The sequence below is a fragment of the Oryx dammah genome, unplaced genomic scaffold (assembly GCF_014754425.2).
Source record: "Oryx dammah isolate SB20612 unplaced genomic scaffold, SCBI_Odam_1.1 HiC_scaffold_5, whole genome shotgun sequence".
NCBI classification, from domain to species: Eukaryota; Metazoa; Chordata; class Mammalia; order Artiodactyla; family Bovidae; genus Oryx; species Oryx dammah.
The window spans coordinates 79,666,444-79,738,532 of record NW_024070189.1 but is presented as its reverse complement, the minus strand read 5'-3'; the positions used below and the strand labels follow the sequence as shown (position 1 = coordinate 79,738,532).

The 72,089-nt window shown below is 38.4% G+C and overlaps 1 long non-coding RNA gene and 1 other non-coding gene across 3 annotated transcripts; both read right to left on the bottom strand.

Annotated features, from left to right (window-relative positions):
- Nucleotides 1-39,555: 39,555 nt before the first annotated feature.
- Nucleotides 39,556-52,466, bottom strand: LOC120864695. 2 transcript variants are annotated; one of them, XR_005721210.1, is made up of 4 exons: nt 51,300-52,466; nt 42,320-42,436; nt 39,995-40,121; nt 39,556-39,841 (listed from the first exon to the last, which is right to left on the bottom strand). It is a non-coding gene; the product is annotated as an uncharacterized LOC120864695 (long non-coding RNA). The 2 variants fall into 2 exon arrangements; XR_005721211.1 differs by having other exon boundaries at nt 39,556-39,838.
- A 4,725-nt stretch (nt 52,467-57,191) lies between these two features.
- On the bottom strand, nt 57,192-57,298 carry LOC120864971. The gene has a single exon (XR_005721298.1). It is a non-coding gene; the product is annotated as a U6 spliceosomal RNA (small nuclear RNA).
- Between the last annotated feature and the right edge of the window lie 14,791 nt (nt 57,299-72,089).

Below are 72,089 nucleotides of genomic sequence, written 5' to 3'. Positions count from 1 at the left end.
AATTTTTTCTCTTAACTAGAAAAGATTCAATTCATGTAGTTATTGTTCTCAAATGAGGTATTATAAAGTCTCTCTGACTCTTCAGAGACGTGGGCTACCTCTCAGAAAGAAGAGAGGAAAACACTAAAACAGCTTTAAATCCCCCAATTAAAGTCCCTTTATTGAGAAATCACGCTTGCTTGTGTTCTACACCAGAAATGCCTTTTGACTATTCATTCATTTACCTATAAATTTAAATAGCTACTATGTGCCAGGCACTGTCCTAGATGTTTAGCATACATCCATGAACAAAAAAGACCAAGGTCTTCAGCATGATAGATCATACATTCTAGGGACTTGCCTGGTGGTCCACTAGTTAAGACTCTGCACCTCCAGTGCAGGGGCATGGGTTCCATCCCTGGTCAAAGAACTAAGATCCTGCATGCCACACGGCATGACCAAAGGAAAAGAAAGATCTCACCTTCTTACAGAATGATACTGGCTTTAGGATAAAACTGATATGACAAAGGGAAAAAAGGATAGACCTGTCAGAAGCGTTGGGGTCACTGTTCATCCATTTGCAATAAAATAAAATTAGATCTCTACCTCACATTGGACATAAAAATCAGTAATAGGAAGAAGTCTTTTAGAATAAAAGACAGAAGAACATCTGTAGGAACTTAGAAAAGAATTTCATAAAAAGGACATAGAGTAAAATCCACATTGTTATGTTTGATTATATAAGTAAAAGCTTTGGCAAACAACAACAATAAAAATGGAGCCACAGTTTGGGAGAAGGCACACGATCAAGAAACAATGTGTACCCAGGATTCACAGGGCATTCCAACAAATTGATGGAAAACAAAGATTGAGAAGTCTAGTTTTAAAAATGGCACCCCACTCCAGCACTCTTGCCTGGAAAGTCCCATGGACGGAGGAGCCTGGTAGGCTACAGTCCATGGGGTCGCTAAGAGTCGGACACGACTGAGTGACTTCACTTTTACTTTTCACTTTCATGCATTGCAGAAGGAAATGGCAACCCACTCCAGTGTTCTTGCCTGGAGAATCCCAAGGACGGGGGAACCTGGTGGGCTGCCGTCTATGGGGTTGCACAGAGTCGGATACGACTGAAGCGACTTAGCAGCAGCAGCAGTTTAAAAAATGGGTAAAGAATATGAGCAGCAATTCATAGAAGAGAAAATCTGGATAGCCAATTAATGAAAAGGTGTTCAGCCCCCATAGTTACAAGGAAAATACAAATTAAAATGCTGAGATACAATTTTATGCCCATTATAGTAGCAAATATTAATATTTTAAAGTCAGACAATATCAAGGGTTGATGAAGTAGTGTAGCACTAGGACTTCTCATTCACTGCTGAGGAGAGAGGAGCTTGGTACTCATGCATTATAGAGCAACCTGGTAATATCTAGGAACCTTAGATTACATGTGTGCACAAGAAGACCTGTATGAGAATGACCTCATATTACAGTGTGAAAAAGCAAAAGCTCAGAAACAAATTCAGTGCTCCCTTCCAGGGGACTAGAGAGATTGTAGCATATTCAACCATGGAAAACTGCAGCTGTTAAAATGAATACATGGGGTCTACACAGAATTAGCATGGAGATTTCTCAGAAACAATGTTGAGAAAAAAAAGTTGCAGAAGGAAACACACAGAATAACACAGTTTTAAAATCTACAAGTATTTGTTAAACAGTCATGGAGGTTTTGGAGTAGGAAATGGCAACCCACTCCAGTATTCTTGCTTAGAGGATCCTATTGACAGAGGAGCCTGGTGGGCTACAGTCCATGAGATCGCAGAGTCAGACACCACTGAGCAAGTGAACACATGTACACACACACACGGAGGTTTAGATTTGTACAAAAATGTTTTAAAAACCATCAACATGAAAGACATTAAATTCATGATAGTAGTTATTTCTGGAACTGGGCAAGAGAAGAGAGTTAGGGAGTATTCTTAACTCTAACCGTAATTTTTTTTTGTATCTCCAGTAAAGATGGCAAAAATCTTATAATTTAATAAACATGATCACAGATACCTAAGTGTTCACACTAAACTCTATAATTATCTACAAATGTAAAGTATTTTATAATAGCATTATTGATTTTTAAAGCAGAGAAAAAAAATAAAATTAGAGGAAATTTGTTCCTTTATACCTAATATAAGACAAAAAGAATTTGAGATGGTGGCCTCACATTATTGTCTCTGAAAAAAGAACTTAAAGAATGGAGCCACGCTCTTAACCTTTTTCTACTTGCCCCCCCACCCCCACTCCCAAGGTGACACATTCTCCTGGTTGTCACTGCAGTGGTTAACTGCTGGCTGTCAATTACATGCAAAATCCCTTTGCTATTCCCCCCACCACCTAGGATTATTTGAAACCATGGAGAAGCCCACCTTCAGGAAGAGTCTGGAAGCAGGACAGAAATATTCAGTTTTGCAATCAATAGGGAAAAAACTAATAAAATTCACTGATGATTTTCCATCTTTTGATATCTTTTTAGTTTCCACCTGGTAATTAAAAAAAAAAAAAGAATCAAAGTGTGGTTTTCTCCAGAGACAACAGATATCACTAACTTTTGTTGCTGTTTTTTAGTCGCTAAGTCATATCCAACCCTTTGTGACCCCATGGATGGTAGCCCACCAGGCTCCTCTGTCCATAGGAAATCTCCAGGCAAGAATGCTCGAGTGGGTTGCCATTTCCTTCTGTAGGGTGTCTTCCCAACCCAGGAATCGAACCCATGTCTCCTGCATTGGCAGGAAGATTCTTTACCACTGAGCCACCATAGGCTAGAAATGCGTAGTAATAATATTAAATCATTATTCCCCCAACTTTGTCCTCACAGGAATGTTCTTAACCCTATCTTAAAGGTTTTTTAAAAACAATGGTCTAATTTATTCAACTGTAATTTCTGTAGTTAATAAATTCATGTGTCATCTTGTTTTAGGCACTTCACACTGCTTCCTTTGTGAAAGGACACCATCCTCATGATGGTGAAAAAGATGGTGAAAAGAGGACATGACATCGTATCTTTACCTTTAAAGAATTTAGTACAATCTTATTTCCCACATTATACTGATCTTGGCCAATATAACCTAAGGTTTTAAACATAAATTGTTTTATTACACTTTTACATTACAGATCATATCTTTCAAAGATGATTTTTAATGCTCAAGGATTATCTAGACATCTCTATATGTTTAAATTGTATTAATGGATAATATAGTCTTTTTATAGTCAGACTTCCTTTCTTTACTTCTTATTTCTGACTTTTGATCAGTAAGAGTCACGCTTTCCAAGCTTTCCTATGCATATCAATCACCTAGGGATCTTGTTAGAGTGCAGGTTCTAATTTCCAGAGGTCTGGGGAGGGGCTTGTGATCCTGCATTACTAACAAGCTCCCAGGTGATACTGAGGTACTGCCTTTGATCAGCAAGGAGCCCAAGTAAATTTTTCAGTGATGTGTGGTTAGTATGTTTTCTGTGTCTTGGCATATTTGAGAACATTTTTCTATTGTCTATACATATGAATAACATTTTCACTAGGAAGAGAATACTTGAAGCACAGACTTTTATCACAAACCTCTTTGATAGATGCTCTATTATCTTCCAGCACTTTGCGCTTCAGGGAGTTCTGAGGCTTACCTTATTTGAGTCCCTTGAAATACAGCAGCAGTTTTTTCCTGATAGGAACTTGCAAGAGATTTTCAATATCATGCAAGTTCAAATTTTCACCACACACACAAAAAAAAACTAGATGAATTTGTATTTATATTTAATTTGGCTTAAAAAAGTGAGCACTTTTAATTGAAACTTAAGTTTCTCAGGCAAAAAATTTTCATTTCCATATGACATTTGCCCTATATTTTTATATTTATTTATTGAGAAATCTTATTTTCCTTACATTGAATCATCACCTTTATTCTCTGTACCTATTTATTTCATCAATTATAGTCAGAGATTTTAAAACCCCACTTTCAACACTGGTAGAAAGATAGTAAGATAGTAAGGATATAATGATGTGAATAATGTTAACCAACTTTATGTAACTGACATTTATACAATGGAATGTTATGGATTCTTGCTACTAAAAACATTTGAACAATGAAAATAAAAGAACTGTGGCTATACTTGTCAATGACTCTTAGAAATAAGGTTGAGGGAAGGGGAAGGCATTTTATAAACAACTACCTTCACTGTAATATTGTTTCTGTAAAAGCAGGCAAAACTAAACAATATGTTGCTTAAGGGATATGTATATATGTACATATATTTATACATAGACAGATCATGAAAAGCAAACAAAAGAGGAATACAACAAAACTCATTATACTGTTTACTTTTTGGAGAAATGAATACACATACATTTAAAGTTCCTGAATGTTCCACTTTTTAAAATAGATAATAGATCTATTATTTTTATTTCATTATTATCATAATCATAATCAAATATTTACAATTCCAGTCACAGAACCAGATTCTACAGAGGCTCAAAAACAAGTGGTGTTCCCTGTATCCAGGTATCAAGTGAATACCTCTATAAATCTACTTCTACATAATAGCAGTGGAAACCTAGCAAAATTTACTTGAATTAATTCAAAAATTTTAAATAATAATAAATTCAGAACTCTAAAATTTAACCAAAGGTTTCAATAATCTTGGAAATCTCTATTAAAGAAATAATGCAAAATCTCAGTAAGAACAGAGGATTTTTGGCAATTTAACTTGACCTACTCCCCCAGCCTCCTTCCCAAGCTCCATTAGTGTGTGCATGCATGCTCAGTGTTGTCTGACTCTTTGTGACCCAGACTCTTCTGTCCATGGAATTTTCCAGGCAAGAATAACGGAGTGGATTGCCATTTCCTACTCCAAGGGATCTTCCCAACCCAAGTATCGAATTCATGTCTTTATGTCTCCTGCATTGGCAGGCAGATTCTTTACCAGCACACCACCTGGGAAGCCCCCCTAGCTCCATGGGAGCCTTGAAAACCAACAATCTTTCAATCAACATCCAACAATAGCCTTTCAGAAATAAAAGAAAACACACTAGGTTTGAACAGCCTCAAAAAGCCACATCCCCCAAAGCATTGACACTATTTGACCTTACAGCAAATTGAATAAGTGCCAATACGCTGTGTGTTTTTATTATTTGACCTAATTAGTAGCTCATTCCAAAGGAAAAGACCTATCCTTATAAGTGTTTGTCAAAAACAATCAGTGACAACTATTTACCATTACAACTTCCTGAGGCCGTGATACCCCTTTGAGCAAACAAGAACCTGGGCAAAATTTTAAAAAGATCTTAGGAATGAGATGTCTGGTGGTGGGGGTACAAACTCTGACATATTTCTGAGGATTTAGAAGACCAGAGTCATGTGCAGGACTATTTATGCACATATCTCTTACCTCTGGCTGACCTTGAGACTCTCTGCAGGCAGGAAATGAAGGCTAAGGTGAGAGCTGTGATTGAATAAGGGTTGGTGGTGTGGTCCAACACACACACAACTCCTCAACAAAGAGTGGAAGACTTATTGCTCCAAGTCATTTAAGGAAATTTCTAATCAGTCATTACCTGACCACTAAGTTAACCAAGCAAAGACTTCAGCAGTTGCATAAAACAGGGAATACATTACAGAATTAGTTTAAGAAAGTCACAAAACAAACATATAAGCAACAACAACAAAAATACAGAAAGAAAAAACCCTTGGGTGGCAGGAGGTAGGGATGGAGACGTGATTTCCAGAGTTATAACATTATATTATCTAAAATATCCAGGTTTTAACAACAAAAACAAAAATAGCAAGACATGTAGAGAAGCAGGAAAGTATGGCCCATACACAGGAAAAATAGCAGTCATCAGAAACTGATCTGAAGAGGACCAAATGCTGGACTTACTTTATGAAACTTTTCATTTTTATTATCATTAATCATTATAAGTATGTTTAAACACTGTAATCCCTGTATAAAGAATGGTCAAGAGAATAAGAATATAAACTGAAGACTAGGAGAAAATAGTCACAGAAAACATATCTGATAAAGGAAATACATATCTGATAAAGGAATATATCTAAAATATACAAAGAATATTTAAAATTCAACAATAAGAAAATGAATATTCCAATGGAGATTAACAGTTGATTTCCATCAGAAAGACCTCAAGACAGTGGGTTGACATAAGTAACATGCTAATAAAAAGACTTAACCAAGAATTTTATATTCAGAAAAATTATCCTTTAAAAATGAAGGAGAAATTAAGATATTCCCAAATAAACAAAACTGAAATAATTCATCCAGATCTGCCCCACAAGTTAAGTTAAAAGTTAAGTTAAATGAAAAGACACAGGGGAGTACTTGAGTCCAAGTGAAAAAATTAAAAAATACTGATAATCACATAGATAAATACAAGAAGTACAAATGTATTTTTGTAACATGTTTCCTATCTGATTTATAAGAAAAGTTCATAAAGTAATAATTATGAAACTATATTGAAGCCTTTACAACATGTGAAGATATAAGTTGTTAACCAGCAATCACACAAAGGAACAGGAAGAGAATGAAATTATACTAGAGCAAGATTTTGTGTTTTGCTGAAAATAAGTTCATACTAACACAAACTAGACTGTTTTCAGTTATGATGTTAATGTTAATTCTAGGATAATAACTAAAAAAACCTGAAAAAACATAGTAAAAGAAATAGCAAGGTCAGAAATTGCAGAATGGATTTTAAAAATAGGCTCTAACTGTATGAAACACACTTCAGACTTAAAGACACAAAGAGTTGAAAGTAAGAGAGTGGAAACAATACCATGCAAACAGGAATCAAAAGAGAACTAGAGTGACTATACTACTATCAGACAAAATATGGCAAAAGTTGTTAACAAAGAACATTTACAATGATAAAATGGTCAATCTATCAGTAAAACATAACAATAATAAACACACACACCTTACAAAAGAAACTCTATGTGAAGCAAAACTGAGAGACTTGAAAAGACAAAGAGCTTAAGAATAATAGTTGGAGATGTCATAACCCACATTTAAGAACAGGTAGAACAACTGATCAGAATATCAACAAGGCTACCCCAACTCTCACATCCATACATGACCACTGGAAAAACCATAGCCATGACTAGACAGACCTTTGTTGGCAATGCCTCTGCTTTTCAATATGCTATCTAGGTTGGTCATAACTTTCCTTCTAAGGAGTAAGCGTCTTTTAATTTCATGGCTGCACTCACCATCTGCAGTGATTTTGGAGCCCCCAAAAATAAAGTCTGACACTGTTTCCACTGTTTCCCCATCTATTTCCCATGAAGTGATGGGACCAGATGCCATGATCTTCATTTTCTGAATGTTGAGCTTTAAGCCAACTTTTTCACTCTCCTCTTTTACTTTCATCAAGAGGCTTTTTAGTTCCTCTTCACTTTCTGCCATAAGGGTGGTGTCATCTGCATATCTGAAGTTATTGATATTTATGAAATATTAATCCCTGGGTTGCTCTTAGTTTTTACTTTATCCTTAGGTTTCCCATCACCTATTTCTCAAGGCAACCAGGCCATTCTGCATTCGTCATCTTATCCTTATTAAATCATTTCATTATCACAACCACCCTATTATTATATTATTATAATAGCACAATAATCAGTGCAATTATTGATTCCAATTAACAAGTTATAGAACTGAATCACAGAGAAGTTGGGTAATTTGCCCAAGGTCACAGAACTTACAACTGATAGGTAATGAAACTCAAAAGTCTGGCATCAGAGATAGGATGAGAGAGTCTGAGAAAGGGCTCAATTACTAGCTACTGAGCTTCAAAAACAACATTGAAAATTTTGTATTATATACTAGGAAATGGGAAACATCAGTCCCTGGTCATATTATATATGGCTGATGAGTTGGGAATTTTTCAATGGTTAAAATTTTTGAAGAAGAATATTTCATAACTATTGAAACTATTGTCAGTTCTTTGCATTTTGTCAGGATAAAGGCTGAATATTCTCATTTGTCATATCATACAGCAGTTTCATGGCTTAGCAAGATAAAATTTTTGCTATTTTTTGAGCTCAAGGCCAAGACTGAAATTTTTCTGAATGAGAAGAATTGCCTTCAACTATGATTATTCAATACTGAATGGTTTTAAAATTAGTTTTACTGAAAACTCAATAATGTTTCCAGACTTAAAAGCTTGCCTTCAGATTTCTAGCTCTGGCTGTGACAATGTAGATGGTATTGGACTAACCCTCCTGCTGAACATAGTTATGAAAGCTGGACAACACACTTTAAAAACGTTTGAAGGCATATAGAGAGGCCAATGCAGGCAGTATTTCAGAGGCTTTGTGTTTCTTTAGAAAAGAGAAACACAGGAAGTGAACTCTACAATCACCTTGGCTGAACATTTTGAATTTACAGAGCTGAGGAATGAAGGAAACCCAAACAAAAACAGTGGTCCCGCTGGGCTGACAAAGCAGAGGTCCAAATTGGGCAGCCAAAGAGGCTAAAATGTAAAGGCAAAGTCTCAGAGAGCAAGGAACCACAACTCTTCTAAAAATTTGCAAACAATTTCTGTTTGGTCGTCAGCTGACAGCTAGGGTCTGTGTGCATAGGATTATAGTACACACAAAAGCAAACCCACAAAGACAGCAGTCAGGAGGCTAGAAGGCTAAGCATAGGAGTGAGCAGCATCCTGGTTCTGAGGAGATAGGGATTGGAATGCAAGGTCCTAGCCAAGTGAGAAGGACTGGAATTTCTGTGTACTTGGAGAGGAGCACTCAAGGTCTAAGGACTACCCCCTAGGGTTAAGGGAAAAAACTTGAGCCCTAACAAAAATGATTTGTTATACTCATCTCTCTGCCAAAAATATTAACCCTCCTTGGTACATTTTTTAGCCCATGGTCTATTTTGGTGTGGTCTATTACAATTGTGTGCAGGTAAAAGTTTCACAATTAGCTCTCCAAGTTTTGATTTATAGCATCTGTTTATTTCCACTGTGAACTTACTCCCACCATGGCCAATTTCAACCTACCAGTATGATATTACTGAACACAGATCTGTAAAGAGATGTGTACAACTGACTCTCATCAACTGGTGTGAGAAAGCTCCAAGACACCCCAGGAATCATGCAGCTCCAATCCTTCCCTTTACATCTTTAAATTTTGTATCTTTACATCTTCATATCTTCAAACTTAAAAGAAAGGAAAGAATGACTTTATAAACCCAGTTACATGTCATAATTTAGCATCTGCTTTAATATTTGAAAATGCTGAATTATTTGAATAATTATTTGTTTGGGGGGATTTTCTTTTCTATTAAGATCAGACTTATAAGACAGTATTATTCCTGAACATAATTTCTCTTTTTGGGCTGAAGCATGAGTCTCTCTCATTCAAAGACAAAGGTGGCTCAAACACCAATGAATAATTTTTCCATTGATTTGCCCTAAATGTTCATTAAACATAGTTCAATTCAACAAATACTCATGGAGTGTGTACTCAAGGCACTACTCAAGGCACTCTGCAATGTAATGAAAATTCCCCCATGCCTTCAATTACTCTTATCAAAACAAACATTCAACAGCCTAAAAGAAAACTTTTTGAAAGAGAATATTTCTCAAGATTGAATGGGAGTGGGGAGGGAAATACCTAAAGCAAAGAGCAGGAACATAATAGCACACGTGATGAGGCTGAAAGATTAGAAAATAAAAATATGATTCTAAGTCTCCATTGCTTGCCCTTTTAGTGGTATGAGAACTCAGTATGAAGTTATCCTCACAATGACCCATGATGGAAAGGGACACATTTCCATCCTGACTCTATGACTTTGGGATCTTATCACCTTTTTTGTAGCTCTACTCCTGTCAGGGAAGAGTCAGCCAAGATCTTTTGTGCTGTTTCAGTTCAGTTCAGTCGCTCAGTTGTGTCTGACTCTTTGTGATCCCATGAATCACAGCACACCAGGCTTCCCTGTCCACCAAATCCCAGAGTTCACCCAAATCCATGTCCATCGAGTCAGTGATGCCATCCAGCCATCTCATCCTCTGTTGTCCCCTTCTCCTCCTGCCCCCAATCCCTCCCAGCATCAGAGTCTTTTCCAATGAGTCAACTCTTCGCATGAAGTGGCCAAAGTACTGGAGTTTCAGCTTTAGCCTCATTCCTTCCAAAGAAATCCCAGGGCTGATCTCCTTCAGAATGGACTGGTTGGATCTCCTTGTAGTCCAAGGGACTCCCAAGAGTGTTCTCCAACACCACAGTTCAAAAGCATCAATTCTTCAATGCTCAGCCTTCTTCACAGTCCTCTTCTGCTTAGCTTTGTTAAATTTAATTTATCTGACCTACTAATGCCATAGTCAAGGCTATGGTTTTTCCAGTGGTCACGTATGGATGTGAGAGTTGGACTGTGAAGAAAGCTGAGTGCCAAAGAATTGATGCTTTTGAACTGTGGTGCTGGAGAAGACTCCTGAGAGTGCCTTGGACTGCAAGGAGATCCAACCAGTCCATCCTAAGGGAGACCAATCCTGGGTGTTCATTGGAAGGACTGATGCTGAGGCTGAAACTCAAATACTTTGGTCACCTCATGTGAAGAGTTGACTCACTGGAAAAGACCCTGACGCTGGGAGGGATTGGGGGCAGGAGCAGAAGGGGACGACAGAGGATGAGATGGCTGGATGTCATCACCGACTTGATGCACATGAGTTTGGGTGAACTCCAGGAATTGGTGATGGACAGGGAGGCTGGCGTGCTGTGATTCATGGGGTCGCAAAGAGTCAGACACGACTGAGTGACTGAACTGAACTGAATGTAGGAAAGAATACTGTGACTCAGATGGTAAAGAATTTGCCTGCAATGCAAGAGACCGAACTTCAGTCCCATCAGCAAGGGAAAGGCAACTCACTCCAGTATGCTTGCTTGGAGAATCCCATGGACAGAGGAGCCTGGTGGGCTGCAATCTGTAGAGTTGCAAAAAGTCGGACATGACTGAGTGACTAAACACACACGTTCATCAGAATAAACCAACATAAACTCCCCAGCTTAGAGTCGTCTGATCAGCAATCTTAATTCTATTCACAACTTTAATCTCCCCTTGCTGTGTAACAGAACATATTCCCAAATATCAGGGATTAAGACATGCACATTTTAGGAGGGCAATTATTCTGCCTACTGCAGAAGAGGTGGGGATAACAGAGATAAGTCAAATAGTATGCAGAACAATTTTACAAGTCTACTTGCTCTCAGAAAACACTGGCACATTGTCATTCTAAAACAAAAATACATAACTTATAATGATCAATCACTCTATCCCGTATGTGTTTAGTTGAGGCTTACTCTCTTTGCAAACGAAATGCACTTAATAGGGTCTGCATTTCTACAACAGAGAGATGCTTAATCTATGGACTTTGCCTCAGACATTGGTCCAAATGACTCCAAAATAGCACAAAAGTCACTCATTTCACAGATTAAAGACTGAGGCCAAAAGAGGTGATATAGTTCACCCACATTTTCACACTAAGCAAACCAAAGACCAACTTAGACACCAGGTCACTTGACTCCCAATTCAGGACTCTTTCCCTACATAAAGCTACATGCCAGTGACTGAGGGTCCTTGATAACGTTCTTACTGTCAGCATTGGGGAGAAGTTAACTGTAGAACCAACTCATCACTCTAGGAAGTGAAAATGAATCCAATCTTTCTAGTGTGATGAAAACTCATCATACTGTCATCTGAATGCTGGGACAACTTCAAATACAATTTATGGCTGCAAGGGGACCAAAACCATAACTTAGTTCCCAACATTCCTCTGGCAGACAATATTGTTTGGCTGACTCCACAGTTATGCCAAATTGTCTCACAAGGAAGAGATTAAAACATACAAATACTCCTTTTTCCTCTAGTATCCAATGAGAAAAAATAACTCTGCCAAAAGAGACAAAAGTTTTTCCGGGCAAGATTCTGTCTTCATAATAAATGGACAGTCAGACCTAGGTTATGTCTTCCTTTTTATTCCTACTCAGAGAACAAGAATGCTTTTGTTTGCTGCTCTGTCTCCATAAGAACAGTACTTATTCTCACAGAACTAGAACAGAAAATCTAAAATTTATATGGAATTATAAAAGCCCCAGAACTGGGAAAATTCTGGGGGAAAGAAATCCTGAGGAAAAAGAACAAAGCAGGAAGCATAACCCTCCTTGACTTCACACACTACTACAAAGCTATAGTAACCAAAACAGCATGGTATTGGCCCCAAAACAGACATATGGATCAATGGAACTGAAAAGAGAGAGCCCAGAAATAAACCCGCACATCTACAGTCAATTTATCTTTGACAAAGGAGGCAAGAACATATAATGGAGAAATGACAGTCTTTTCAGCAAGTGGTGCTGGGAATGTTGGACAACTGCGCGTGAATCAATGAAGTTGGAACACACCCTCACATCTTACACCAAATGAACTCAAAATGGCTTAAAGACTTAAATATAAGACAAGACATCATAAAACTCCTAGAAAAGTACCTAGGCCAAACATTCTCTGACATATGTCTTCTTAGGTCAGTCTCCCAAGGCAATAAAAATAAAAACAAAAATAAGCAAATGGGACCTATTCAAACTTACAAGCTTTTTCACAGCAAAGAAAACCATAAACAAAACAAAAAGACAATTTATGAAATGGGAGAAAATAATTGCAAACAATGAGACCAACAAGGGATTAAATTCCAAAATATACAAACAGTTCATACAACTCAATAAGAGAAAAATAGACAACCCAATCACAAAATGGGCAGAGGACCTAAATAGACATTTCTCCAAAGAAGGTATACAGATGGCCAGTAGTCATATGAAAAGATGCTTAACATCACTAATTATTAGAGAAATGCAAACCAAAACTAAAAACTACAGTGAGGTACCATCTCACACCAGTCAGAATGGCTAACATTAAAAAGTCTACAAATAACAAATGCTGAAGGAGGTGTAGAGAAAAGGGAACCTTCCTACACTATTGGTGGGAAGTAAGTTGGTTCAGGAACTATGGAAAATAGTATGGAGGTTCCTAAGAAAGTTAAAAACAGAGTTATCATATGATCCAGAAATCGCTCTCCTGGGCATATATCCAGACAAAACTCTAATTCAAAAAGATGCAACACTATTCACAATAACCATGACACAGAAACAACTTAAATGTCCATCGACAGATGAATGGATAAAGAAGGTATGGTACATATACACAATGGAATACTACTCAGCCATAAGGAAAAGAAATAATGCCATTTGTAGCAACATGGATGCAACTTGAGATTATCATACATTATCTGACTTATCAAGTAAAGTAAGTTAGAAAGAAAAAGACAAATATCATATGATACCACTTACATATGAAATCTAAAATATGACACAAATGAACAAATATGAAATGAAATTAAGCAAAAATAAAGTCACATATAAAGAGGAAAGACTTGTGGTTGTAAAAGGGGTGGGGGCGGTGGGAGAGGGATTAACTGGGAGTTTGGGGTTAGTAGACACAAAATATTAGACTTAGAATGGATGGACAACCAGGTCCTAAGGTGTAGCATGGGGAACTATACTCAATGTCCTTGGATAAACCATAATGAAAAAAAAAGAGTATAAAAAAGAACATATATATGAGTGTATATATATATATATATGTGTATATATATATATAATTGAGTCACTTTGATGTAGAGCAAAAATTAACACAACATTGTGAATCAACCATACTTCAATAAAAAATAAAAGTAAATAAAACAAAAGCAGTACCTGTAATATACATAAATATTTGTTGAATAAATAAATATTGTTGAATGAAGCCAGGAGTTACAGCAGCTACTTGAAACTTAAAGGTGAAAATCAGGAGAATTCCAGAGACATAATCCTTGGTATTATTAATATCAACAGCTGCCTCCCTCCAGACTTGTTATGTGACAGTTTAACTCTACTTGATATTCACTCTGTGTCAGGTTTTCTGTTATTTGTGGCCAAAAGCATTACTTACCTATAGAGCTGCTTTGTGTACCATGACTTTGCAAATCAGACAAATAAAAAGAGCCTCCTCTCACTTTTGGGAAAATCTCTAGGGTGGTAGTAATATTTAACATCTTGACAGCAGTGATAATGTTCAGTATCTTGACAGAGATTCAAACAAGCCTTCTTCAAAACTCAGTAGCTATACACTTTTGTTTTTGCATTTAATTGTATCTAAATTTTAACTAAAAGAACAAATATTGAACTCTGATTAATGAGACGCATGCCAAAGTTTTCATAAGGAACTTTCCTGATATCTGGAATTTACACTAAAATGCAAAAAATAAGATATGAATTGACAGAGGATTGATAGATACATGATAAAGCAAACAGAATATTTGAGGTAGAACAATGCTCATCCTCAAATATTTTTTAACTTTTCTGTAAATGTTAGAAACATAAGTATTTCCATGTTATAAATACACATGCCAGACGTGGAGGAAATGATGACTTTGAAATTTTTATTTATGTGAGATAGAGTAGCTCTCTGGCTATGAGAAGGGGAGATGACTGGAAGACATCTCCTTAAAGTGTGTAGCAATCCTAGCACTAGTGAAGTGAAGTAAGTGAAGTTGCTCAGTCGTGTCCGACTCTTTGCAACCCCATGGACTGCAGCCCACCACACTCTTCTGTCCATGGGATTTTCCAGTCAAGAGTACTGGAGTGGGTTGCCATTTCCTTCTCCAGAGGATCTTCCCAACCCAGGGATAGAACCCAGGTGTCCCGGATGGTAAGCAAGACATTTTACCATCTGAGCCACCAGGGAAGTCCTATCCTAGCACTAATCCACACATAATAAAATTTTTGATGGCACTTTCTTTCAGACTTGACAAAATTAATACTAAATTTCCTTGGAAGAATGAACAGACAGTAATAGTTCAGAATTAAGAAAAAATGAGTAATGAGGAATTTATTCAGCTGCATATTAAAACAAAATAGGAAGATAATAAGAAAGCATTTTCCCTGACTTAAATGTAATATGCCCCATTTTGAGAATTATGGAATATATGACATATTTTTTTTTAATCCTCCTGGAAATGCTGGGTTAAATCTAACTAACATTCTTTTACAGGGATAGTTAAGATATGAAAAGAGTAAGGGAAGTCTCCAGAGACCAAAACTCCAGATTTGAACTAAAAGCCAGTTGCCAACTCCCCCATCTGACATAGCAGAACACAGTGGACCATGATAAAGTGTGAGAAGAGAGACAGCAAAAGAGGAATTATAAAGACAAATATTTTCATTATCTAAGTATTATACCAAATATTTGAAAAACAAGGGCAGCTTTCAGATGATCAGGCTTCCTAGGTGACTCAGTGGTTAAAGAATCCATCTGCCAGTGCAAGAACTACAAGAGACCTGGGTTCAATCCCTAGGGTGGGAAGATCCCCTGGAGAAGGAAATGGCAACACACTCTAGTATTCTTGCCTGGAGAATCCCATGGACAGAGGAGCCTGACAGGCTACAGTCCACAGGGTCACAATGAGTCAGACAGGACTGAGCATGCACACACAGGGGTCAGAGGTACAGATGACCGTCTAAATAAGGAGTCTCCAAAATACTTCACATAAGTTTAATCAGGAGAAAAAGAAATTGTTGATCATGACACCTGTGTCTGGTGGGGATCTCCAAGCAAACAGAACAAATAGAATATGTAATATATAGAATACAGAAAGAGTTTGGTTAGCAGGGCTTGGCTTACGCAGCTATGGAGGCTGACACGTGATACACTCTGCCATCTACAAGCTGGAGGCCCAGGAAATCTGGTAGTGTAACTCCAACCCAACCCCTGAAGCCTGAGAACTGGGATGCCAATAGTCTCCCAGTCCTGGTCTAAGTCTGCAGACCCAAGAACCAGGAGGTCAGGGTAGGATAGATGTCCCAGCTCCAGCAGAGAGCAAACTGATCCTTTTCCTGCCTCCATGTTCTATTTGGGCCCTAAAAGTCTTGATAATGCCCACCCACATGGGCAAGAACATCTTCTTACTCAATCTAACAACTCAAATGTTAACCTCCTAGGGGACCACCATCACAGACATACCCAAAAATAATGTTTTGCCAACTATCTGGGCATCCCTTATCCCAGTCAAGTTGACACATACATCCATCACAAATTGCTATACATGCTCATTTATATATTGTGTGCATGCTCAGTTGTGTCCAACTCTTTGCAATTCTATGTACTGTAGCCCACCAGGCTCCTCTGTTCATGGGATTTTCCAGGCAAGAATACTGGAGTGGATTGCCATTTCCTTCTCCAGGGGATCTTCCCAACCCAGGGATCGAACTTGTGTGTCCTGTATCTCCTGCATTCATAAGCAGATTCTTTACCACTGAACCAATTGGGAAGCCCCATTTGTGCTAGCCCCTTAAGTGCTAACATATTATATATATTATAAAATCATACACAGAAATATATGTTTAAAACATGAGTTTGAGTGTGTATTTGTGTGCATGTGTACACATGTTCTAATATAGATTATCTTGAACACCTCCTAGAGTGCTCACCCAGCTTTCTCACTTTGGAAACAAATGGTCTATATGAATCTATATCATATAAATTGAAAACAAGCTGGTTAGAAAGTCCCACGTCCTTCCTCTATCTCCTGGCTCATGACTGAATTCCTAATCATTCCTTTAGTTTTAGCTTTTAGCATAAATAACTTCCAGGGCCCTTCTTGAGAACACATTTAATTACAGAAAGTGGAGAGCATGAAGGCAGCAGTTAACTCAGGGGGGCAACAGATCAATATGGAAGGCAGAGGGGAGGGCCAGAAGTCAGAGGCTTGGATAGCAAACATCCCTCTAAGGGATATGAAGCCATTTACTCAGAAAGAATTCACTGCACATAATTAATAAAACTGGAATATTCTTCAGCTCTCACAAATTTTGTTTTTAAATGAAATATTTAACAACTAGCCCACTTTCTTATTCCAGACACTGTCTGCATGGGGGGATGTGGGCAGCGGGCTAGTAGGACCAGCCGTCTCCCGCCCTCGTCTCTCACATCCTCCCCACAATGTCAAAGAGAACAGCCCCCAGAAGAAGGAAGAGGTTCTCTGGTGAAGAACTTCTGAGTACTATGCTTCTTTCACACTAGCTGAATTGAGGACCTGGAATATTTTTAATTCTGGAATTTGCCATGCCTCTAATCCTCCTGAGTTATTAAAAGCAATCCTTTAAAAAAATCTTTGGACCACTTCAAATTTACATTCTTGCAACTGTTTTAGTTATTTTCCATTACTCATTTTATACACTTGAAGGTATACATACTTTAGTTTTGAGAAAATGCCTTAAATAAAGCTGAAAGTAAAACCCAATAATTTTTCTTAGCTTTTATAGAAAATGAAATTCTAGCTAACTGAATGAGGAAAGGAATTGGGGTGGTATGGGTTTTTATTTAGCTATTTGTTTGAGAATATATAGAAAACTTGTATTCCTCTTTTTAGGTGTGATCCTAAAGCAGTCTTCTTACCCATTGGCACAGGCCTGGGCTACAGCTGGATTGAGTGACAAACTCAAAGCTTTCATTCCAATGAATCTGCACATCTGTAGATCAAATACAGTCCATGAGTTATAGTTTTCATTCTCCTTCTTAAGAAGACAAAACTGCTCTGGTAGCTAAGTTTTGCTGATAAAGAAGAATATATCAAAAGGTTTGCATATCAAAAGGTTTTTAATTATTTACTTATTTGGTTGGCAAATTTTCCAAAATGGATTTCATGTTCTTAATCAAAAGATAGCAATCATAATTGGATTTTTCTTGGTAAATTCAGAATAATCATGATGAATATCAGTTTATGTACTCACTCCAGTCACATGTGTTTTTGAGTTCACATTTACTTTCTTTTTTATTCGTTACTTTACTCCCCTACCGCTTTCACACTTCAGATCTCTTTTATTATGAAACTCCTTGTAGTTAATGTATTCAACTGCAAGAATTCTCTTATCATCCAGAAATCTGGACCATCCTAATTGACATCTTAGAAAACAGAAGCCTCCTTATTTTAAGTGGTAGTGTAGAGGCCTCACAGGAAAATCTGAAAGATGTTCCTATGAAAAGTACAAGATACAATGGAATATTATTCAGTCATTAAAAAGAAAGACGTTGCCATTTGCCTCAAAATGGATGGATTTGGAGAGCATAATGCTAAGTGGAATAAGGAAGACAGTTCAGTTCAGTTCAGTCTCTCAGTTGCAAATGACTCTTTGCTACCACATGAACTGCAGCACACCAGGCTTCCCTGTCCTTCACCAGCTCCTGGAGCTTACTCAAACTCATGTCCATTGAGTCGGTGATGCCATCCAACCATCCCATCCTCTGTCATCCCCTTCTACTCTCACCTTCAATCTTTCCCAGTGTCAGGGTCTTTTCAAATGAGTCAGTTTTTCACATCAAGTGGCCAAAGTATTGCAGTTTCAGCTTCAACATCAGTCCTTCCAGTGAATATTCAGGACTGATTTCCTTTAGGATGGACTGGTTGGATATCCTTGAAGCCCAAGGGACTCTCAAGAGTCTTCTCCAACATCACAGTTCAAAAGCATCAGTTCTTCTGTGCTCAGCTTTCTTTATAGTCCAACTCTCACATCCATACATGACTACTGGAAAAACCATAGCTTTGACTAGACAGACCTTTGCTGGCAAAGTAATGTCTCTGCTTTTTAATACGCTGTCTAGGTTTTTCATAGCTTTTCTTCCAAGGAGCAAGCATCTTAATTTCATGGCTGCAGTCACCATCTGTAGTGATTTTGGAGTCCCCCCCAAATAAAGTCTCTCACTGTCTCCATTGTTTCCCCATCTATGTGCCATGAAGTGATGGGACCAGATACCATGATCTTAGTTTTCTGAATGTTGAGCTTTAAGCCAACTTTTCACTCTCTTCTTTCACTTTCATCAAGAGGCTCTTTAGTTCTTCTTCACTTTCTGCCATAAGGGTGGTGTCATCTGCATATCTGAGCTTATTGATATTTCTCCCAGCAATCCTGATTCCAGCTTGTTTCTTCCAGCCCAGTGTTTCTCATGATGTACTCTGCATATAAGTTAAATGAGCAGGGTGAGAATATACAGCCTTAACGTACTCCATTCCCAATTTGGAACCAGTCTGTAGTTCCATGTCCAGTTCTAACTGTTACTTCTTGACCTGCATACAGATATCTCAGGAGTCAGGTCAGGTCGTCTGGTATTCCCAACTCTTTAATAATTTTCCATAGTTTGTTGTGATCCACACAAAGTAAGACAGAAAAAGACTAATGTTGCACAATATCACTTATATGTGCAATCTAAAAACACAACCAATTAGTGAATGTAACAAAAAAGAAGCAGATTCATAAATACAGAGAACTCTAGTGGTCACCAATAGCAAGACGGAAGTGGGAGGAACAATATATGGGTACAGGATTAAGAGGTACAAACTACTAGGTATAAAATAAGCTATAAGAATATAGTGGACAACACAAGGAATACAGCCAATAATCTACAGTAACATAAATGAAGCAGAACTTTTAAAAATTATATATCATTATATTGTACACCCTATAAATTATATAACAATAAAATGCAAGGTGCTATTACTCAATTTGGTTATTTATCAAACTCCTGGTTATTTATATCTAGCTTTCAGATGTAATGCCATATGTGAATGTTAAATAAGTAAAATACCACTGAAGGACTAATCCTCAAATACTTGCATAGTAGCCCAGAGCATGTCAGTATTTCAGTAGAAAAAACAAAGTTCCAAGCAAAAATTTCTTTTCCAGATGACACTAAATCCGTCAAAGTACTGTAAACTAAATTTCATTGTATGCTAAACAGATCTGTTCCGATTTGGTGATTAACAGATACCTGAAATTCTGATTACATATTACCCAGACTGCTAGTCTAACCCACAATCTTTTATTTCACTCTATGCCTTGCAATTTCATTCCATTAAGAGTTCATTAGACACGAATACAATGCCAGAAAGCCAGAATGAGTGCAGGTCAACCCCTAAAATGGAGATTTAACAAGAGGGACAAAAAGCAACACACACAACTAGGCAGAAATAACCGTGTGTCCTTGAAACCAACGTTTCCTTTCAAAGGTTAAAGCAAATTTTCCTTTGTTTAAATTGCCAAGATCATAACTCCAATTCTTCATGTGCTTTTACTTAGCCAAGTTTGGCTTCAAATTTCATGGTATTGATGTCAAACATGCTAAAGAGACCTAACATAAAATTTAAGCATCAGAAAAGCAATATCACAAGTAAGCAAAAGGGAGCAAAACAAAACCCCAGAAAAAAAAAAAAAAAACTGTTGCACATTCCCAGGATTTTCAGAACATGTAATTAGTAAGCAATTAGAAAATCAGAGCATCCCCTATGTATGGCAGAACGTTTTCCTCTAGATGATTTCCACACATCAAAATAACCCACACGACAAATCAAGACAATAGAACCAGGTTGCTAAATGCTGCAACAGGCAAGAAAGCGTCAGGCATCATCTATGTCATTAAGATATGCAAGTTCTTGGGACGGACAAATCTGAACTTTGACAAATGCGTTTTGTTATTTCCATCTCTTTGGTATTGTACCATGTCCCTAACAAAACACCAAAAAAATTTCATATTTATCATTTTTGGAGCCCTAACTTCTGGCACAGAAAAAGCAACTCTTTGTTGTAGGAAAGCAGGCACTGAAGGGTATCCATTTACACAGAGAGTGGGCCTCAACCTAGGATGGAAGAACTGCCCATTGAAAAACATATATTGTATTTCCAAAAAGGTGTTCCCACATTTTTTAGAACAAACATTATAATTTCAACTCTGTTCTGCATAGTCTTTCATGTTCTTCTTTCATGACCCAGCTCCCTTTCCCATGCTGCAAGAATAAATACACTAAATGTAAGAAAATCATATGGGAACAGAGATGAGCGGGATCAAATAGGTCTAAGAAAGCACAATGGCTGTATTTCAGGAGGTTGGATAATTCAGTTACAGAATATTTGCCTCTGCTTCCCTTCTGCAAAGGGAAGCCAGCCACTTTGTGAAGCAAACCAAGTAAGATATTTCCTCTTCAATGAGAGGCTGTGCTGGGGGTAAATCTATTACAGGGTTGGAGTTTCAGGGGGTAAAAAAGATGCTTTTCCTAAGTGTTAGAAAACTAAGTGATTTATACATATACGAACGACCTAAAAGAAAAAAGAACTTAGTGGACTCATCTCTGACAGACAAGGAGAGCTATATATAACAATACTGTATTAAATTTGTATTGTGATATGGTAACTAGACCCAAATGTGCAGTACAACCCCTTGCTCCTCAGGCAGGCGGTCTTTTATTATTAAAAGACCCTTCCCTCTTTACCAGTTGTCAGTCACCATGCCAGTGTTGGGTCTTTTTGGTGATAGCCTATCCCTGCCCCTTCTATCCATTTCAGTGCGTATCTTTTATCCTTTGTTGTGGAGCTAGTTTTCAGGTTCTTATCAGAGGAAATTGTTTCATATGTAGCTTTATGTTTGTTACATACATGCAAAGAGGTGAGTTCAGGGTTTTCCCATTCCATTATCTTACTTTAGTTCCTAGGTGTAAACTTTGACCCTTTGACCCTACTATAATAGCTAGAATTTACTGAATGCTTTCCATATACCCAAAACTGCCCTAATTAACAAAACTATAATTCAAAAAGATACATGCACTCTTATGTTCATAGTAGCACTATTCACAACAGTCAAGGCATCAGTTCAGTTCAGTTGCTCAGCAGTGTCTGATTCTTTACGACCCCATGGACTGCAGCACGCCAGGCCTTCCTGTCCATCACCAACTCCCAGAGTTTGTTCAAACTCATGTCCATTGAGTCAGTGATGCTATCCAGCCATCTCATCCTCTCATCCCCTTCTCCTCCCGCCTTCAATCTTTCCCAGCATCAGGATCTTTTCAAATGAGTCAGTTCTTTGCACCAGGTGGCCAAAGTATTGGAGTTTCCACTTTAGCATCAATCCTTCCAATGAAGATTCAGGACTGATTTCCTTTAGGATGGACTGGTTGGATCTCCTTGCAGTCCAAAGGACTTTCAAGAGTCTTCTCCAACACCACTGTTCAAAAGCATCAATTCTTCAGCGCTCCTCTTTCTTTATAGTCCAACTCTCACATCCATACATGACTACTGGAAAAACCATAGCTTTGACTAGATGGATCTTTGTTGGTAAAGTAATGTCTCTGCTTTTTAATATGCTGTCTAGGTTGGCCATAACTTTTCTTCCAAGGAGCAAGCGTCTTTTAATTTCATGGCTGCAGTCACCATCTGCAGTGATTTTGGAGACCAAAACAATAAAGCCTCTCACCGTTTCCATTGTTTCCCTATTTATTTGCTATGAAGTGATGGGACCAGATACCATGATCTTAGTTTTCTGAATGTTGAGTTTTAAGCCAGCTTTTCACTCTCCTCTTTCACTTTCATCAAGAGGCTCTTTAGTTCTTTTTCACTTTCTGCCATAAGGGTGGTGTCATCTGCATATCTGAGGTTACTGATGTTTCTCCCAGCAATCTTGATTCCAGCTTGTGCTTCATCCAGCCCAGTGTTTCTCAGGATGTACTCTGCAGAGAAGTTAAATAAGCACAGTGACAATATAAGCCTTGACGTACTCCTTTTCCTTTTGGAACCAGTCTGTTGTTCCATGTCCAGTGCTAACTGTTGCTTCCTGACCTGCATACAGGTTTCTCAAGAGGCAAGTCAGATAGTCTGGTATTACCATCTCTTTCACAGTTTTCCACAATTTATTGTGATCCATACAGTCAAAGGCTTTGGCATAGTCAATAGCACAGAAGTAAATGTTTTTCTGGAACTCTTGTGCTTTTTTGATGATCCAGCAGATGTTGGCGATTTGATCTCTGGTTCCTCTGCCTTTCCTAAAACCAGCTTGAACATCTGGAAGTTCATGGTTCATGTACTGTTGAAGCCTCACTTGGAGAATTTTAAGCATTACTTTACTAGCATGTGAGATAAGTACAATTGTGCGGTAGTCTGAGCATTCTTTGGCATTGCCTTTCTTAGGGATTGGAATGAAAGCTGACCTTTTCCAGTGCTGTGGCCACCACTGAGTTTTCCAAATTTTCTGGCATATTGAGTACAGCCCTTTCACAGCATCATCTTTTAGGATTTGAAATAGCTCAACTGGAATTCCATCACCTCCACTAGCTTTGTTCAGTGATGCTTCCTAAGGCCCACTTGACTTTGCATTCCAAGGTGTCTGGCTCTAGGTTGGTGATCACACCATTGTGATCATCTGGGTCATGAAGATCTTTTTTGTACAGATCTGTGTATTCTTGCCACCTCTTCTTAATATCTTCTGCTTCTGTTAAGTCTATACAATTTCTGTCCTTTATTATGCCCATCTTTGCATGAAATGTTCCCTTGGTATCTCTAATTTTCTTGAAGAGTTCTCTAGTCTTTCCCATTCTATTGTTTTCCTCTGTTTCTTTGTACTGATCACTGAGAAAGGCTTTCTTATCACTCCTTGCTATTCTTTGGAACTCTGCATTCAAAAGGGTATATCTTTCTTTTTCTCCTTTGCCTTTCACTTCTCTTCTTTTCATAGCTGTTTATAAGGCCTCAGACAATCATTTTGCCTTTTTGCATTTCTTTTTCTTGAGGATGGTCTTGATGCCTGCCTCCTCTACAGTGTCACAAACCTCCATCCATAGTTCTTCAGGCGCTCTATCAGATCTAATCTAATAGTCAAGGAATGGAAACAACCTAAATGTCCACTGACACAAGAATGGATAAAGAAGATGTAGTCCATATACAATGGATTATTTCGCAGCCATAGAAAACAACGAAATAATCTCATTTTCAGCAACATGCCTGGACCTAAAGATTATCATACTAAGTGAGCTGAGTCAGAAGGAGAAAGACAAATACCTTATGATATCATTTATGTGTGGAATCTAAAATAGGACACAAATGAACCTATCTATGAAACAGAAAATGTCTTGCAGAAATAAAGAACAGACTGTTGGTTGCAAAGAGAGAGAGGTTGGGAGGGGAATGGAGCGGGAGGTTGGGGTTAGCAAGTAAAGCTTTTATACACAGAATGGAGAAACAACAAGGTCCTGCTGTATAGCACAGAGTATTATATTCAATATTCTATGATAAACCATAATGGAAAATAATATTTAAAAAGAGTACACATATATTATAACTGAATCAGTTTCCTGTACAGCAGAAATTAATACAACATTGTAAATCAACTATATTTCAATTTTTAAAAACCTCTCTAATTAAACAAAACAAACATTATTTCATTCAATATTGGTGTAGTCTAAGTATCTTCATTTTACAGGTAATGCAACTAAATCTCACAAATATGATAAAGCCATATCTAAAGCCACGTAGAATTTCACAAATTATCACCAATGAATAATCAGCTACTTCAAGTGATTTCTTCCTTCCTCATCCATTTGGCAGTAGGATACCACACAGAGAAGATTGCTGTATGCATTATGCGTGGGAAGGAAAGAAGAAAATTCATCTCAGCAGAGCTGAGGTTTTTCTTTCCATAACTAGAGTTTGCTTTCCTTGCCTTAACAGTACTTCCAACTTTGTGGCAAGAGACACTGTACAGGAAAAAAAGAAAAAATCCATGTGTGTGAACCTGGATGATGTGGTAGTTTCTTTAATTAGACATGTCTCATATCTACTTCCTAGTCTAGCTCATTATGTGGCTAATTCACAGGAAAAGGAGTGGCTATCAGATATTCTTCAACTCTCAGTCCTGAAGCAAGAATTCTGTAATCAATATACACACTATTTAAAAAATTCTAACATGATGTGATTCAAGTGTGCCATAAAGCTTAATATAAAAGAACTTAATTTTCCTACCATCTCTTGGGACTAGGCCTAGTTTCATTGTTTTTCAAATGTTCTCCCTTAGAATCCACTCAATCATTTCTATTCCTTCACAGTTCTGAAAACCTTTGCTCACAGCACTTGAATCAGATCACACAGGTTTATAGAAGATACCCCATGCTGGATAAACCCTGCCCAGCCTTGTAATGGAAATTTCATTCTCTGGCTCTTTGACCAACAAGGCATCCCTGAAGCTGACAAGGTAGGCCTGGGTGCCAGCCATCATCTATGAGTCAGAGAGTTAGATTGGCCCAGGCTCAATAGGGAACCCAGAAACCAAGCTACCTCCAGGCAAGCAGTGCCTAATTTCAGGTTGACTGCCTTGCTGAGAGTTTCTAGGGCAAGACTTGCCACCGAACAGGTTCTACATGGTTGTTTCCATAACTTCTGTGGCCGTTGTCAGACTGATGAGCTAGGAACTTTCTCCCAGACAACCAAAAGCACATTTCACTCCAAATTCTACATTTATTTCTGCATTCCAAAAAACCTCACAGGAATTCCTTAGCATGTCTTACTTGCTTTTCTATACTCTCAACCAATTCGGTTCAGTTCAGTCGCTCAGTAGTGTCTAACTCTTTGCAACCCCATCAGCTGCAGCACGCCAGGTATCCCGGTCTAACATCAACATCAGGAGCCCACCCAAACTCATGTCCATTGAGTCGGTGATGTCATCCAACCATCTCATCCTCTGTCGTCCCCTTCTCCTCCTGCCCTCAATCTTTCCCAGCATCAGGGTCTTTTCAAATGAGTCAGCTCTTCACATCAGGTGGCCAATGTATTGGAGTTTCAGCTTCAGCATCAGTTCTTCCAATGAATATTCAGGACTGATTTCCTTTAGGATGGACTAGTTGGATCTCCTTGAAGTCCAAGGGACTCTCAAGAGTCTTCTCCAACACCACAGTTTAAAAGCATCAACTCTTCGGTGCTCAGCTTTGTTTATAGTCCAATTCTCACATCCATACATGACTACTGGAAAAACCATAACCTTGACTAGACGGACCTCTGTTGACAAAGTAATGTCTCTGCTTTTTAATATGCTGTCTAGGTTGGTCATAACTTTCCTTCCAAGGAGTAAGTTTCTTTTAATTTCATGGCTGCAATCACCATCCACAGTGATTTTGGAGTCCAGAAAAATAAAGTCTCTCACTGTTTCCCCATCTATTTGCCAGGAGGTGATGGGACCTGATGCCATGATCTTCGTTTTCTGAATGTTGAGTTTTAAGCCAACTTTTCACTCTCCTCTTTCACTTTCATAAAGAGGCTCTTTAGTTCTTCTTCACTTTCTGCTATAAGGGTGGTGTCTTCTGCATATCTGAGGTTATTGATATTTCTCCTGGCAATCTTGATTCCAGCTTGTGCTTCCCCCAGCCCAGAGTTTCTCATGATGTACTCTGCATATAAGTTAAATAAGCAGGGTGACAATATACAGCCTTGACATACTCCTTTTCCTATTTGGAACCAGTCTATTGTTCCATGTCCAGTTCTAACTGTTGCTTCCTGACTTGCATACAGGTTTCTCAACAGGCAGGTCAGGTGGTCTGGTATTCCCATCTCTTTCAGAATTTTTCACAGTTTATTGTGATCCACACAGTCAAAGGCTTTGGCATAGTCAACAGCGCAGAAATAGATGTTTTTCTGGAACTCTCTCACTTTTTCGATGATCCAGCAGATGTTGGCAATTTGATCTAGAGCCTGAAATACAGGAATTATTGACTAAATGCTTATTGAATGGATGAATGATAGACATAATCAGAAAAGCAAAGATGACTACGTAAAAATAGGTTAAATTTTAAAACAGCTGTTCTTCAACCTGACATCACTGTCTAGATGCCAAGGAAAGATTACTAGAAGGTCTCAAACTTTAGGCACTTAATAATCACCTGGGCATCTTGTTATAATACAACTTTTATTCACTAGGTATGTCATTGAGCCTAATTTTGGTATGTCTGAAAATCTCCCAAGTAATTCTATTGACTGAAATCACATTTTGAGTAGCAGTTTCCTAGTCAGCAACAACTAATTGGTCTTGCCATCACTAGAATCTTGGTGAGCTTCATGGGTCAGGCAAACTTATCCATGATTAATAAAATAATATATATGTCTTGGCACACAATAAGTAATCAATTCTAAAAACTCAAATCATAATTTCATCAGAAAGATAATAAATTAGACTTATATAAGGCACAGGGAAATTTACCTAAAGAAAACTTACATCAAAAATCTTCCCATTCCCATACTGAAGAATGAATTTCAGAATTTTCTATCGGGTGAACTTAGTGTGGTCAGCTTTGAACCATAGCTTAAATTCACCAGCCAAATATTCAGCTATAATATGTCTTCAGATCAGGGTATAATTCTTCCAAATTTCTTCATGAACTTCATTCTCATGAAAAATGGAAAAAATAGTGAAAACCTGATCACTGTTCCAAAATAGTTTTGTTATTCAATAACAAAATATTTGCTATTGATTTTTAAAGGGGAGTAAGAAAGTAGAGAGCAAAATCGAACTTATATTGAGTAAAATGACAGATGAAGTTGACTGTGGTGTTTCACAAACTAAAGCCATTGAGACCAAATGGAAAACACAACATATGCCCATTGATAATTTAAAAGTGTGAATTTGAAAGAAGATATTCATTTGTTTACAGTGAGGATTTATATTGGTATACACTGTTTCTACAAATTAAATAATTACTCAAAAGTCTCTATGTAGATTTTCTTTACAACCAATATTTAAAATAGTAGGTATGCAAGGAGATCCAACCAGTCCATTCTAAAGGAGATCAGTCCTGCGTGTTCTTTGGAAGGAATGATGCTAAAGCTGAAACTCCAATACTTTGGCCACCTCATGCAAAGAGTTGACTCATTGGAAAAGACTCTGATGCTGGGAGGGATTGGGGGCAGGAGGAGAAGGGGACGACAGATGATGAGATGGCTGAATGGCATCTCTGACTCAATGGACGTGAGTCTGAGTGAACTCCGGGAGTTGGTGATGGACAGGGAGGCCTGGTGTGCTGAAATTCATGGGGTCGCAGAGTCGGACATTACTGAGCGACTGAAATGAACTGAACTGAACTGATGCTTAACTAAAAGCTAGCATGCAAAGTAGAATCTTAATAGGACTTATAAAGTAAACACATAAACTAGAACACAAAGAACTGAATTGGCTGGACTCCAGATTCATGACACAGCCATTCAACTATCCATGTAAGGTCCCTGTTTTGCTTTATTTTTCCTCTAATCTTCAATCTCCATTTCTAATCCATTCCTCCACCTGTAAGAAATTACTCGAATACATTTAGCACCTTTCCTAAACATGCAGGTATATTTGAAAAGTGGTACTGTTTTGTTGTGTGTTTATGTTTTAAATTTGCCAGCTATATCATGTTAGAGGTCTTTTGTTATCTTACATTTTCCCCTCAATACCACGTTTGAAAGATTTCTCCACATAACTCTGTCTTTAATTTGTTACCCCTGTGAATATCACAGCATTTCTCCCATCTGCTCCCCTAGAGATAGATACCTATGTGTTTTGACAATGCCCTGTTCTACAAATCATTTGCAAGTAATCAAGTTTATATATGCCTCCTTAGAAACTAAAAGTCCCACGGAGTGGAGTGGATGGGTCCTGGGATCTACACGTATGAAATTAAACTATTTCCAGACTTTTCCAGAGTAGTTGTTGGAATCTATAGTCTCTGCTTTAACCATTGTTCTGTTAGTTTCTTCTTTTTTAAATAAGCATTTACTAAATATTCTAGATATTATCCCTTCTCAGTTTTTGAGTTCTCAGATTAACTTCTCTCAGCCCATTCTCTGTCAGTAGACTTTACTGATGGTTCCCTTCATTGAATAGAAATTTACAAGTTTTTATGTAGTCAAAGTTCTAAAAATTATTATTTCTTGAACTATTTGTAGCAGATATGATTCACCTATTTTTTTCCCAGCTAAAAGAACAGAAACATTGTAGCCCACATAGATCTCTGATTTCAAGGAAAATTCAGACTCTCTCTCTAGCCCTAGAAGATGAATCTGACTGATTCAATCCAGTCATAGGAATAGCACTTCCTCTGCCAGTGATTTCCTTAGATATCAGCTATGACACAGTTCTGGACAAGAAACAAAATAGGGCACATGCTTCGGAGTTTCCCTTCCTCTTACATAAATATCTTCACTTAGGGAAAGCCTTGCCCTCTCCTCTTCCTTTCCTTGCTCTAAGTGATAGCATGAGATAACTACCATGTAGTGAAAAAGGCACACTAAAGACAGGAGAGAAGAAAAAAAGTTAGAAGAAAACTAGGTTCTAGATGGCATCACAAAGCACTTGGATTAATTCTATCAGATTTAAGCACTGTAATTTTTGTTGTGTGACCAAAGTAAACACTATTTCTTTAGTCAGGGCCAGGATTTTTTGTGACTTGAAACTTTATTTATCCTATATTATACAGTCTCAGTCTGATATGAGGCTTCCCAGAAGTAGACCCAAAGATAAGGATTCAAGATATAAAAATACTATAAAAAATACTAGCAAAGTACAAAGATATTTGAAAAGGATAATATGTCAAGATCAAATCTGGTTTGTTCTAGTAATAGAAGGCTGATTTAACATCTGAAAATCACTGTAATTAACTACATCAAAAGATTAAGTTTGAAAAATCATATGATCATCTCAGATGAAGGAAAATGATTTTATAAAATTAAGCATCTATTCATGATAAAAATTGCTACTATACTATAAATAAATAGGAACAGTTTATTGTGTAAAAAGGTATCTATGAATCCTACTGAAAAAATTATACTGAATGGTAAAATAATGAAAACTTTAAATCCAAGAATAAGGACAAGATATTGTTGTGCCCAAGTCGCAAAATCTCCCAGTGACCACCAGGGAGCCGATATCCGATGCAAAAGCAAGACAGTTTTTATTACCAAGCTTGAGCTGGGGCTCCCACCGATACCAATGCAGCGGCTATAGAGAAGAGCCCTGAGCTCTGGGTTACATTGCTTATATAGGGTATTCTCGCATGAAAAATTCGAAAACCGGGAGTCTCCCAGTCTGATTGGTCACCTTATGGTGAAGGGTTAGGTGTTGAGTTCTGATTGGTTCTCATTTCCCGGGCTGGCCACGGGTGCTGATTGGTTCCCATTTCCCGGGCTTGATTAGAATTTCCCGGGCTGGCCAAGGGTTCTGATTGGTTCGCAGGTGGTGGGGTGAGGTCAGGGGATTTCCAAAGGCTCTTGGATTTCCAAAGCCTCTTGGATTTCCAAAGGCTCTTTTCCCGGAACCTTAGAAAATGGAGTAGCTTAGATTCTTCAATATGAATGTCTGCTGTCACCAATTCTAATAACACTGTACTAGCTATTGCAATAAGGTAAGGCAAGAAAAAATAAGAAAAAGATTAGAAGAAAAAAACAAAACTGTTATTTTCTAGGCAGTATAATAAGTATGTAAAAAGTCCAAAAAATTCTACAGATAAACTATTAGAACTAATACATGAATTCCAAATAATCACAACATTTAAAATCTATTTCGTGCCTAAATATGGATAAGAAATAGAATTTAAATTAAAAATTTTAAATTTAAAAAATATTTATAATAAGATCTTTAAAACACCTGACAGCTTGGAAAATACTGATGAGAACTATGTAAAAACCACAAAGTATTACTAAGAGAAATTAAATAAAGAGCTAAATAAACAGTGAGATGTAATATGTTCACATATTGGGAGTTCAAATTGTAAGGATGTTCGTTTTCATGCTTTATCTAAAGATTCAAGGAAATTCCAAACAACATTTCAGCAGGTGTGTGCTTTTGTGTGTAATCTATGTGTACACATGGAAACAAGCTAACTTAAATACTATATGGAAATTTAAAAGATTAATAATAACTCTGACTTCATTAAAAACAAAGATTGGAAAACTTACACTACTGGATATGTTACTCTAATTAAGACAGTGATGTATTGGTGCAAAAACAGGCAAAGCAAAACAATAAGAGAATCAAGAGTAAGAATAATCGAGAGCAGAGCAGGAAGTCCGATACCCTCTTTCCCCTCAGGGAGACACTGACCCAACAACAATACAGGAAGCAATTCCCTTTGTGAGAGACCTAGAAGCCAATTAATAAACTTCTATGCAGCAGGCAAGCTCAAAGAGGGAAGGAAAACTCGTGGCACTCACCGTAATTCCTCCCCCTGCTCAACATGAAACAGTCTGAAGATTCCCAGATCTCAGCTTCTCCCTGGCGAGAGAAAGAGAAGATTGAAACATATGTCTAACATTTAGACTTTGGGGGAGAGGGCTACCTGAAAGACTGGTTTCTGTCTTGCCTTAATCCAAGCACTGTTAAGAAAGAGCACCAGACTGGAAGTCAGTGAGAACAAAGGCACTGTTTTGAGGCACTCACTCCCCATAGACCATTCTCCACCTCAGTGGATCATGCAAGGGGAGGGGGGGGTGGGGGGTGGAAAAAAACAATTCTTGACTTCTCCCTGGAGAGAGAGAGAGTTGGAACATACATCCAGCATTCTGTCTTTTCTGTGGGCTGCCTGAGGACTGGTATCTCTCTCCTGCCTCAGAGCACTGATGGGACATGTTACAGTCTAGATCTCTAGATGCCTGGGGTTTGCTGAACAATACGAGAGAGCTGGGGAGCACACTGCTGCTCCAAAGTACCTGCAGAACAGCAGACAGAGAGAGGCTGATACAGCTGCACACCTCTCCCTCCAGGGAAGGAGAGAGGAGCATGTGCCCCAAGACTCTTACTGAGAACTGAAAGAGAAAAAAAAACTGCCAAACAAGAATACTACATCCTGCAAAACTGTGCTTTCCAAATGGAGGATAAACAAAGCTGAGGGAATTCATCATCACTGGGCTTGTCTTACAAGAAATGCAATTTCATTGTCATTTATTCATCTAAGGTAAATTTGTCCCTATACACAGTAAAAAGAAAATCACATAGGAAAAAAATAATTTTCATGACAACATTATTCTTAAAATTTGAGGAAAAAATTAAAAGTTCATAAAGAATAGGATGGGTAAATCATAGTTTATATGAGAGTATACTGGTGAAGGTTAAAGAGGAGAGTAAAAAACTTGGCTTAAAACTCAATATTCAAAAAACTAAGATCATGGTAACCAGTCCCATCACTTCATGGCAAATAGATGGGGGGAAAATGGAAACAGTGACTTTATTTTATTGGGCTCCAAAATCACTGCAGACAGTGACTGCAGCCATGAAATTAAAAGATGCTTGCTCCTTGGAAGAAAAGCTATGACAAACCTTGACAGTCTATTAAATATCAGAGACATTACTTTGCCAAAAAAAGGCTGTATAGTCAAAGCTATGGTTTTTCCAGTAGTCATGTACAGATGTGAGAGTTGGACCATAAAGTAGATTGAGATGCTTTTGAACTGTGGTGCTGGAGAAGACTCTTGAGAGTCCCTTGGACTGCAAGGAGATCAAACTAGTCAATCCTAAAGGAAATCAGTCCTGGATATTCATTGGAAGGACTGATGCTGAAGCTGAAGCTCCAATACTTTGGTCACCTGATGCAAAGAGTCAACTCATTGGAAAAGACCCTGATGAAAGATTGAGGGCAGGAGGAGAAGGGGGTGACAGAGGATAAGATGGTCAGATGGCATCATCAACTCAATGGACATGAGTCTGCGCACTCTGGGAGATAGTGAAGGACAGGAAAGCTGGGCGTTCTGCAGTTCATGGGGTGGCAAAGAGTCAGACACAACTGATCAAATGAACAGCATGATAGTATATTACATGGCAATAGAACTGAGTAAATTATTGTTACCTGCATCATCATGGATGAATTGCATAAATGTAATGTTGATTTACAATAGCCTGACACAAAGAATGATTTCTGTATGATTCTGTTTTCATAGAATTCAAAACAGGCAAAACTAATCTATGGTGCTTAAACTTAGCCATTACCTTTGGAGATGTGACAGGAAGAAGTGAAAGGAAGGGGCACAAAGGCAATTTCTGGTGTCAGGTCATATCCTAGCTTTAATCTGAGTGGTAGTTATGTAGGTGGGTCCATTTTCTGATAAGTCATCAAGATATACAGAGAAGGCAATGGCACCCCACTCCAGTACTCTGGCCTGGAAAATCCCATGGACGGAGAAGCCTGGTAGGCTGCAGTCCATGGGGTCGCTAAGAGTCGGACACGACTGAGGGACTTCACTTTCACTTTTCATTTTCATGCATTGGAGAAGGAGATGACAACCACTCCAGTGTTCTTGCCTGGAGAATCTCAGGGACGGGAGAGCCTGGTGGGCTGCCATCTCTGGGGCTACAGAGTCGGACACGACTGAAGCGTCTTAGCAGCAGCAGCAGCAGCAGCATCGAGATATAAATTTATGATTTGTAAATTTTTCTGTGTCAAGAAAAATGAATACACTAAAAGGTATTCATGCCACTACTGACTCTGATCCACTGGGCACCCATATCTACAATTCAACCCAGGATAATCACATTTTTCTTATTTGGCTCCCTCTGCATTGTTGTTTTATGTCTTTTAATTAAGCTTTTTAAATGTAATTTTAGGGCTTTTCCCTCATAGCTCCATTGGTAAAGAATCCACCTGCAATGCAGGATTTTGGGTCAGAAGATCCACTGGAGAAGGGATAGGCTACCCACTTCAGTATTCTTGGGCTTCCCTTGTGACTCAGCTGGTAAAGATTCCACCTGCCATGTAGAAGGCAAAGGCTACCCACTCCAGTATTCTGGCCTGGCCTAATTTTAGATTAACATGCAGTTATAAGAAATAATATAGAAACATCCAGTTTTCCCCAATGGTAACACTTTTTCAAAATATAGCAATATAGCAACCAGGATACTCACACTGATACAGTCAAGATACAGAACAGTTTTATCATGACAAGCATCCCTCATGTTGACTTTATCAATCATATCTACTTCCCTGCTGTCCCAGTGCCTGGCAACTGCTAATCTAGTCTTCATTTCCATAATTTTGTCATTTTAAGAGTGTTATATAAGTGGAATCATATAGTATGCAACCTATTGAGATGGGCTTTTTGAGCCAAGCATGCAAAGTGAAACTGAAAACGTTAGTCGCTCAGTCATGTGTCTTTCCAGTCCCATAAACCATAGCCCGTCAGGCTCCTCTGTCCATGGAATTCTCCATGTAAGAATACTGGAGTGGGTTGCCATTTCCTTCTCCAGGGGAACTTCCTGAGCCACGGATAGAACCCTGGTCTCCTGCATTGCAGGCAGGTTGTAGTATATTACCAGTTCTTTCCTTTTTACTGAAGAGTAGTATTTCTTGGTATGGATATTCCACAATTTGCTCAACCTATTGTTTCCAGTTTGGGGCTATTAGAAATAAAACTACTATAAACATTTATGTACAGATTTTTATGTGAACATAAATCTTCATTTATCTGGTTTAAGGGTCTAGGAGTATAACTGTTATATCACACGGTAGTTGCATATTTAGTTTTTTGAAAGAAACTGTCAAAACTATTTTCCAGAGAGGTTGTACCAGCTCACATTTCCATCAGCAATCTTATGATTGACCCAGTTTCTCTGGATTCTCCTCAGGATTTGCTGCTGTCACAATTTTTTATGTTATCCATTCTGATAGGTATATACTGATATTATCATGTGGTTTTAGTTTGAATTCCTCAGTTGTCTACTGATGTTGAACATCTTTTCAAGTGCTTAATTTGACATTTGTTTATCTTCAATGAAATGTCTATGCCCTTCACCCTTGTACTAACTGGATTGTTTGGATCTTTTTCACAGTTGAATTCTGAGAGTTCTTTGTATATCCTAGATACTAGTCTTTTGTCTAATGTGTGGCTACTCCTTTGTCAGAAACATGTGTTTTTTTCCCATTCTGGAAAATGTCTTTTTATGTTCTTAACAAGTTCTTTCAGAGAGCAAAATTTTTTTAATTTTGATAAAGTGCAATATAGCAATTTTCCCTTTTGCACATTGCTCTTTGGTGTCAAACCTATGAACATCTGCCTAGTATCAGGTCCTAAAATTTTCTATGTTTTCTTGTAAAAGTTTATAGTTTTATGTCTTATCCTTAAGCTTGGGATTCATTTTAACTTTTATAAAGTATGGGGCTTAGGTTGAAGGGTTTTTTTTAACCTATGGATATCCAATTGTCCCAGGACTATTTGATGAAAATTCTATCATAATTCTATTAAGCTGTTTTTGCAGATTTGTCAAAACTCAGACACGTTTGTGGGTATTTCTATGTTCCCTATTCTGTTCCAATGTCTATGTCTATCCCACCACCATTACCACATAGTTATTATTATTTTAGCTATCAGTCAGTTCAGTTCAGTCACTGAGTCGTGTCCTACTCTTTGCAACCCCAGGGACTGCAGCACACCAGGCCTCCCTGTCCATCACCAACTCCCAAAGTTGACTCAAACTCACGTCCATTGAGTTGGTGATGCCATCCAATTATCTCAGCCTCTGTCATCCCCTTCTCCTCTCGCCTTCAATCGTTCCCAGCATCAGGGACTTTTCAAATGTCTCAGTTCTTCACATTAGGTGGTCAAAGTATTGAAGTTTCAGCTTCAACATCAGTCCTTCCAATGAATGTTCAGGGTTTATTTCCTTTAGGATGGACTGGTTGGATCTCCTTGCAGTTCAAGGGACTCTCAAGAGTCTTCTTCAACACCACGGCTCAAAGCATCAATTCTTCAGTGCTCAGCTTTGTTTATAGTCCAACTCTAACATCCACACATGACTACTGAGAAAACCGTAGTCTTGACTAGACAGACTTTTGTTGGCAAAGTAATGTCTCTGCTTCTTAATATGCTCTCTAGGTTGGTCATAACTTCTCTTCCAAGGAGTCTTTTTATTTCATGGCTGCAGTCACCATCTGCAGTGGTTTTGGAGCCCCAGAAATAAAGTCTGACACTGTTTCCACTGTTTCCCTATCTATTTCCCATGAAGTGATGGGACCAGATGCCATGATCTTCGTTTTCTGAATGTTGAGCTTTAAGCCAACTTTTCACTCTCCTCTCACTTTCATCAAGAGGCTCTTTAATTCTTTTTCACTTTCTGCCATAAGGGTGGTGTCATCTACATATCTGAGTTTATTGACATTTCTCCTGGCAATCTTGATTCTAGCTTGTGCTTCATCCAGCCCAGCGTTTCTCATGATGTACTCTGCAAATAAGTTAAATGAGCAGGGTGACAATATACAGCCTTGAAGTACTCCTTTTCCTATTTGGAACCAGTCTGTTGTTCCGTGTCCACTTCTAACTGTTGCTTCCTGACTTGCATACAGGTTTTTCAAGAGGCAGGTCAGGGGGTCTGGTATTCCCATCTCTTTCAGAATTTTCCATAATTTACTATCATCCACACAGTCTAAGGCTTTGGCATAGTCAATAAAGCAGAAGCAGATGTTTTTCTGGAACTCTCTTGCTTTTTCTATGATCCAGCAGATGTTGGCAATTTTATCTCTGGTTCCTCTGACATTTCTAAAACCAGCTGGAACATCTGGAAGTTCATAGTTCATGCACTGGTGAAGCCTGGCTTGGAGAATTTTGAACATTACTTTACTAGCTTGTGAGATAAGTGCAATTGTGTGGTAGCTGGAACACTCTTTGGCATTGCCTTTCTTCGGGATTGGAATGAAACCTGACCTTTTCCAGTCCTGTGGCCACTGCTGAGTTTTCCAAATTTGCTGGCATATTGAGTGCAGCACTTTCACAGCATCTTAGGTTTTGAAATAGCTTAACTGGAATTCCATCACCTCCACTAGCTTTGTTCATAGTGATGCTTCCTAAGGCCCACTTGACTTCACATTCCAGGATATCTGTCTCTAGGTGAGTGATCACACCATCGTGATTGTCTGGGTCGTGAAGATCTTTTTTGTACAGTTCTGCTGTGTATTCTTACCACTTCTTCTTAATATCTTCTGCTTCTGTTAGGTCCATACCATTCCTGCCCTTTATTGAGCCCATCTTTGCATGAAATGTTCCCTTGGTATCTCTAATTTTCTTGAAGAGATCTCTAGTCTTTCCCATTCTATTGTTTTCCTCTATCTCTTTGCACTGATCACTGAGGAAGGCTTTCTCTTCTCCTTGCTGTTGTCTGGAACTCTGCATTCAAATGGGTATATCTTTTCTTTTCTCCTTTGTTTTTTGGTTCTCCTTTTCACAGCTATCTGTAAGGCCTCTTCAGAGAGCCATTTTGCTTTTTTGCATTTCTTCTTCTTGCAGATGGTCTTGCTCCCTATCTCCTGAACAATGTCACAAATCTCCATCCATAGTTCATCAGGCACTCTGTCTATCAGATCTAGCCCCTTAAATCTATTTCTCACTTCAACTGTATAATTGTTAGGAATTTGATTTAAGTCATACCTGAATGGTCTAGTGGATTTCCCTGCTTTCTTTAATTTAAGTCTGAATTTGGCAATAAGGAGTTCATGATCTGAGCCACAGTCAGCTCCTGGTCTTGTTTTTGCTGACTGTATAGAGCTTCTTCATCTTTGGCTGCAAAGAATATAATCAATCTGATTTCGGTGTTGGCCACCTATAGTGATGTCCATGTGTAGAGTCTTCTCTTGTGTTGTTGGAAGAGGGTGTTTGCTATGACCAGTGCATTCTCTTGGCAAAATTCTGTTAGCCTTTGCCCTGCTTCATTCTGTACTCCAAGGCCAAATTTGACTGTTATTGCAGGTGTTTCTTGACTTCCTACTTTTGCATTCCAGTCCCCTATAATGAAAAGGACATCTTTTTTGGGTGTTAGTTCTAGAAGGTCTTGTAGGTCTTCATAGAACCATTCAACCTCAGCTTCTTCAGCATTACTGGTCGGGGCATAGACTTGGATTACTGTGATATTGAATGGTTTGCCTTGGAAATGAACAGAGATCATTCTGTCATTTTTGAGACTGCATCCAAGTACTGCATTTCGGATCCTTTTGTTGACTATGTTGGCTACTCCAATTCTTCTAAGGGATTCTTGCCCACAATAGTAGATATTATGGTCATCTGAGTTAAATTCACCCATTCCAGCCGATTTTAGTTCACTGATTCCTAAAATGTTGACATTCACTCTTACCATCTCCTGCTTGATCACTTCCAATTTGTCTTGATTCATGGTTCCTATGCAATATTGCTCTTTACAGCATTGGACCTTGCTTTCACCACCAGTCACATCTACAAGTGGGAGTTGTTTTTGCTTTGGCTCCTTCTCTTCATTCTTTCTGGAGTTGTTTCTCCACTGATCTCAGGTAGTATTGGGCACATACTGACCCTGGGGAGTTCATCTTTCAGGGTCCTATCTTTCTGCCTTTTCATACTGTTCATGGGTTCTCAAGGCAGGAATATTTATTTTAGTTAAAAATAACTCTTCAAATTGGAAAGATAGACTCCCTCTCACTTTAATCTTCTTTTTTTCAAAATAGATCTAGCTAATCTAGTTATTTTTTTCTTTCCATGTAAATTTTGGATAATATTGTCTGTGTCTATAAAAGATATTGCTTGGATATATATTAAGCCTTTCATCAATTTGTGAGAATTTATATTTTTATTATGTTGAGGCTTATAATGTATGAATGCTGCTGCTGCTGCTAAGTCATTTCAGTTGTGCCTGACTCTGTGCCACCCATAGATGGTAGCCCACCAGGTTCTTCTGTCCATGGGATTCTCCAGGCAAGAATACTGGAGTGGGTTGCCATTTCCTTCTCCTATAATGTATGAATAAATATTTCTATTTCTGTACACGTTCTTTCTTTCATCAGCATTGTATACTTTTCAACATGCAAGTCTTGCACAAGTTTTGTTAGATCTACAATGTAGTATTTCATTATTTTTATGTGATTATAAATGATAGTTCAATTTCAGTGTCCGTGTGTTCATTGCTAGTATATAAACATATAATTGATTTTTATATGTTTATTTTGTATCCTGCAACATTGCTGAACTCAGCTGTTAGAACTCATGTTATATTTGTTTAATCTCACATTGTCTTCTCATTTTTTTAACAGTTAAATCCTTAAGAATCTAAAATATGCTACTTTTATAGTATAAATTTCACATGAATTATATCTGAACCTTTTAACGGTTAAATTTTACTGACCACTGATTCTTACACATGCATGATTATTTCCATGTGTGTTTTATATTCTGGAGGTTACTATCTCTTTCAGTTCAGTTCAGTCGCTTAGTTGTGTCCAACTCTTTGCAACCCCATGAATCGCAGCACGCCAGGCCTCCCTGTCCGTCACCAACTCCCGGAGTTCACTCAGACTCGTGTCCATCGAGTCCATGATGCCATCCAGCCATCTCATCCTCTGTCGTCCCCTTCTCCTCCTGCCCAGAATCCCTCCCAGCATCAGAGTCTTTTCCAATGAGTCAACTCTTCGCATGAGGTGGCCAAAGTATTGGAGTTTCAGCTTTTGCATCATTCCTTCCAAAGAAATCCCAGGGCTGATCTCCTTTAGAATGGACTGGTTGGATCTCCTTGCAGTCCAAGGAACTCTCAAGAGTCTTCTCCAACACCACAGTTCAAAAGCATCAATTCTTCAGTGCTCAGCTTTCTTCACAGTCCAACTCTCACTTCCATAATGACCACTGGAAAAATGATAGCCTTGACTAGACAGACCTTTGTTGGCAAAGTAATGTCTCTGCACAGGATTTTAAAATTAAAAGTGACCACAGAAGTCAAACCATTCCTCACCCTCATTCTGCAGGTGAAGAAGTCACAGCCTGAAGAAATGACACATATTAGTACTAGATGACACACAAAACCCAGAACTCAGTCAGATCAGTGACTGCAACCTGATAACAAAATGAATATGTTCCCTTACTACAACTTACCAGGAAAGAAGCAAAATTCCAGGAACGAGAAACTTGAGAATGATGAAAGGAGGATGGAAAATGGGAAGTGCAAGACGGAAAACTCTTAGGGAAGAGTCCTACTGAAATTAAAGAGGAATTTTATCAAGGACAGAGAAATTTGAGAACACTAAGTTCCCACTTGATAATAAATCAAAGCCAAAGGGCCCATTTGTATTTTGTTACTCAAATTGGTATTACTGTTCTTATTGTTCAAACACTGACTGAATATTTACCTGCAAGTTATCTTTGCAGTTATGAAGGATGCAGCACAAGAAGAAAGGCAAACAGAAAGCAAGCATCAATGTTTCTTTTATTAGAAAATGCTAAGTTGTGCCAGTGTTTCTTTGTCACATTTGCAATCTGTAAGAGGGAGAGGAAAAAAACATACTGCAATTTAAACTCAGAGCCTGATTATCAATGACCTTTAAACTCTGAAACCAGTGTTACTGCCCACATGGTAAATGCAATTATGAAATTTGATTTCCTATATGTTGTAGGCAATGAAACGTTTTAATTGACACTGATATATATTTGTAATAAGTTCTGTATAAATTAAAAATCAATGCCAATTTCAACTCCCTGGGTAATTTTTTATTGAATATGCAAAGATTTCAGGGGGGATGTACATTTGCAAGCAGCAAAACAACAAAAAACAAATTTGACACAGAATTCAACTATTCTAAACCCAGAAATGGTATCTGGCTACAGGGCTTATCAAAACCATTAAGCAAACTTGCCAAATCTAAGTTTGCTTCATAGTTTCGGGAGATTCCCACAATGTTATAGGAGGTAGGAGCCCTCAATTGCTTCACTATTTCTCCACTCACAGTCAGACTAAACCAGCAGCACAACCTGATTCCTTCTCTTTGCTGAAACCCTTCTACTCTGCTTTAACTGAGACACTGCCGAATGTAATGGAGCTGCCTTCACTGTAGTCAGGCTGGGTACCTGTATTCAGAGACCACACACTGTCTGAGATGCGTCATGCCTAAAACACTGACCCAAGTTCCTGTGACCAGGTTTTGATGGAACTACACTAACCAGAAAACTCAGCATGCATGGAACATGTGTGAACATGCATTCATCCATGCAAGAACACCCACACATATGTGTGCACACGTGCTCATCAAGTAACTGGTAAGAGGGCTGCAGTTGAGATTGTTCTGACTTCCAGTTGGCATTTCTGGGCAGGCAGTTCTCCGCACCTTCTGGCACCAGTGAGGGAGACAGCACTGTGCTGGGCTCTCAGGGTTTCAAAGCACAAAGTAAAAACAAGGCTCTCCTGAAAGGCAACCAGCCCCTCTCTAGTGCAGCCACTCCAGCACTTCCTTCCTTTCTCAACTTTTGGCTAGAACTGAACAGCACATTACATACAGCAAAGCTTGCAGACTGGGAAAGCTGTCAGGGCTATTGTTTTCTTTCTCTTTTCCACATTGATTTCATCTGAGACTAAACATCACAGCAATTATGCCTGTCAGCTCTAGACCTTAACTTCCTATACAATTTAAGGAAGGAATATGAGGCCATCTGGAGATGGGTCCTCTTTACGAATTCCCATATGTACGCAATCAGACCCAGTAGGTGACTACAGTGGTATCATTTAAATATTCTTTTTCCAGGGGTCCAAACCAGGTAGCATATCTCATAATGATAAATCTGAAAATGAGGATTATGTGCTTATGTTAAAAAGAGAAGGCATATAAGTGAATTGTGTAGCAATAGAAACTGTGTCTGACTAGGTTGTGAAAACCTGTATAAGACTAATGTATGACCTAATTTCTACAATATTTTTATATTTATTTGTGAAATATATACATATTTATGACTATAACACTCAATAAAGCCATGGTAAGATACAGGTTTTTATTTACTTTTCACATATCTATATTTTATAAGCTTTCTTCCGTAATTTTGCATTACTCTTACTATAGAATCTTCTTTTAATTTTAAACTAGCATTAGATCAGCTACAGGAAGTATGTATAAGGAACACAAGTCTCCTTTTATAGACACAGACTATCCAAGCGTATATAAACAGGAGAAAATGTACAATTGTATGTAAGTAAAAATACATAGAGCTCAGAAAATAGACTTGAGCTCGTGAAAATAGCAGAGCTGGAATTGCCTCCCCAGAATATTTATATGCACCCACAAAGATATTTATATAAACTCGCCATCCATCCACAACTTCCCAAGTTACTTTTTTGTCATTTTTGCAGTCCTGATGGCTCATCAGAGTCTCTTTACAATACTGAGTACCCTATCCTAACTCTGACATATAAATTCAGATGGCAAGGAATTATAATATGGGGAATCTTCTCTGGTAAAAGCTCGAAAAACAAAATACCTATCAAACTTTTCCAAATGCCATGATTTTTTTAAGGGAAACAAGGAACCAAGAGAAAATAGGCAATGGTTAAAACAAAACAAAAATACTATTTTTTTCTTTCGAGCCAAAAGCGCTAAATCGTAACTGCCTTGTAAATCTCTATCAATTTGTGCTCCATGTAAATCTCAAACGGGAATTCTCTTAGAAAACCTTCCCTAGAAAGTACTTACCAGGATGTTTATACAGTCATTACTGGTAGGTTTTTCTCGGCAGGAGAAAAGTCACGGTTGCAGTTCCAATCTTTAGAGGGTACAAAAATGTATTTCAGGAGGCAGTAAGCCTTTTCACTGAAAAAAAAAAAAAAAAAAAAAAAAAAAGACTTTAGTTCTAACCATAATTAGAACTTCTCACAAAGAAATTGAGAAATGGGATTTTTCTTTATTGGTAGATCAATGGCTTTATCCAAGCAACAGTTCATGAATAAATCTCTTTTTAAAGATCTAAAATGTGACACAAGCTCATTATTAGAAAATATTCAAATAACTAAGCAGATAGCTTTAAGGGGGAAAAAACTGTGGTATGGTATTCTGAACCAGAGCTGCATCCTCAATGATGTATCTGTTTTTTAACTATTGGAAAAATACATTTTTGGTTAGACTAAAGTGTATCCTCTTCAAGATCACTTTCCCTACATATTTCAACTGTAACAAAATAATGCAACACTAATCTGTAAGACTTTTTTCAGTAATAGATGTTTTTCTTCAGTAAATCAATGCAAAGGCTAATTGGGGTGGAAGGTGACTATCTCTCTTGGTTATAAATACATTTGCATTGCTATCAATCTTTTCCACTACCAATGTTAAACGAGGCTGAACAACCTAGGGGAGGGGAAAAAAAAAAAAAAAGTTCAATGTTAACATATAGTAAATGCTGCCATCAAGTGGCCAAATAGAGAGTTGCTCTAACAAAAATAAAGTCAGCTAAATTACTAACTGTTTAAAACCTGGATCCAATCTTATTTCGAGTTTGACAAGCATTTTTATTATAAAGAGGGGTTTTATAATAAAAGTTAAAGTAGTAAAAGTGAAGGTTGTTCAGTCGTGTCTGACTCTTTGTGATCTCATGGATTATACAGTCCATGGAATTCTTCAGGCCAGAATATTGGAATGGGTAGCCTTTCCCTCCACCCCACTCCAGTATTCTTGCCTGGAAAATCCCATGGACGGAGGAGCCAGGAAGGCTGCAGTCCATGGGGTCGCTGAGGGTCGGACACGACTGAGCAACTTCACTTTCACTTTTCACTTTCATGCACTGGAGAAGGAAATGGCAACCCACTCCAGTGTTCTTGCCTGGAAAATCCCAGGGACGGGGGAGCCTGGTGGGCTGCTGTCTATGGGGTCGCACAGAATCGGACACGACTGAAGCGACTTAGCAGCAGCAGCAGCAGCCTTTCCCTCGGAGAAGGCGACGGCACCCCACTCAGGTACTCTTGTCTGGAGAATCCCAGGGACGGGGGAGCCTGGTGGGCTGCTGTCTATGGGATCACACAGAGTCGGACACGACTGAAGCAACTTAGTAGCAGCAGCAGCCTTTCCCTTCTCCAGGGGAATCTTCCCGACCTAGGGATCGAACCCGGGTATCCTGCATTGTAGGCAGATCCTTTACCAGCTGAGCCACAAGGGAAGCCCTTTATAATAAAGAAGGACTTAAAACTACTACCTGAGGGCCAAAAGTGGCCCATGGTCTGTTTCTGTATGGCCCACAAGCTAAAACTGTGGCCTGCAAAAATCTGAGGAAAAAAAAAATTACAATACCCCCTGTAAGTGCATATTCTTTAGTTCGGGAGACATTATTACTAAATCATATATCCTTAACCCAAAGCCCATCTATAATGATGTGCTGGTGACACTGAACTTGAACTATTTAATGTTAAAAGTCACTGAACTCTATTTTCTCATATTTAAAAATGTTTTATCTAAAAATCTTAGCACCTTATATGTACAAGCTTTGTTTTAATGATTTCCACTGTCCATTGCTTAAAATTAACTTTGAAGTAGATACGTCTGAGTCATGAAAAATAGCTTCCCTAGCACAGAGCATGAAACTTTCACATATTTGGCTGTGGAAAGCACAAATTTTTAACTTATTAAAGATTGGCCCCCAGATCTGTAGGAGTAACTGTTGTTGTTAGTCTCTAAGCTGTATCTGACTCTGCGACCCCATGGACTGTAGCCTGCCAGGTTTCTCTGCCCATGGGATTTCCCAGGCAAGAATACTGGAGTGGGTTGTATAATGTCAATTGATTTCCATTTTGCATGGCAGAGAATAAAAGTATAGCACAAAGATGAGAATTTTTTTAATGTACAGTTTTTTTAATCAACAGATATTAATGATGTGCATGAGAAGCTAATTTTTCTTTCATTTCCATAATGGTAGATGTGAAAACACTGGGCCCAAGTTAGGATGTTTATTCTCACATTTTAAATGAGGCAGGTAATTAAACAGCTTATCATTGCTCAAATAACAAACACATTTTAAATATACATTTAATAATCAATAGAATTTTGCAAATGGAAGCTGATGAGGTTTTCAAATTTCTGTGAAAACTCAGATGTAAAGTATTCCTCAGAATATGGTTAACAGATGACCCACAACAGGATCATATAAATGCTTATTTTAAAAATCAGATTCTTAGATCTTATCTTGGACCTATCGAGTAAGAATTTCAACGGAGAGACTGAACTTGAATTTTTAACAAATCTCATAGGTAAATTCTATGACCTTAAAGTTTAAGAACCTCTTCACTTTAGTAAATGAGAAACAAAAGTAAACTCATTTTCTTAAGATCACACAGCTAGGATTAGAATCTGAAATAGAAGACCGCCTTCCTGGTCTCCAGCCTAAAATTCATTATCCTATACTATATAAACTGGAAAAACCTTTCCCATTTCAAGTCTCAGAATCCTTGCACTATGATTGGGAGCTATTAACAACAAACAGAAGAGTCATTTCTTATGTTAAACCTTATGGTTTTTAATAAGTAAAAAATAAAAGGTGCTATATTATTATAAATAAGGTATATTAATATTAACCACCACTAAAACTAATAATAGCTGGCTTCTTAAAAAGGCAACAGTGTAAAACTGTTCCTTTCTTAACCATTAAACCATTAAACAAAAACAGGGTGAAGAAACATAAATCAAAAAATGAACCACAATGTTTGCCCAAATAGAGGAAAAACATTAATAACTCCTTCTATAACTATATACCAGTTACAGTGTGACTTTGCCACCTCTTGAAACTGGATTGGTCTTCTGACTTGCTTTGAGTCATGGAATGCAGCAGAAATGTTGCTATGAGACTTTCTAGCCTCTGCCATGAGAGGTCTTGAAGCTTCCTGCCCTCTGGAACCCTGAGATCACCATGCCATGAAGATAGCCAGGATGAAACCACATGGAAAGAGAGACCACAATATCCCAGTTGTCTCAACCATTGCAAATGAGTCACCAGCTGACTGAAGCCATGTAAATAAACCCAGGTGAGATCAGCAGAACTGCCTCATCAACCAACAGAGCTGGGAGAAGTAACACATTGTAGTTGATTTAAGTCACCAAGGTTTGAGGTGCTTTGTTCCATAACGAAAGATAACTAATATGCTTAGAAACCACCACAACCGTAAAGCACAGCAAATGAAGCAGCAATCACAATGCTAAACCACAATAAAAAAAACGCACAGAGACAGGGGAAAACTCCACAAGAGACAGAAGCCACTTCAGGCCCTGAGCACAGTGAAGCATTCCCCACTGCAGGCGGGATCTGCCACAACAAAGAGAGTCCTTCTTCACTTGAACAGCCACCTGGGTTTCCTGCAGGAGCTGTGGAGCTCCCGGTAAACCTTACACAATACTGTGGCAGATATTGCCAAGCTGAACATGAAAGCATTCAGACATGTCATCTTTCCGAAAGAGTTGCTGTGGGTGAAACGTGGTTGTAGAGAAATTATCAGTGGAAGTAGCCCTGCAGGGAATTAGAGGAAAAAGGAATAAAGGAAGGGGAGAGAAGGGAGAGAGAGAGAGAAAGCTACAGAGAAAAAAAGGAGGGAGAGGAAGGGAAGGGGACAGCATGCGGGGGGGGGGTGGGGGGGGGCGGGGAGGAAGAGAAGGAAGGAGGGGAAAAAAGACAGAAAGAAAGAATGAGCTTATGGCTTCACTAGGTGCCAGAAAGATTGCTAGGTTACACAGAACTGATTTACTATATACTTAGGATAGAATGCTCATGGAAATATGTCCAAAATCCTTGGTCTAAAATCCAAAGTTCCTGCTGCAGTCTTACTAACTCCCCTCTATACTATCGAACATCAAACAGCTGATTCAGATACGTATTAGAGGTGAAAAATAGAAAAAAAAATCAGCTGGGACATATATAAAAATAGTACTAAAAGACTAAGGAAAAGAATATTATGACAAGCAGAAGGCAGATAAAAATTTTGTAAGACTATAACACAAATCATGCCCCAAATTATGAAATATATAGTATTCTTTAAATAAAAATCATTTCAAATATCACAACCCCTCTGAAACAAGAACCCAGATAAGACATAGTAGGCTTCAAGAGAAAAGATCAGAAAACAAATGTAAAGTGCTGAGTCAAAGTCCAAAAAAAGAAGAGAGAAAAATAAAACTCTACAACAATGAAGTTCACATTAAAGCTATCAGAAGGAAAAAACAAACCATTTCCAAAAGCACAAAAATATAGGACAATGACATTTAAGTATCAGAAAGAACAGTACTGTTATGGAGCTAAAGGAGATGTAACATGGATATAGTTGACTTTCCTAAAGAAGAAATATAACAATAAACATTCAAATATAAAACAAAAGAACATTTCTTTGAAGTAAAGGAAAAATCAAGCATATAGGTAAAATGAGTTCACTGTGTACAGGTAAAATGAGTACATTGTGTACCAGGAAAAGTTGCTTTAGAATGATCAGAATTTAACCTGAGAAACTCTCTGGAGTTTAATGACAGAGCTTTCTGTATGGGGGGGGGGTGGGGGGGTGGGGGGTGGTGGCGGGGGTCGGGGAAGTGAGGGCAGGAAAGAATCAATTCCCTATTAAAAAAAAAAAATGACTGACCTCAGACTTAAAAAAAAAAAAATACTGCAGGAGGCAATAAAGCAATATTTACTAAGTCCTTGGGAAAGGAAAATATAAACCAAGAATGTTCAATCTGAACAAGTTATCAAGTATAAAGGTCATTGACAGATAATATGAAACATGCAAAAACTCAGGAGCATAGCTTCTTTGAGCCCTTCTTTAAAACAACTACTGTAGTATGATATCCCATAAACTTAGAATTAAGTGGAGAAATCACTATGAAGACACTATTCACCCGTCAGAATAAGTGGAACAGAATATAAATGTTACAGACAGTAACAATTTAAAAGATAATAACATAACCTACCTCTGGTGATATGAGAAGGAGAGGAAGTAGAATAGAGAGAAAGCATACTCCTATCTACATCACCTAGACATCAAATAGATTCTTCAATCTTATAGAGATAACATTAAATCATGACTAATATATAAACACAAGGAAAAAGATAAACATCTCAGATCATTTAGTAAATAAAAATGATTAAAAACTAAAAGTATATCATAAAAAGCAACAGGTTTAAAACAAAAATTGTTGTCAAAACACTAAATGCAAAGGACAAAAAAACCTTCCATATTTATCTAAAGCCCTCAGACTAGATTAAAAAGACAAAATCATCTGCTATATAACAGAGTGATTCTGAAAGTCTTGAAAAAGATTACGCAAAAATAAACCAATAGGCAAACAGATCTGAAATTTCTGGTTAAGGCTGAGCCAGCCCACATCTCCCTGTAAAGACAGGAGCTTTTAGTCTTCTCTCAACCATGATGAGGGCAGTGAGGCCCATTTCTGCCTGCAGGAGGTACACTATCTAAAATGAGAAACCAAAATTCCACAAATAATTACAATAAATCATAACCCAATTTCAAGAGACCTTGCTGTCTCATTCAACATTTATTCAATAGCATCGACAATTATCTAAAACCTTTTAGGTATTTTAAGTCTTTTTAAACTGAGAATTTAGATGGGTCTAATGGCAATCCACTCCAGTACTATTGCCTGGAAAATCCCATGGACAGAGGAGCCTGGTAGGCTACAGTCTATGGGGTCGCAAAGAGTTGGACACGACTGAGCGATTTCACTCACTTCACTCACTCACTCATTCTAAATTTTTTAAAGATAGCTTCTTTTAATAGCTGTTTTAGAGTTACTTTTACAAAAACAGTGCTTCCCCTTTTTCCTGTAATTGTGGTTTTATAACAATCTTTCATTTCACTGGCACATGGGCCAAAAGAGAGCAGAGAAAAATGAAGTTTACCTAAAAGATGATGAAACACATCAAGTTTGATATTCCTTCTTTCATGTAGGAATAACTTTCACAATATGCTTCCAATGTGACTTCCCCATGAACTAAAATGGTTTAACAGCCCTGGAAAGCTGTATCAGAGTCCTCTAGGAAGTGATACCCCAATTTTATTCTAAGCAGCTTAAAAGAAACTATAATATTCAGAGAAACTGTTAATATTAGCTGTTCCTGACCCTAAGAGAATTGCAGGACAGAGACAGCTATTTCACTCTCCACCAACTGAGGAGCTGATGAGTAGAGATGACAATCTATGCCATAACTTAGAGCCAGAACAGTAAGCTACTAGGACGCAAGCAAGGAAAATTTTCACAGGGAGGCAGCAAGTTCAGAAGCGACCATGATTATCACAGGACTGGACATACTAGTGAAGAAAGAAATCCCAGGCAGAAAATACAAAATACCAATATGTACTGGAAATGCCCAAAGATCTCAGTTGATTTAAATAAATAGACAGATATTAAAGTTACAGATACCTGATTGTGAGCTCTTAAGATTATTTCCAGTTAAGCTATACCATTTGAAAGTGGGTTCACTTTAACCTTTTCACTAAACTGGATCAAAAGGTGTGGGATGAGTGCTTCAGCCAATGAAACAAGGATCAATCCCCAAGAAAACTACTTTCTCAGGTTCTTCTAATAAAATCATTATACAGTATTCACACGACTTTCCTGAGCTGATTAATCATATCTAAACAAACTTTAAAAATGCTTCTCCTGGGTGTTTTCATGTGTGAGACTAGCTGGAGACATGGCACCAAGGGCTGTCTCAGGAACAACTGACATAAGCGGTGCTCTACAGAGAAAAGTGGCCGCAGAGAGAGTGAGGCAGAGCGTAAGACAGGCTCTCCCTGGTGGCTCAGATGGTAAAGAATCTGCCTGCAATGCAGGAGACCCAGGTACAAACCCTGGATCAGGAAAATCCCCTGGAGAAGGGAATGGCTACCCACTCCAGTATTCTTTCCTGGAAAATCCCATAAACAGAGGAGCCTAGTGGGTTACAGTCCATGGGGTCACAAAGAGTCAGACATGACTGAATGACTAAGGCAGAGACAGGAAAGAACAAGAAGCTCAACACTAGATTAACAGTCTATTTTCCTCATAGTCTAGATGTGCATGGGGCCAACAATTCACTTTTAAGCCATTAACTCTCTTAGCAGAATCACGTACTTGAGAAATTACTTATATTTTAGCTTCTTGCAGCTATCAGACAAAAATGGTAAGGCTAGTCGGATTTCACAGAGGTTTCAGAACCTCCCTGTCCTCAGGAAGGAGTTAAGAGGTTTTTGTTTTTAAATCCTAAGTGGCCAAAAGTGATCATAATGAAAACTTAACCATACTTAACAAGCTCCAGACTTCTCACACATGTTCTCATGTAATCTTCAAGACAACCCAAAAAGATAGACAACCCAGAAAGATAGGTGGGCCCATTTCTCAATGTTTTATAGAAGAAGAAACAGGCCCAAAGATTAAATAACTTCTGTAGTCCTGCAGCTACAACCGCAAACTTTCGACAAACTGCAACTCTTTCGAGATTTCCCTCAATTCCTCCCCTCCAATTAGATGGAGTGGAATCAGCTAGGCTCCCTCTCGACTTCAGTGTTCCCTTAACACTCTAAAATGTAACTAACCTATGTGCTTGATCACCATGCCTTCCCTCTCCAAACAGCGTTGAAGGCAGTAACTATGCTTCACTGATCTCCACATCTCTAGAAGCGCAACATAGTGGGGTTCAATAAATGCCTGATAAATTTAAGGATTAGGTAAGTAGGTATAAAATTGCCCAAGGGCAGAGGTGATCTTTGAGGGCCCATCCACCAGTCCAGGTGTGATATTAGGGATCCTGTGGTCCTACTGCAAGTGCTTATGGCCCTGGCCAGTCTTCTTACTGGGGAATGAGCCTAGACAGTATACTCCAAATCCAGGAATCAGGCAGAGATTTATACATATTGTTGTTGTTCAGTTGTTCGTCATGTCTGACTCTTTGTGACCCCATGGACTGCAGCACACCAGCCTTCTCTGTATTTCACCATCTCTAGGAGCTTGCTCTAACTCATGTCTATTGAGTCAGTGATGCCATCCAACCATCTCATCCTCTGTTGTCCCCTTCTCCTGCCTTCAGTCTTTCCCAGCATCAGAGTCTTTTCTAATGAGTCAGTTCTTTACATCAAGTGGCCAAAGCATTGGAGCTTCAGCTTCAGCATCCATTCTTCCAATGAATATTCAGGATTGATTTCCTTTAGGATTGCCTGGTTTGATCTCCTTGCAGTTCAGTATGTGTGTATATATATACAGGTGTGTGTGTGCTAAGTCACTTCACTCGTGTCCAACTCTTTTTGACTCTATGGACTGTAGCCCGCCATGCTCCTTTGTCCATGGGATTCTCCAAGAAAGAATACTGGAGTGGGTAGCCATGCCCTCCTCCAGGGAATCTTCCCGATCCGGGGATTGAACCTACATCTGCAGCTCCTGGACTGCAAGCAGATTCTTTACTACTGAGCCACTGAGGAAGCACACACACACACGCACGCACACACATGCACGCACACATGCATGCACGCACGCACACACACCATATATTTCTATTTATATATCTGATTCTTACCTTCAGGTGTTTTCAGCTAATATTGTGGCTGAGTACAAAATTACATAAATTTGTTCTCCTAAACTCTCCCATAATAATCCTCCATGTTTATCTAAGGGAAAATACACCATTTCTAGATAAAGTACTTGCACTATTCTTTTGACAACCTACCTTGTTGATAATGTTTCCAGTCATTAATTTTAGACTCAGGAAGAGGGAATTCAGCCATTTTTCATAGTCCTGCAAAAATCATCCACTTTCTGCTGAATCAAACACAAGATAATACTGTAAGATTCACTCAGCTGAAACCCATCACCTCAGCCACCATACGTTACTAACCATTAAAACAAAATGGGAATCAGTTTTTCCACCCAATAGTTTACCTAAATATCTCTCTTAGGCAAGTTTGACCTTTACAATACAACTTTCATTTTGCTGTAAGCTCTTACATTTATATTACTGCTTAACATACACTCTTCATAGAAATCTGCCTGAACAATTTCTAACTGTATTTATTCATGCTGAGCATTCTGCTTAACTACTTGCCTAAAATGCAGTACAGTTACCAGAGAAACAATATTTCCTGTTATTTCAGGATGGTGAAGGTCAGACCAGTTTCATTCAAAGGGAAATGAAATGTTTTGTGTCTCTAGGCTGTGTAGTATAATTTCAACGTGCTTTCTTGCTGTTTCTGGTAGAGCCTTCGACTGCTCCTCATTTTACTGTGATCACCGCTGTTATCCCTACCCTCTCATGCCTTTTTAACTGAGTGAGGTTACTTCTAACATTCTACCACCTATAGGAATTGTGTAACATGCACGACACTGAAAATTTAACTTAAAGGCAGCCTGTCTTTGTTACCAGAAAGCAAGAATTATATTCACTAGGTGCTTCTGCAAAATTCTTTAATCAAGTAATTAATCCTCTGGATAAAGTAATTTATTTCATTCTCTATACTATTTTGAAGAGTCAGATGGTCTCACAGAGATTGCCTATTTTTTTTAATCTGGCACACAGACATGACATAATTCCATCCCTGGTTGAAGTGGCTGCTTTCCAGTGGAGACTTACAGCATAGTGGCCAAATGTTGAGCTTTAGAGTTAGAAAGATCTGGATGTGAAACTTTGTTCTACCAAACATAGGCGGGTTCCCTAACTTCCTCTGCTCTGCATTCAACAAATTGGGGGCCACTGTTCTATTATCACTACTTGTTTACGGAACTGCCGCAAAATGACTCTAGGTACAATGGCAGAATTTCCAAGTATTTTCTTCATTGAAAATGCAGTGTGTACTGAAATCATTCCAGGACCCCCACAATGCAGCTGAGAAAATGTGTCAAACTGATGGTCAAAGCAATGACCAGGCAATGTGTCAAAGTGTAGGCACACATGGGTCAACAAAGTAAAATGCAAAAAGAACAGACCAAGTTTAAATGAAGCTGGGGATGAGTATCAATGTTAGGGGAGTTCAGCCTTGTGGGTGAGGCACAGCAAAAAGTAAAATCCTGGCTATATTCAAAGATAGGCATTTAAGTGGCCTTATAACCATTCATTGATTTTCAACGACTGTAATAATTCAGTACGTTAGAGGTGAGTGGGCAGGAAGGAGGTGGGATTGTAGCTAATTCTTTGAGAATCTCACATACATCACAGTTTACAATTTTTCTATATATCGATTTATTACTGATGGACATGTATGTCTGTCACACATGAGAATTTTCTCCAATACATGTTTCATAAATGTAGTGGGTTAAATGACAGCCCCCAAAATATATATGCATGTAGAACCTTTGAATATGGCTTTATTTGACAAAAGAGAGATGTCTTCAAAGATGTATTTAAGGACCTCAAGATGAGATCATCCTGATTAACCAAATGAGCTCTAAATCCAATGATAGTGTCCTTGTTATGGACAGAAAAGGAGAAGAGAGGAGCATAGAGTAGAAGGCTACGTGAATATAGAGGAATAACAACAGGGCCCCAGATGAGTAGCCAGGTTTGAAGCCTGGCCTGGCCCTTGTCCTAGAAGGGAATCAAAGCATTCATTCATTCAGCAGCTATTTTATGTAGGGCCAGGATCTGATGGGTATGGTCCAATCATATAATATAAGCTGGGTAGTAGGAAGGTACTTTTGCAGTTTGTCAGCAGCTGAACACCTCAGGCTTATCCTTGATCTGTGGACAGCACTGCTAATTCCAGGTCTTACCAACCAATGGATCTGGGGCTATTAACTTCTTACCTTGTTCAGGATTGTCTCAGGAACCAAGGAAGTACAGATTATTAGGAGAATGACAGTGGCTATCACTGAGAAACTCAGTGCCTGGAGAAACAAGGCAATGCTTCTTTCCTCTTCAGTTTCTTCACCCTGCAGGCAGCTGCCACTCACGCTTCTCTGGCACTTTTCTATGTCCTTCAAAACATGAAAATAAATTTGGACTCTGGTGTTTCTAACTTCAACTGTCACCATGCCATTAACTCTGTATCTTCTTTGTAGAAGGTGACTGACAGTGAGAGAGCAATGCTTAGTCCAGAGGAATGACTTTCTCATATGACTGTTGTCAAGATGTCTAGTTAACGTGGCAAAGTCTAGGCTCTCTTCTTTGATACAAAGACAAAATGGCAAGGTGAATAAAAATGGGAAATGTGAAATATAAATGGAAATACAAAATACAAATCTGTACATGTATGTAGCCACAATGCAGAACCATACTTTAAAAAGCTTGCCAAGTACAATGAGTATTAGATCTCAGTGAGAGAGAAAGCTGAGAGCAGATTATTCACATCTCCAGATGACAGGAAGAGCACCAGATGAGAAGTGAAAGCAAGAAGTCACAACTCGCAAAGGCAAGACCTGGGTACACGGCAGAGCGCTTCAAGTCCCTATAGCTATCTGATCACCAACTGTGGCAAAGGAGATGGAACCACGTACGGGAAAACTGACGTATGGGGAAAAAAAAAAATTCACCTGTTGGGTAAGAAATGAGAAGAGAGATGGAGCTCTTGGCAAGGTAAGAACTAAACACTAAATCAGTACATTAAAAAAATCCTGAAACATAGGAATTTTCAATATGACCCAATATGAAGTTCTACTACATAACAGCAAAATCCAACCTACAGATGAGGTTTTCCCTTAATTTATAAAGCCTACAAAAACAATTAATCCATTCACTCTTAAAGCACTTCCACTATACTTTAATCTTAAGGAAAAAAAAAAAAAAGCTGGTCCACTGAAATAAGGCTTTCCACGTCTATTCTTCTCATCACTGACTATTTTCATACTGTTCATTCTATCCTGTTTATCATCTAATGTCTTCATTTCTATTAGGATTCTGCTTTTCTCTCCCATTTGTTTTTGAGCTCTACCAGTTCACTATTTATTTCTCTGTTTCATTTTTCCTATGTACTTTTTCATCTCTTTTCAATGCTCTTATTTCAAAGGGCCATATCTTTGTTATTGTGACAAATGACTCAGCTTTCCCTCCCCCCTTTTTTAAAAGTCTTAATTCTAAGACAAATAATAAAAAGAAATAAACCAGCATAAAATATGTAAGAATATACCCCAAGGGAACAAAAAGAACCAAAATATATAAAGAAATACTTGAAGAAAAAAATGAAGATAACCAAAAACTATATCAGAAAACTGTACCACAAAACATATAAAGAAAGCAGATGAAGGTCATAAGAAGCTTTTACATAAAACTAATGAAATAAACAGAAAAAGAAAATCATGACTTAAATGAATGAAACAGTCAGTTCAGTTCAGTTGCTCAGTCGTGTCCGACTCTTTGTGACCCCGTGAATCACAACATACCAGGCCTCCCTGTCCGTCACCAACTCCTGGAGTTCACCCAAATTCATGTGCATTGAGTCGGTGATGCCATCCAGCCATCTCATCCTCTGTTGTCCCCTTCTCCTGCTGCCCCCAATCCCTCCCAGCATCAAAGTCTTTTCCAATGAGTCAACTCTTCACATGAGGTGGCCGAAGTATTGGAGTTTCAGCTTCAACATCCTTCCTTCCAATGAACACCCAGGGCTGATCTCCTTCAGAACGGACTGGTTGGATCTCCTTGCAGTCCAAGGGACTCAAAAGAGTCTTCTCCAACACCACAGTTCAAAAGCATCAATTCTTGGGCGCTCAGCCTTCTTCACAGTCCAACTCTCACATCCAAACATGACCACTGGAAAAACCATAGATTAGAAGCATCAAAAAAGGGGGCATTGATACTACTGAAAACAAGGTCATGAATATGCAGAACAACACTGATAAAACTGACCAACATAAAATGAAAAAGTGAAAATACTTCAAAAATAGTAGGAAAAAATGAAAGACTATGACAGATTAAAGCTCCAAAATAGGTGTAACTGATGTTGCTGTAAAAGGACACAGAACAAATAAGCCAGAAGTTTGCTAAAAGATATTACAGGAAAAAGGTTTCCTGAAATAAAATATTGAAAAGGTAAATTTCCCCCTCCAAAACTTATATTGAACAGTCAACCATGAGATTTCAAAGATGGACTTAGAAGATACTATGAGCACCCAAGCCAAAAAAGCAATCAAGTCATTAGGGATGGGGTGCATAATAAACTGAGTTCACTTTCCATGAGAAACCTTCATAGCCAAGTATCAGTGAAGCAAGTCTAGAGGGTTCCAGGGGCAAAAGGATGATGTAGAAATTTTATTTCTAGCCAGTTCTTTCCACAAATAAAGAAAAATAACATCTCAAACATGAGGGAATGCAAGAAGAATTGGAAAAATAATAGTTGATTCCACTCAAATATTAGAGCCATGGTAATTATGAAAAAGTAGGATTGGATGAAAGAATAGAATATAAATATTGTAAATAATAAACATGTTGAACAACCATCTAATTAATAAATATTGAGAAAAATAAAGGAAATGTAAGCACACTGATTTTCTCATTTTCTAAGGCAGATTATCAATGGATATTGTTTAAAGCTGATAAATCAAGCTTATAAATGGACACAATCTTATTTTAGAATATAAATGGAAACACATAAAGACATACAAAAATAATACAACCATGTAAATAAAGTAATATGCATACCCTGTTATTACATAAGGGAAATAATGATTTTAAGTCCCCATAAATCAATCCATAAATTAAGTTGAGGGCCCAGGGTGTGGAGGGGGGACTATTACAGGATTTATTTTTAAGCTAAAAATAATAATAATAAATTTTAAGGATTAGGCCAAAAAGTAAACATGCAAACATAGCTGACCAACCTCTGATCTTAATATAAAAGCTATGGTAATTTAAAAAGATGAATAGATTAGCTTACTGAGAGAATAAAGTCTAAATACATATATGGAATATATACCTATGGAATTCCACATATATATGGAATTTAGTATATGCTAAAAACTATATATTTTGGAGCAGTGGAGACAGATTTATTAATCAACAAAGAGATTTTGGGAAAACTAGCAGCTATCTGGAAATGTAAAAAGGAGATCCCCACCTTACTCCTATTAAAATAAATTCCAAGCAGATCAAGTTTTTAAAAGTTGTAAATACATATTGTTTTTGATCAAGCAATTCCAATTCAAGGAATATTTCCAATTAATATATTTGCCAATAAGTAATGAAAGTGTGAAAGTCAAAGTGTTAGTCGTGTCTGACTCTTTGTGAACCCATGGGCAGTAACTCACCAGGCTCCTCTGTCCATGAGATTCTCCAGGTAAGGATACTGGAGTGGGTTGCCATTTTGTCCTCCAGGGGATCTTCCCAACCCAGGGATTGAACCTGGGTCTCCTGTATTGCAGGCAGATTTTTTACCTTCGGAGCCACCAGGGAAGCCTATGTGCTAATATAGAATAATTTCTAAGATCTATTTTTAAATAGAGATGCAAGGGACAAAACAGTGTGCCCAGTATATTTATTCTTACATAGAATTATATTGTATGATATATATTTGTGTATATATGTACATATACATACTTTAGATATACAAATTTAACATTTATATATATATTTATATTATTTATTAGTTTATACATGCATAGAACATTTCTAGACAATATTTTCAATAATTTTTTTTTTTAAAATATGGAACGCTTCACGAATTTGCGTGTCATCCTTGCGCAGGGGCCATGCTAATCTTCTCTGTATCGTTCCAATTTTAGTATATGTGCTGCCGAAGCGAGCACTATTTTCAATAAATTTAACAGTTGCTTCTGAGGAGGAGGGATTGATGAATTGCTTATCTGGCAGTAGAAGGAGACTTTCCTTTCCTTGCATAACCATTCTATATTATTTGGATTTCTATCATTGGCATATATTACTCTTTGGATTAATAAAGAGATACTTTAAAGCTCCAGGTAGCAGAGAAGTCAGAGAAGCTGTGCACAGAACTGTACTTCCCAGGGCCCAGGCATCTCAGTAATAATATACCTATTGCTCAAGCTACAGGTAACATTGCCACAAGGTATAAAGTGCTTGATTAATTATAAAAGATGCATAGATCTCAATTACAGGAGGAAACCTATTAAAAATTCCAACATATGGAGGCTGAACAACACGCTTCTGAATAACCAACAAATCACAGAAGAAATCAAAAAAGAAATCAAAATATGCATAGAAACTAATGAAAATGAAAACACAACAACCCAAAACCTGTGGGACACTATAAAAGCAGTGCTAGGAGGAAAGTTCATAGCAATACAGGCATACCTCAAGAAACAAGAAAAAAGTCAAATAAATAACCTAACTCTACACCTAAAGCAACTAGAAAAGGAAGAATTAGAGAACCCCAGAGTTAGCAGAAGGAAAGAAATCTTAAAAATTAGGGCAGAAATAAATGCAAAAGAAACAAAAGAGACCATAGCAAAAATCAACAAAGCCAAAAGCTGGTTCTTTGAAAGGATAAATAAAATTGACAGACCATTAGCCAGACTCATCAAGAAGCAAAGAGAGAAAAATCAAATCAATAAAATTAGAAATGAAAATGGAGAGATCACAACAGACAACACAGAAATACAAAGGATCATAAGAGACTACTATCAGCAATTATATGCCAATAAAATGGACAACCTGGAAGAAATGGACAAATTCTTAGAAAAATACAATTTTCCAAAACTAAACCAGGAAGAAATAGACAATCTTAACAGACCCATCACAAGCACTGAAATTGAAACTGTAATCAGAAATCTTCCAGCAAACAAAAGCCCAGGTCCAGACGGCTTCAGAGCTGAATTCTACCAAAAATTTCGAGAAGAGTTAACACCTATCCTACTCAAACTCTTCCAGAAAATTGCAGAGGAAGGGAAACTTCCAAACTCATTCTATGAGGCCACCATCACCCTAATACCAAAACCTGACAAAGATACTACAAAAAAAGAAAACTACAGGCCAATATCACTGATGAACATAGATGCAAAAATCCTCAACAAAATTCTAGCAATCAGAATCCAACAACACATTAAAAAGATCGTACACCATGACCAAGTGGGCTTTATCCCAGGGATGCAAGGATTCTTCAACATCTGCAAATCAATCAATGTAATTCACCACATTAACAAATTGAAAAATAAAAACCATATGATTATCTCAATAGATGCAGAGAAGGCCTTTGACAAAATTCAACATCCATTTATGATAAAAACTCTCCAGAAAGCAGGAATAGAAGGAACATACCTCAATATAATAAAAGCTATATATGACAAACCCACAGCAAACATTATCCTCAATGGTGAAAAATTGAAAGCATTTCCCCTTAAGTCAGGAACAAGACAAGGGTGCCCACTTTCACCACTACTATTCAACATAGTTCTGGAAGTTTTAGCCACAGCAATCAGAGCAGAAAAAGAAATAAAAGGAATCCAAATTGGAAAAGAAGAAGTAAAACTCTCACTGTTTGCAGATGACATAGAAAACACTAAAGACTCTACCAGAAAATTACTAGAGCTAATTAATGAATATAGTAAAGTTGCAGGATATAAAATCAACACACAGAAATCCCTTGCATTCCTATACACTAATAATGAGAAAGTAGAAGAAGAAATTAAGGAAACAATTCCATTCACCATTGCAACAAAAAGAATAAAATACTTAGGAATATATCTACCTAAAGAAACTAAAGACCTATATACAGAAAACTATAAAACACTGATGAAAGAAATCAAAGAGGACACTAATAGATGGAGAAATATACCATGCTCACGGATTGGAAGAATCAATATAGTGAAAATGAGTATATTACCCAAAGCAATTTACAAATTCAATGCAATCCCTATCAAGATACCGGCGATATTTTTCACAGAACTAGAACAAATAATTTCAAGATTTGTATGGAAATACAAAAAACCACGAATAGCCAAAGCAATCTTGAGAAAGAAGAATGGAACTGGAGGAATCAATTTGCCTGACTTCAGGCTCTACTACAAAGCCACAGTCATCAAGACAGTATGGTATTGGCACAAAGACAGAAATATAGATCAATGGAACAAAATAGAAAGCCCAGAGATAAATCCACATACATATGGACACCTTATCTTTGACAAAGGAGGCAAGAATATACAATGGAGTAAAGACAATCTCTTTAACAAGTGGTGCTGGGAAAACTGGTCAACCACTTGTAAAAGAATGAAACTAGATCACTTTCTAGCACCGCACACAAAGATAAACTCAAAATGGATTAAAGATCTAAATGTAAGACCAGAAACTATAAAACTCTTAGAGGAGAACATAGGCAAAACACTCTCCGACATAAAGCACAGCAGGATCCTCTATGATCCACCTCCCAGAATTCTGGAAATAAAAGCAAAAATAAACAAATGGGATCTAATTAAAATTAAAAGCTTCTGCACAACAAAGGAAAACATAAGCAAAGTGAAAAGACAGCCTTCTGAATGGGAGAAAATAATAGCAAATGAAGCAACTGACAAACAACTAATCTCAAAAATATACAAGCAACTCCTGCAGCTCAATTCCAGAAAAATAAATGACCCAATCAAAAAATGGGCCAAAGAACTAAATAGACATTTCTCCAAAGAAGACATACGGATGGCTAACAAACACATGAAAAGATGCTCAACATCACTCATTATTAGAGAAATGCAAATCAAAACCACAATGAGGTACCACTTCACACCAGTCAGAATGTCTGCGATCCAAAAATCTGCAAGCAATAAATGCTGGAGAGGGTGTGGAGAGAAGGGAACCCTCCTACACTGTTGGTGGGAATGCAAACTAGTACAGCCACTATGGAGAACAGTGTGGAGATTCCTTAAAAAATTGCAAATAGAAATGCCTTATGACCCAGCAATCCCACTGTTGGGCATACACACAGAGGAAACCAGAATTGAAAGAGACACATGCACCCCAATGTTCATTGCAGCACTGTTTATAATAGCCAGGACATGGAAACAACCTAGATGTCCATCAGTAGATGAATGGATAAGAAAGCTGTGGTACATATACACAATGGAGTATTACTCAGCCATTAAAAAGAATACATTTGAATCAGTTCTGATGAGATGGATGAAACTGGAGCCGATTATACAGAGTGAAGTGAGCCAGAAAGAAAAACACCAATACAATATACTAACACATATATATGGAATTTAGGAAGATGGCAATGATGACCCTGTATGCAGGACAGCAAAAAAGACACAGATGTGTATAGCGGACTTTTGGACTCAGAGGGAGAGGGAGAGGGTGTGATGATTTGGGAGAATGGCATTGAAACATGTATAATAACATGTAAGAATCGAAATACCAGTCTATGTCTGATGCAGGATATGACACGCTTGGGGCTGACGCGCGGGGATGACCCAGAGAGATGTTGTGGGGAGGGGGGTGGGAGGGGGGTTCATGTTTGGGAATGCATGTACACCTGTGGTGGATTCATGTCAATCTATGCCAAAACCAATACACAATTGTAAAGTAAAAATTAAAAATAAATAAATTAATTAATTAAAAAAAAATAAAAGATGCATAGAGTCAGAATAATATTACACTGCTGTAGGATATCATTTATTCAAAGAGTTAATTCTAGAATCAATGATCTAATATCTTTATTCCAGGCTGTAAAGATAGAAAAGTTATATTCATTACATATGTTCCAGAAAAACAAAATACAGTTTAATAAATTTTTAAATTACTTCAATATTATATCTGGTCTCCTTTATTTGAGGGCAAAGGCTCTGATTTCGAGGCATAATTAGAATAAACTGTGGAAACTATCTGGTGATGTTCAAGGACCACAGAAACAAAAGTCAGAATAATTCTTTTCTGAGCCAGTTTAATATAAAAATTTATTTTCCTAACAAATTTACATTTGCTGCATGGAAAAACATCTCAGTAAAAAGGCAGAGCTTTGGCATATTCTTGATAACTCCTTAAGTTTCAGCACTCCAAAAGGACTTCCTGGTGGCTCAGATGGTTAAGCGTCTGTCTACAATGTGGGAGACCGGGTTCGATACCTGGGTTGGGAAGATCCCCTGGAGAAGGAAATGGCAATCCACTCCAGTACTATTGCCTGGAAAATCCCATGGACAGAGGAGCCTGGTAGGCTATAGCCCATGGAGTTGCAAAGAGTGGACACGACTGAGCGACTTTACCTTTACCAGTAATTTGACATGAACTTCATTTGGGCCATAAAGAAATTAAGGCTCACAGTGTAGCTCACATGAGAATGACATATTCATTCACTCATGCTTTTTTGTTCTGAAAACATTTTGCAATTGAAGAATACATTTTTAAGGTATAGGATGATGGTACATTTGACCTGTGAAAGGTAAATAAAGTAGTTAAGGGTATCATTGCAATTTAGATGTAGTTATTCCATCAAGAAGATTCCTGAAAAACCTGTCATTTCCTAACTGGACTTTCAGTTTAATTTACTATCCTTGTAAAATGGGGAGAAGAGTCAATAGCTTCAGAAAAGCATTTAGTATAGAGATTCTAGGGGTTAGGTGCTATAAAATCAACCGAAATTAAAAAGCATTTGACTAAATAGTGCTGCTGCTGCTGCTAAGCCGCTTCAGTCGTGTCTGACTCTGTGCGACCCCACAGACGGCAGCCCACCAGGCTCCCCCGTCCCTCAGATTCTCCAGGCAAGAACACTGGAGTGGGTTGCCATTTCCTTCTCCAATGCATGAAAGTCAAAAGTGAAAGTGAAGTCACTCAGTCGCTCAGACTCTTTGCGACCCCATGGACTGCAGCCTACCAGGCTCCTCCGTCCATGGGATTTTCCAGGCAAGAGTACTGGAGTGGGGTGCCATCACCTTCTCTGAAATAGTGCTAGGTCTACTATATAATGTTACTTAAACGATTAATATGTATACTGTATTTTCAGTTGTATAATAGAGAACACAAGTACATTATAATTGTAAGAGGAACAGATTAGGGTAATTATTGGAATCTAATAACCACTTGATGTTTTGTTAACTCATCTCAACCTTCCTGCTGATGCAAAAAATATACTTTCTGATATTTCCTGTTTAACAGACTTCTGTCAATCAACACTTTTCTTGCCCCCCACTTTCCCTGACGAAGTCCCACTTTATCTTCTCCCTACATAGATTAGAACACTTCTTTTTCACTATGCTTCAACAATAAAACCACATCAAAAACAGTTATTTCTTGAGTAGTATTTATTTGTAAAACCCTACACTAGGCTCTGTAAAACACCAACATCTTTTAAAATAGCCTTCAGTCTCCTAATGAAAGGATACTAGGGAAAATCTAACTCGGTCCTATTGAGAAGATTCTTGTCATCTGAGCACTTAAGCACCTATCAGATTCACTCACCTGGTAGAGCTGGAATTAAAACATACACATGGACAGGTAAAACAGCCAAGGACAACAGATTAGATTTATCAGATTGGTCCTTAGCCTTAAGTAATCAGAGAGGTATAAACAATAAGAGAACCATTTTATTCTTCAAAATCCTTAAGAGACTGAGGAGACACCGGGAAAAGAGGAATCATGAATGAGACATGAATTAAAAACAGGAAGATGTTTTATAAGCTAATGAAACAAAGAAAAATCCCCTCTCACCATCAAACATAGACCATTAGGAACTAGGCAAGTACCCTTCAACGGAAGAGATGAAATATTTTCAATAGATATTAAACAATCTTAGAAGACATTTGCACACCAGTAAGAAAAAATTTCTTATATAAAACAAACACCACAAATAAACAGAAGCCTCAATTAATTGACTCAGGAGACCAGAAGAGGGAGCTCTCGGGCCCTGCAACAGTAGCAGAGCCCAACTGGAAGAAAATAAAAGACTCCTTTCCTAGCAAGAGATTTCTAGTCTTTCCCATTCTACTCTTTTCCTCTATTTCTTTGCACTGATCACTGAGGAAGACTTTCTTACCTCTCCTTGCTATTCTTTGGAACTCGGCATTCAAATGGGTATATCTTTCCTTTCCTCCTTTGTTTTTTGCTTCTCTTCATAGCTATTTGTAAGGCCTCCTCAGACAGCCATTTTGCTTTTTTGCATTTCTTCTTCTTGGGGATGGTCTTGCTCCCTGTCTCCTGAACAATGTCACAAACCTCTGTCTATGTTCAATCAGGCGCTCTATCAGATCTAGTCCCTTAAATCTATTTCTCACTTCCACAGTATAATTGTTAGGGATTTGATTTAGAGCATACCTGAATGGTCTAGTGGTTTACCCTACTTTCTTCAATTTAAGTCTGAATTTGGCAATAAGTTCATGATCTGAGGCACAGTCAGCTCCTGGTCTTGTTTTTGCTGACTGTATAGAGCGTCTCCATCTTTGGCTGCAAAGAATATAATCAATCTGATTTCGGTGTTGGCCACCTATAGTGATGTCCATGTGTAGAGTCTTCTCTTGTGTTGTTGGAAGAGGGTGTTTGCTATGACCAGTGCGTTCTCTTGGCAAAATTCTGTTAGCCTTTGCCCTGCTTCATTCTGTATTCCAAGGCCAAATTTGACTGTTATTGCAGGTGTTTCTTGACTTCCTACTTTTGCATTCCAGTCCCCAATAATGAAAAGGACATCTTTTTTGGGTGTTAGTTCTAGAAGGTCTTGTAGGTGTTCACAGAACCATTCAACTTTAGCTTCTTCAACATTGCTGGTCAGGGCATGGATTACTGTGATATTGAATGGTTTGCCTTGGAAACGAACAGAAATCATTCTGTTGTTTCTGAGACTGCATCAAAGTACTGCATTTTGGACTCTTTTGTTGACTATGATGGCTACTCCTTTTCTTCTAAGGGATTCTTGCCCACAGTAGTAGATATAATGGTCATCTGATTTAAATTCACCCATTCCAGTCCATTTTAGTTTGCTGATTCCTAAAATGTCAACATTCACTCTTAATCATCTCCTGTTTGACCACTTTCAATTTGCCTTGATTCATGGACCTAACATTTCAAGTTCCTATGCAATATTGCTTTTTACAGCATCAGACCTTGCTTCCATCACCAGTCATATGCACAACTGGGTATTGTTTTTGCTTTGGCTCTGTCTCTTCATTCTTTCTGGACTTGTTTCTCCACTGATCTCCAGTAGCACTGGGCACATACAAACCCTGGGGAGTTCCTCTTTCAGGTTCTGATATTTTTGCCTTTTCACACTGTTCATGGGGTTCTCAAGGCAAGAATACTGAAGTGGTTTGCAATTCCCTTCTCAACTGGACCACATTTTGTCAAGAAAATTAGAGATGCCAAGGGAACATTTCATGCAAAGATAGACACAATAAAGGACACAGATGGTACGGACCTAACAGAAGCAGAAGGTATTAAGAAGAGGCAGCAAGAATACACAGAAAAACTGTACAAAAAAGATCTTCACAACCCAATCGTGATGGCGTGATCACATCCAGAGCCAGACATCCTGGAATGTGAAGTCAAGTGGCTCTTAGGAAGCATCACTATGAACAAAGATAGTGGGGTGATGGAATTCCAGTTGAGCTATTTCAAATCCTGAAAGATGATGCTGTGAAAGTGCTACACTCAACATGCCAGCAAATTTGGAAAACTCAGCAGTGGCCACAGGATGGGAAAAGGTCAGTTTTCATTCCAGTCCCAAACGAAGGCAATGCCAAAGAATGCTCAAACTACCGCACAAATGCACTCATCTCACACACCAGTAAAGTAATGCTCAAAATTCTCCAAGCCAGGCTTCAACAATACGTGAACCGTGAACTTCCAGATGTTCAAGCTGGCTTTAGAAAAGGCAGAGGAACCAGAGATCAAATTGCCAACATCCGCTGGGTCATGGAAAAAGCAAGAGAGTTCCAGAAAAACATCTATTTCTGCTTTATTGACTATGCCAAAGCCTTTGACTGTGTGGATCACAATAAACTCTAGAAAATTCTGAAAGAGACAGGAATACCAGACCACCTTACCTGCCTCTTGAGAAATCTGTATGCAGGTCAGGAAGCAACAGTTAGAACTGGACATGGAACCACAGACTGGTTCCAAATAGGGACAGGAGTTCGTCAAGGTTGTATATTGTTACCATGTTTATTTAACTTATACTCAGAGTACAGCATGAGAAACGCTGGACTGGATGATGCACAGCTGGAATCGATTGCTGGAAGATATATCAATAACCTCAGATATGCAGATGACACGACCCTTATGGCAGAAAGTGAAGAACTAAAGAGCCTCTTGATGAAAGTGCAAGAGGAGAGTAAAAAAGTTGTCTTAAAGCTCAACATTCAGAAAACTAAGATTATGGTATCAGGTCCCATCACTTTATGGCAAAAAGATGGAGAAACAGTGGCAGATTTTATTTTGGGGGGCTCCAAAATCACTGCAGATGGTGACTGCAGCCGTAAAATTAGAAGATGCTTACTCCTTGGAAGATAAGTTATGACCAACCTAGACAACATATTAAAAAGCAGAGACATTACTTTGCCAACAAAGATCCATCTAGTTAAGGCTATTGTTTTTCCAGAAGTCATGTATGGATGTGAAAGTTGGACTATAAAGAAAGCTGAGTGCTGAAGAATTGATGCTTTTGAACTGTGGTTCAAAAAAGAGAAGACTCTTGAGAGTCCCTTGGACTGCAAGGAGATCCAACCAGTCCATCCTAAAGGAAATCAGTCCTGAGTACTCACTGGAAGGACTGATGTTGACGCTGAAACTCTAATATTTGGCCACCTGATGCAAAGAGCTGATTCATTTCAAAAGACCCTGATGCTGGGAAAGATTGAAGGCGGGACAAGGGACGACAAAGGATGAGATGATTGGATGACATCACCAACTCAATGGACATGAATTTGAGTAAGCTCCAGGAGTTGGTAGGGACAGGGAAGCCTGGCATGCTGCAGTCCACGGGGTCGCAAAGAGTCGGACACAACTGTGCAACTGAGCTGAACTAAACTTCCTTGCTGGAGCTCAGCCAATAAAAAGCCATGGACTCTGTATACTAGTCCTCTCAACTTCCTCTTCTGAGAGTGTTCCTCTCAGGAAGAACACTCTCTTTCCCTTGCCCTGTTGGGACTTGCACGTGGATCGCTATGGTCTTAGCTCTGCAGCTCAGTCATGTCCAACTCTCTGTTCATGGAATTCCCCAGGCAAGAATACATGAGTGGGTTGACATTTCCTTCACCAGGGGATCTTCCTGACCCAGGGACTGAACCCAAATCTCCTGCATCTCCTCCACTGGGAGGCGAAATCTTTACTTCTGAACCACCTGTAACCAACCCCAAAGAGCAATTTTCTGCTCATCTCAAAGAACCGGCAGTTTATTTGTTTTAGGTCAACATTTTCATGGCTTTATGGAGACCAGAAAAGACTCCCAGTGGCTCCAGGGCTAGTGAACAGGTGTGACATCCACACTGTCACCTCACCTAAGAGGCCTGCCTTGTCAACCCTGGAGTTTAAAGGCACAGCTTTCTCCTGGATCCAAACTTATTCCCACTTTGCATCTGAAGCTCTTCAGGCTTTATTTGGGATCTACTTTAAAGGTTTGGTCATTTCTGGTTAAGCCCTTGCTCTGTATGCAAGTGTTCATGTGGTACTCAAGTATGAGTTTGCGATCAGATTATTTCAACTGAAACTGGCCAAGAAGCATTCAGTCCTTTCCTTCAGCAATAGAGGTGTTTCAATGAAATTTCACCATTTTTCAGCCTTCACCCTGTTCCTTTGGAATAGGGGCTATTCTATGGGGACTAACTGAGAAGGTTCTAGTCTGGCTTCTCTGAGCAAATTGTTCCCTTCAAAATGGCTCGTATGAAGCCTGCAAGTTAAGTTGTTTGAACTCTTTAAGGTCTTTGAGCTGTAAGGTTAACTGCTTAAAAATTATTCTTTAACTCTGGAGAAAAATCTCTGAGAAATGAGATTTCAGTTAAAATTTGAGGGTGCCCCCCACCACCAAAATTCCCTGATAGCTCAGATGGTAAAAAGTCTGCCTGCAATGTGGGAAAACCAGGTTTGATCCCTGGGTGGGGAAGATCCCCTGGAGAAGGAAATGGCAACCCACTCCAATATTCTTTCCTAGAAAATCCCATGGATGGAGGAGTCTGGCAGGCTACACACCATGGGGTAGCAAAGAGTCTGACAGGACTGAGGGACTTCTCTTTCACTTTCCCCTTCCCGCACCACAGGGACTGCAGCTGATTTCTAAATGCCTGGACCAAAAATATTGCCATTGCTCCTTCTAAATCTTAGATCCAGCCTTTTTGTAACTCAAACTCTTAACCCTTTGAGACAGTCAGAGGATGCCCAAGGCACTTGCCTCTTGCCTCTTCTGACCGGCAATTGACAAAAGGAAACATAATCCGATATTGTAAAGATCTAACTGTTCTATCAACATTAAAAATAACCATGTCTTGGTACTTCTCTGGTAGTCCAATGGTTACAACTCCATGCTTCTACTGCAGGGGCTCAGGTTTGAACCCTTGTTGGGGAACTAAGATCCCCCATGCCACAGAGCATGGCCAAAAACAAAGAAACAAGATTGGTAGAACAATCTTTCACAGGGCACTCTTAGGAGACTTAAGCACCACACCTTGCAACCTAGAGGTTTTCTCTACTGAAAATAACATAGCCACAGAAACTCTCTGCAACCTTATTGGTACTGCTAACCAATACTGGTTAAGATATATCCATCTGAATGCAGAGTTCCAAAGAACAGCAAGAGATAAGAAAGCCTTCCTCAGTGATCAATCCAAAGATCAATGCAAAGAAATAGAAGAAAACAGTAGGATGGGAAAGACTGGAGATCTCTTCAAAAAAATTAGAGCTACCAAGGGAACATTTCTTGCAAAGATGGGTCCAATAAAGGACAGAAACGGTATGGACATAACAGAAGCAGAGGATATCAAGAAGAGGTGGCAAGAATATACAGAAGAACTACACAAAAAAGATCTTAATGACCCAGATAACCACAATGGTGTAAATCACTCACCTAGAGCCAGACATCCTGGAATGCAAACTCAAGTGGGCATTAGGAAGCATCACTATGAACAAAGCTAGTGGAATGATGGAATTCCAGTTGAGCTATTTCAAATCCTAAAAGATGATGCTGTGAAAGTGCTGCACTCAATATGCCAGCAATCTGGAAAACTCAGCAGTGGCCACAGGACTGGAAAAGTCAGCTATCATTCCAATCCCAAAGAAAGGCAGTGCCAAAGAATGCTCAAACTAACTGCACAATTGCACTCATTTCATGTTAGCAAAGTAATGCTCAAAATTCTCCAAGCAAGGCTTCAACAATACATGAACCAAGAACTTCCAAATGTTCAAGATGGATTTAGAAAAGGCAGAGGAACCAGAGATCAAATTGCCAACATCTGTTGGATCATAGAAAAAGCAAGAGACCCAGAAAAACATTTACTTCTGCTTCATTGACTATGCTAAAGCCACAGTTCACAATGAACTGTGGAAAATTCTTAAAAGAGATGGGAATACTGGACCACCTGACCTGCCTCCTGAGAAATTTGTATGCAGGTCAAGAAGCAACAGTTAGAACTGGACATGGAACAATGGATGGTTCCAAATTGGGAAAGGAAAATGTCAAGGCTGTATACTGTCATCATGCTTATTTAACTTATATGCAGAGTACATCATGTGAAATGCTGGGCTGAATGAAACATAAGCTGTAATCAAGATTGCCAGGAGAAATACCAGTAACCTCAGATATGCAGATGATACCACCCTAATGGCAGAAAGTGAAGAGAAACTAAAAAGCCTCTTGATGAAAGTGAAAGAGGAGAATGAAAAAGCTGGCTTAAAACTCAACATTCAAAAAACGAAGATCATGGCATTCAGTCCTACCACTTCCTGGCAAATAGATGAGGAAAAAATGGAAACATTGAGAAACTTTTATTTTCTTGGGCTCCAAAATCACTGCATATGGTGATGCAGCCATGAAATTAAAAGATGCTTGCTCCTTGGAAGAAAAGCTATGACCAACCTAGGCAGCATATTAAAAAGCAGAGACATCACTGTGTTGACAAAGGTCCATCTAGTCAAGGATATGGTTTTTCCAGTAGTCATGTACGGATGTGAGAGTTGGACCACAAAGAAGGCTGAGCACTGAAAAATTGATGCTTTTGAACTGTGGTGTTGGAGAAGACTCTTGAGAGTCCCCTGGAGTGTAAGGAGATCAAACCAGATAATCCTGAAGGAAATCAGTCCTGAATGTTCATTGGAAGGACTGATGCTGAAACTCCAATACTTTGGCCACCTGATGTAAAGAACTGACTCACTGGAAAAGACCCTGATGCTAGGAAAGATTGAGGCAGAAGGGGACGACCTAGGATGAGATGGTTGGATGGCATCACCAACTAGATAAGGCATGAGTTTGAGCAAGCTCCAGGAGTTGGTGATGGACCGAGAAGCCTGGTGTGCTGTAGTCCATGGGGTCACAGAAAATCAAACGTCACTAAGCAACTGAACTAAACCAAACCTGGTACTACTAATGTCCAGGGAATAGACTCTTGAATTCATGTGATACACTGAAAGGAAGCACCAAAATCGACTGGACCTACACATCATTTGGTAACCTGAAAGTTAAGACTTCCTGGAATCAAAGCAGATAGTAACTGATGAGATGGCTTTCTTAACATATCCAGATGGGGCTGATGATGATGATGACATAATACATCAAATGATCTCCAATGTCTATGACCTTGATAATATATGAAGTTCAGATAAAACAGTCCGAGTTTTCACTCTTACTCTTCATTATTACTTAAATGTGGCCTTATTAGTTTCCCAATATGACCACTTACTCTTCCATAAGAGACACTAGGACAGAAAGGTCCATCCTGGCACTGAAGGACAAAAAGCCTCTAACACTGGAAAACCTGACTCTCATGCATGATGCTTGCAGGTTGAGGTCTTCATCAAAAGGGAAAAATGTAAAGAAATTAATAAACAGGAATCTCATTCAAATAGAGTCAAGACACCAGCAGGGAAAGCTCTCATGCCCTGCAACAACAGCAGAGTCCAACAAGAAGACAGACTCCTTCCCTGGCAAGGACTCAGCCAATGAAAAGCACTGGACTCTGTTCTTTGTAGCCACTCACCTTCATTCCCCCCTGTATAAAACTGCTCTGTTTCCCTCGCTGAGTGGGGACTTGTACGTGGTTCACCATGACAGTAGAGCCCAAACTGTAATTCTCTGCTGATTCTAAATAATTTCATTTTCGCTGGAGAACTACCTAGTAGGTTATTTGTTTTAGGTTAACACCTAGGGAAAAATGGCTTCCTGCCTGGCCACCGTAAGATGATGGCTCAACAGCAATAAGACATAAATAGATTTCAACAATTAGAGATCCACATGTAAGATTCATTTGAACCTTCACATCACATATGAAAATGAAATCAAAATGGATAAAAGACCTAAATGTAAGAGATACTACTGTAAAACTTTTAGAAAGAAACACAGGTGAAAATCTTCTTCATCTTGAGTTAGGCAATGGTTTAGCAAAAGCACAGGCAACAAAAGAAAAAAATTAATTTAACATCAAAATTAAAAATTTTTCTGCATTAAGCACAGTATAAACAAAATAAAATACAACCCTGATGGGAGAAAATGTTACAAATATAAAACTGATAAGGGTCTAGTATCCAGAATACAAAAAAATTCCTACAACTCAAAAATAAAAAGAGAAATGACTCAAAAATAAGCAAATAACTCAAACATACATGTCACATGTCTCTAATATATATACAAATGGTCAATAAACACAGGAAAAGATGCTCAACACTATTAGTCAATAGAGAAATTCAAACCAAAACCACAATGAAATACCACTTCATACCCACTAGGATGGCTATACTTAAAATATATTCTGAAAAATGAAAAGTAACAACTGTTGACAAGGATACGGAAAATATGTAATCTTCCTATGTTTCTGTTGGTGGGAATGAAAAAAGTATGACTGCTGTGGAAAAGTTTGGTTGGCAGTTGCACAAAATGTTAAACAAAGTTACTATGTAATCCTGAAATTCTATCTGAGAAATCTGAGAGCCTAACTACACAAAAGTGTGTACACCAATGTTAATAGCATCGCTATTTATAATGGACAAAAGGCAGAAACAATCCAATGTTCCTTAATTGAAGAATGGATAAAGAAAAATGGTACAAACATGTAACAGAGTATTATTCAGCCAAAAAAAGGAAGAAGTACTCTTACATGATACAACTAGGATAAACCTTGAAAACATTAAGCTAAAAGAGAGAAGCCAGTTTCAAAAGGCCACATACTATGTAACTGCATTTATTAAATTTGCTTAATTGTAATTGAAAGATAAGCACTTTACAATATTGTGTGGCTGCCACACACCAAGATGAATCAGCCATAGGTTTACACATGTAGTTGCATTTAGATGAAATGTTCATTATAGGCAAATCAGTCGAGACTGAAAGCAGATTAGGGGTTGCCAGAGGCTGGGGTCTGGAGAGGGAAGGTAAGTGACTAATGGGACAGGATTTCTTTTGGGAGTGATGAAAATGTTCTAGAATTAGGCAGTGATATTATGTGCATGATGTAATTAATG